Source organism: Beta vulgaris, chromosome 6, assembly GCF_026745355.1.
Source record: "Beta vulgaris subsp. vulgaris cultivar EL10 chromosome 6, EL10.2, whole genome shotgun sequence".
Taxonomy (NCBI): Eukaryota; Viridiplantae; Streptophyta; class Magnoliopsida; order Caryophyllales; family Amaranthaceae; genus Beta; species Beta vulgaris.
The window spans coordinates 39,396,173-39,468,261 of record NC_079207.1 but is presented as its reverse complement, the minus strand read 5'-3'; the positions used below and the strand labels follow the sequence as shown (position 1 = coordinate 39,468,261).

Genomic DNA, 72,089 nt, shown 5'->3' with positions numbered 1-72,089 from the left:
CGTCAAGTGCAAAGTATTTGCGTTAAGAGCAAAGGATATGCGGCACACGTACAATTTTATTTTATCTTTTCAATTTGTTTTTGATTTTATTGCGCTTTGCCTATATATACATCGTTTCTTCGAACGACTTTTCACAATGATTTCCTATAACTTCTCCACATACTTTCCGATTATCAAACTCATATTCAAACACATTTAAGTATACTCAAACACATTAAAGCACATTCATACCTTCGAATTTATTATATTAAGTTTCAAGATTGCTCATCCTTAAGATCGTTGCATGAGACCCATACGACAAAAGTATAATTCATGAGGGTCAATTCCAATTTATGTTTTAAATATTATCAATGTAATTGTTAATATGAAATTCATATTTTATTTTTTCTTCTGATTGTGTCAATCAAGTTATATTGTCAATTTAATTTTTAATCAGAGTTTTTCACACATATATAAGAAGAGGAAATTGTTCTCTTTAATTTCATATTTAATTCACATTTCAAATGCTATTTTTTTTTATCCATATGAGCCACGAACGCAGTACAAAGTACAAAGAAGGGGAGGGAAAATCGAACCTGTAACCTATCATTCATATCACCTCAATCTTAACCACTAGGCCAAGACATCCTTGGTAATTTCAAATACTATTTCATTGTGAACTAGGTCATTTAATATATTTAAGTAAGAAGAAGAAATATTGAATATATATGACCATTTAAATTCATTAATGATAAATTAGACAATTATAGAGGGACAACATCTTCCTGATCTTTCCTTCACTTATATAATAGAGATAGTCTACCCATTATATTATTCACGTCATCCCTCTTAATTTGGTATGAATCTCTAAAATGTTATCATTCATGTACTACCTCCGTTTCTTTTTAATTGTTACACTTTGACATTTTACACTATTCACAAATTGCACTTTGACCATCGTTTGTGATTTATACGTGAACAAAAATATATTCATGTGGGTCTTGTTAGATTCGTCTTCGTATGTATTTTATTAATATGTACTTTTTATAATTTTTACAAATACAAAACTAGAGATATATATCGTCAAAGTTTTACATTGGCATGCGTGAAAAGTGTAAGTGTAACAATTAAAAAGAAACGGAGGTAGTATATACAATATAAATGCGGTAGTACAATATAAGAGGAGACAAACTAGGTAATTAGATATTTTTGAATAACAAGGAGTCCCCTCCTGCCTCCACCAATAGTTTTTTCCATCTCTTTTATATTGATCGTATAAACAAGAGCATACAACTTGACTTTACTATAATAAAAAAGAAGAAAAGAATGTGCGTGAATACACTTGACATGCATTACGAATTAAACAAATTCAAAGACAACATATAATATTTAAGACGAATTATGGAACGACCCAGAATCAATGAATCAATGAAGAAGATCATCTACCCCTTCATCTCCACCACGATAACTGGGATGTATCAAGTATATATGACAAGTTCACAAGATTGAGGGAGTTTCACGGTCATTTTAATGTTCCCTTAACAAATCATCAATGGCATCAAGATCACGAACAAGCCAGAAAGCGATTTAATTGCGATCTTGTGGGTGGCACTGTTGCTAGAGGTACCTACAATTAGAAAAAATATTATGGGGATATATTACTAATATATATTTTCAATGGTACTATAATTTGAGTTACACGGACTAGGTCGAATATGGATCAAAATGTTGACGCTCTTATAAAGTTTTTTTTTTGCTGTAATCATAATCCTTGTGGGTGAGCTCAATTCAAATCAACTTAACTATATATTTTTGCTACATAATTTGATTGTAAAATTTATGAATAGGGTCAATGCATGTAGTAAAACCTAAACAATGAACTAGTATATAATTCGTATAAGTAAAAATTAATTAGATTTAATTGTTTTTCTCTTAATTTTATTATAACTCTATTTTTTTTGTTATTTAAACGAGTAATCATGGATAAAAGAAAGGATTTAAGAATTAAGTTGAGCTCAAAAGCTATAGTATCAAAGAAAAGAATTACTAGTTGCTGGGGTAGATGGAGTTCCGGTGGGGGTTGAAGGAGTTCCGCTTGGGGTTGAAGGAGTAGTGCTCGGGGTTGATGGAGTTGTGCTTGGGGTTGACGGAGTTGTGCCGGGGGTCGATGGAGTTCCACTCGGGGTGGACGAAGCATTATCTGTGGAAAAGAAATTGCAACGTGATAAAAACACTAGTGTTTTCTTACTCTAAAAACCTTACATGGTCTCATTAGAACTTATAGTAAATGAATCTCATAAATGATGTTTTCTATATAAATACGTTATAGTAAATCAATCTCATAAATATTGTTCTATTTATAAACATATACATACCAGTGCATATTGTGCCTATAGTACCAGTGATGCTGCATGTTCCGAAAATACCATTAAGAAAAGCTTCGCCATTTCGCTGTGAAAGTATGTCAGCCTTGCCGAGGCAGAAAGCAGGACCTTTCATTATTTATAGCGTCGGATATACCTTGACAACAAGGTCGTACAGCAGTCGCTACATAATTTTGAGCTTTCGCAGTTTCCAAGCAAGATGCAATGCTCACCCAGCAAGGAGCAGCTTGTTGTGCTGATGAGGGCACAATTGTTAATGACAACAATAGTAGCATTCCCATCACCACTATTGACCCCATCTCTCTCTTTTTAATTTTCTTTTTTTTTCTGAAGTTGAATGAGACTAAGAAAGATAGTGTAAAGATTATGAATGAGACTAAAGATCAAAAGGTTACCTTATATAGAGCGGGGAATGCAGTAAGAAATTTATAGAATAATCATCCAGTTGCGGATTAAGTATACCCTTAACTGATTCCTACTTTGTAGTCAATTATATTGGTCATTGACTTTCTTCTGTTAGAGTATTTGTTAATAACTTATTTTACGGGTCTTAAGATATCAATGTAACAAGCACATGCTACTTTCTAACAAAAATTCACTATTTTTTTTTATTAGAAAAAAAAATTGTTCGCAATAAACAACCCCCTGCTAAGCTACTAGCATGCCGGGCGCAACAATTCAGAGGTTGGGTACCGTGCTAAACAATCGCGTGAATACAATAGGTCTAAAAGCCTAGTGCCACCACAAGTGAAATCCCCAACATATTGTTGCGATAAGGATTTGAACCTTAGGCAATGCTCTGTAATTCGTGGTGCTACTTTACCTACCACCTCTCCCTCAACTAAAATTAACTATGAATGATTGAACTTCCTTCTTACTGTACCCGTAGACGAGTTTACACATATTTATAATGTAGTTAACATGTTATATTTATAATAGTAATAAAATTTAATTTGAAATAGACAAAATTAGCTCAGACACCTCAAACAATGACTTAGGTGCACATAACACTACAAACTTTGGCTAACTACAAAGGATGGCTTGGCCTAGTGGTTAAGATTCAGGCAGGCTCGATCCTGAGGGTAGTCCAGAGGGGGGACGACCTAGGGCCCATCACAGGATGGGGGCCCAAGATTTAAAAAGAAAATCTAAGGAATGAAATTGACATAATTGACTACCACCTTTCCCTCAACTAAAATTCACTATGAATGATTGAACTTCCTTCTTCCTATACCTGTGGACGAGTTTTACATATATTCATAATGTAGTTAACAATAGTTATGCTTATATTAGTAATAAAAGTTAATTTGAAATAAACAAAATTAGTCCCGACATCCTAATCAATGCCTTAGGTGCACATAGCACTATAAACTTTGGCTAACTACCAAGGATGGTTTGGCCTAGTGGTTAAGATGAGGTGTTGTGAATGATAGGTCACATGTTCGAATTCCCCTCCCGTTCTTTGTACTGCCTTCATGATTAAAAAAACAAGCAAACATTGGCTAATTGCCAAAAATAATAGGAACTATTTGGATGTGGTCGATTGCGTATCATATATGATACCGGGGCGGATTTTTTGGTTGGTAAAGGGGAATCTTTACTATGTTAATATTTGGGTCATTAATGATATGTGCTGCACTAAGTCGAATAATAGTTCAAGATATTTTGGTTACTAGCCAAAGTTTGTGGTGTTACGTACACCCAAATCATAGTTTGAGGTTTTGAAACCAACGTTACTATATATTATATCAATAATACAAGCCAATCGATAGTCTTACTATAATAGTACAAAAAGACATGTGATATTACATTGGTATTGTAGAATGCATTATATTGTTAATCCAATTATTTTAGCCAAAGCGTCTTATAATTAAAAACGAACGTATTTTTATTAATTATATCTCAAGTTTTTGATTATATGAACTAGTTATATAGTTCTTGGTATGCATTACGTCTCAGATGATATTAGATGATTAAAAAATATACAAGCTTTGAACTTTCTCCATTTCAAAATAAATGAAAAACTTCTCTTAAAAATCTCTCATATGAAAAGAGAAATGTGTCGTTTATTTTATAACGGATGAAAAACCTATTGTTACCACCATTTTAGATGTATAATAGCATTTATTATGGTACATTGTATTAGACCTCAAAATGTTTAATTTCACCTCAATATGAAGGCCCAACTAGAGCATAAAGCCCATTGAACGAAGTCAACATAAGTCAAAGTCAATAGAAGACTGTCATCAAGATCATCAGCAGATGAAAGTCAAGAATAGAAAAAGTACAGGTGGTTAAAGAGTAATGATGAGATGGATCCACATAAGGAAGAACGTGTAAGGCTATGGTTATTCAGTGCTAGAAGATGGTTGAGATTTGAATCAAAGATGATTAAAATATTTTCCCTCTAAGAAAGCATGAAAATTACAATGTTTGCTTATGAATAGAAGAAGGATCATCAAGCACAAGACAACAATCAAACTTTAGGAAACAACTTGCATTTACTTTTTTCTTAGCATAGCCTAGCCTCAGTCTAGCCAACCCCCAACCCTTCTAGAGTTATAGTGTAATCCATTAGACTTAGAACATGTCCTGACACCATGTTATGAAATTGTCCGATTGAAGTAAGAAACCATGGAGGTAACAACCTTCGTGCTTTCCATTTAGTTGTCCAGCCTGACTTATCCATGTATATGTTGTAAAATCTTTCTTAAAGTTTGTGGTAAGTATGGGAATGTTTTGCTTTAATTAAAAGATTAATTTTTGTTTGCTCTATTTATTTGCATTTCGCCTGAATTTAATAGGAGTTATAGTTTAATTATTTACTAAATTGCAACAAAGTACATTAGTAAGGTTTTATCTAATTAAACCTGGTATCCCCAGGGACTAAGCCTCCCGTAGCAATCAATATCAAACTATTGAATATGCATTAGCTTATTTGCAAGGTCAACAAAATGATTTTGCACCAACAAGTTTTTTGGTGACCTCAGTGGGAGGAGAAGATTCATAATCAAATTGTGAAATTTCTTCTTCATACAATTTATAATTCAACTATATAAAACAATGATTGTTATTTTCATTAAAAATGTCGGAAACACGTTCTAGAAAGAATAAAGAAGTTTCTTACGGTGAATCAAGTTTCCAAAACGTGGAAACTAGTTTTTCAATCCCTTTAGAGACTAGGGTACATAGTGACATTGGTGAACCAGTTCACTATGGTAAGGAAGAGTCAAGTGGAGAGACCCCGCAAAGGGAAAGCTCATCTCCATGTAGTACTGATCGTGGACTTATACATTAAATGTATGGAAAGTTCACAAAGATAGTAAAGCATTTACTATTGGAAGTCGTAGAGAGTCAAATACAACACTTTGATTCGAACTACAAAACTCCAGCCCATGAGTCTGCCAGAGTCTTCACAAACATCCTCCAAAGGATAAGTGAGGATAATAGAGAAATTAACTCTAGGAAAATTGATACAATACTCGTAGATATCAATGATGCTATGAGTGCAACCTTCACGACAATGTCTAAGTCTCTCGCTACCGAAGTAGTTACTCGCTTAGAACCACTAGTCGAAAAACACTATCAGTTAAACGAGAAAATGGTTAAGTCCTTAGAAGAGGTCCCACTAAATAGAGCAAGGGGAAATTGTGGCATAACGCCAAATACTCCTCCAATATGCTACCCTTAAGGGTTACATATCTTCCATCCTGAAACTAGAGATCCACTGATTTCAAATGATCCACAAACTTCATCCCATGAGCACCCAATAAGGGAAATACCTTTGAGCCTTGTATAGGGAAATCGAGGAAACCTTAGGAGAAGTGATGGAATGGTAGCAGGCGTGGAGCCAGGCTGACACCAAGCGTCAGGACATCATCAAACTTCATTTCCCATGGGTGGTGGACAAATTGGTGAGGACACACACTAATTTTGACCATCTGAAGGAGGACAGAGGCAAGGTACTTTTATTGCAAACGACAATAGCTCACCGCATGCATATGTGCCTCTTAACCAACCAAATATGGTTGGAATTCCTTCTTCAACGCATGAATATTCCGGGGTATGGTCAGCCCCAAGCTTCATTTGCCCAACCAACCGATGCTTATCAGCAAGGTATGCCCACAAATGGACATACATTCCCACCGCAAATGGCACAAGGAGCAGTCAATCCTAATTATATGCAATGCTAGGAGATTCCTATGGGAGGTTATCAAAATCAACCTTTCACTCCTAACCCTAATCTTACGTATGATCAAGCAGAAGGTGTGGGAAATGGGAATATGGGATAACCAGGTAGGCATGTGGATCCATTGGCAGCACAAGTTGAGGCACTAGTACAAAGAATAGTATGAGATAATTCTAGGAGAAATCATAGGCAAATATGTCAAAAATCCATTTTCTAGAACTTTTAAAATACCTGACTTTACCTTGGTCTCAGGAAATGACAAAGTTTCTGCTGAGGAACATTTACTTAGGTTCAATTGTCAGTGTAGTGAAGCACTTGACTAATGTGTCTATTATATATAGATTATTTACTCCAATTCCCTTATTTTTGATAGTCGATTTGAGCTTTTTTAAACTAGATTTTTGTGTGATTTGATATGTTAGGATTTGTTTACATTGGTTGGATGTTTTGGTGTAGATTAGGCGTTTAGTGCCTGTATTTAAGTTGCAGAATGGAAGTCCAATGGTCACATAAGGCCTGGAGAAGATCTGAGAGATTGCACAAGTGATTCGGACATGATTGCAATGAAAAGAACGAGAAATCATTATCACCCGGTCGACCGGGCAGTTTGGCCCGACCGTGCGAGCCACGAAAGTTAGCAGGCACCAAGCCTGGCCAATCGAACGAGAAAAGAGCCAAAACTCCTTAAAATTTTCTTTTATCGTTGATTTGAGAATCACCGTCTCCGAACGGGCCTTTTTTTCAGGATGGTTAACTTTTTGCCTTTTTTTAGACGATTTTGTAAAAACTATAAATAGGTTTTTAGTATTTTCGATTCGACCGTCTTATATTATGCGTTTTTAGGTTCAAGCACTTAGTCTTATATTTTCGTTGATTTCGTTTTTCATGGTTCTTAAATCATTCGACATTCTTCTTTACTTTAGTTAATTTGATGAATTCTTTTTGCATTATGTTTATTGTGTTTATCATTATCATGAGTTAGTATTTTTCTAGGGCTTAGAGAGGGAAGCCATGTTTATACCTTTTTTTTATTGTGGTTTAAAGTTCTTCAATATTTGGATTGAATTAGAGTAATTCCTATTGCTTTGTTATGCTTGTTTAATTCATGTAATTGCATAGTATCATGAGTTATGTTTAGCTAATAGGAGTTAGAATCGAAAAATAATATTCATTAGAGGCTTGTTACAATAGGTAGGTCTGATTATGTCGAGCGACCGTACTGGCATATGTTGATGTAAGAATTATTCAGGCCCGACCGTAGAATTAACGAAATACTCTATTATTCGAACCTCAATCCAAGTATTGTTGAACTATATTGTAGTGGTTAAATTAGTATAAGCATGGTGGACCGATCAATTACCCTGGGTTTTTAATTATTTGATAAACTTACATCCTTTTGTGTTCTAGTTTATTATAGTTTAGTTATTAATTATTCAAGCAACTTCCTCTCCTGATGTAGTTAAATAATTGAGCATCAATCTATAGAACTCTTCTCCTTGTGTATCGACCTGTATTTGCCAGTTTCTGCTAAACAGATATCATGCACTTGCGGTATATATTTTAAAACCCATCACTGACAATGACTTCTTAAAAATTAGAATGTTTTCCATTTCTCTAACTGTGATGAGTTTTTGGTGGTATACTAATTTCCGACAAAATTCTATCCACTCATGGTAGGACATGTAAGTGCAATTTACAAATCATTTTGCAGGTACTGAACCTGGAGTTACCCTAAGTGATCTGGCTAAGATTCAACAAAAGTTAAGAGAGTCGGTAGAATACTACCAATCTAGATTCAAAATGGCTAAGATTAAGTGTTATGTTCGCATTCCTAAAAGAGAGTTTGTACAAATGGCTCAAGAGGGAATGTTAATACAGTTTTGAAAAAGGTTTGATGGTCATGCCTTTAATACTTTTGTTGAATTAGCATAATTAGCTGTAAGATAACAGAGAAACCTACAAGTAGAAAGTGCAGCAAGGCACCAAAGTTTCTTCGCTCAGAATGAGGAACCCTTCCGCTTTCAAACTACACAGGAAGTGGACGTGGCAGAAATCATTCATGGAGCACCTTATAAGTTTTCTCCTTTAGAGTAGAAAGGCGCATAGGATTTAAAATCTAGGCAAAAAAGGACATATCACTAGTGGAAAAATGAAGAAGGGCTGCGCTGAAAATGGCCTGTAAGGCTGCGCTTTTTGACAGCAGCCCTTTCAATAGCAGTCCTTCACTTTTCAAGTAGGGTTGCGCTAGTAAAGCGCATCCCTTCACAACAAAGGGCTGCGCTTTTTCAACAAGCGCAACCCTTCTAAGCTTGAAGGGCTACTGGCTCCAGGAGCCCTGCTACTATGAAGGGCTGCTGGCTCCAGGAGCCCTGCTACTATGAAGGGCTGCTGGCTCCAGGAGCCCTGCTACTATGAAGGGCTGCGCTAGTTGGAACTAGCGCAACCCTTCTAAGCAAGAAAGGTTGCACATGTTGAAACTAGCGTAGCCCTTCTAAGAAGAAGGGCTGCGCTTTTTGTAAAGTAGCGCAGCCCTTTTCCTAAATTTTTTTTTTTTTGAATTTTATTACCCCTGCAGCCTGCAGCCTGCAGCCTGCACACATCAGCCCTCCCCTCCCTGCCCTGCTCCTGCACACAACAGCCCTCCCAGCCCCCACCCCCACCCCTGCCTCTGCCCACCCCAACCCACCCCCTGCCACACCCTTGCAGAGCCCCTGCACCCACAGCCCACCCCTGCCCACCCCTGCCCACCCCCTGCCACACCCCTGCACAGCCCCTGCACCCACAGCCCACCCAGCAGCCCCTACCACCCCACCCCCACCCAAAACCTCCCTTGAACAAAAAAAAAATGCAAATTGCCATACGATAATATATGACAAGTGGAGAAAGGTAATAATTAACTTCAAATATATTTATAATGTAAAAAGTGTACATAGAATTGATAGAAATACATTCGAGCTAAATGTCATCCTATGCAATCATCGGTAATGTGGGACGCCAACTTATCCCAAACTTCATCTATTTCTTCTTTGGTGAAGTTCATCAAACGTGGTGTGGAATTCGCATAAACCTTGCAAAACAACCAAGAAATAAACACATATATAAGAATTCAATCATTTTACCGTATTACTACTTCAAAAATGACATATACCTTCCCGAAATTCAATCAAAATCAAATGTAAGCCTAAAAGTCTACACACTAGTTATAATATATCTCATATAATCATGTTCAAACAAAATTTGGGGTTAAATGACCTGATAAGTACATTTTGGGAGCGAAAAGGCCAAAATAGGCCAGAAATGGCCTTTTCGTTACCGAAATGCAACCAACAACAAATGCAAGCCTAAGAATCTACATACTAGTTATATTATGCCTCATATAATCATGTTCAAAGAGAATTTGGGGTTAAATCACTTCATAAGTACATTTTGGGAGCAAAAAGGCCAAAATAGGCCAAAATAGGCCGGAAATGGCCTTTTTGTTCCTGAAATGCAACAAACAACATATGCAAGCCTAAGAATCTACATATTAGTTATGTTATGCCTCATATAATCATGTTCAAAGAAAATTTGGGGTTAAATCACTTGATAAGTACATTTTGGGAGCGAAAAGGCCAAAATAGGCCGGAAATGACCTTTTCATTCCCCAAATGCAACAAACAACATATGCAAGCCTAAGAATCTACATACTAGTTATATTATGCCTCATATAATCATGCTCAAAGAGAATTTGGAGTTAAATCACTTCATAACTACATTTTGGAGCAAAAGGCCAAAATAGGCCGGAAATGCAACAAACAACAATTGGAAACCTAAAAGTTACATACTTTCGAAGATCACCAACATCTTTGCAATGTTGACGATATCGAGCATGAACCTCATGACGTAATACCCACACGCACGTCCACCTTCTTGTACCGGACACTAAAATTCACCAAAGATGCAATAAATGACATGTTAGATGTGTATTATGTGTTTCTATATAAGGATGCAAAAAATTATTCATGTTACCTCGACTAAATGCAAACAGGAGGTTTTGCTTGTCGAATTCCAGATGCAATAAACTCCTTCATCACACTACATCAATACATTATTATAAGATTAGATGTATATTTAATATTAATAAGTGTGCATATATTGAGTTTCGATTAGGCTACCTATTTAACAATGATCTGACTAGTAAGGACCATATTGTTTCTTTACGCAAAGAATCAAAGTGGTAGACTTCGTTACGTGCAAACATATTGCAATCAGTGTCAATGGTTCTACAACAATAAAAATGTTATTATTATCGTAGAACAACTAATAGGTCAATTTAATTAAAGTAAAAAGTGAGTTTAAGAAGCATACGATTCAATGTAAGGAAAAAGAATGATCTTATATCCAAGATGAGAACATGCTTCAAAGAATCCTTGAGATATGCTTTCACCTCCTTTTGTTTTGTACGCAACTTGATCTCGTACTAAGCTTGGACATAACCAACCAAACATTGGCTCACTAGATGCCTCAAATCATTGTATAATAGCCTGAGCATTGGATTAAAACAAAACTTACTTATAATGGAAGTTATTAGTTGGATTGAATACTACTTAATTAGAGCATATATGTATATTTATTAATTTATATACTAATAAAGTATTACCTCATGAATGTTTGTACCATGGAAACATTCAACTCTTCCTCAAGTAAGAATTCTTTAATATCAACCTTAGAAATGAAGGTCGAATCCTCAAAGTAGTGGAATTGGTTGCGACAACTTAATCTCAATCATTGCTTCATCGTCTACATCGCTAGCGCACTCATGTAGCCAAAGCAGGTTGAGTAAGGCCTTGCACCACCTCGATTCCGTAATGAGTGGAGACTTTGCCGTAGAAACATTTACTTTCTCCACTTGGGCACGTCGGCCTTCTGAGGTGAAGCTACCTTCTTTCCCTTCCTGTCGGCCTTCCCCGAACCCTAGTAATTAGTTAAATTAAAAGATATTACTGACAATCATATATAGGAACTATAAAAGAAAACTATGTATATAACTTATGTTAATCATTGTACCTGATCTGATAACCGCACCAATGCACGCGGCCATAAAACATAACTTCTACATTCGGCAGCGGAAGAGGTAATTCTTCGAAACCGGGCACGATGTCTGAAACGCTGACCACATAGTGAATATCAGCGACTGGCTGGTTGTGTAATCGTACCCGATCCCTAGGGGGCTGTGCAAAGCCATAAGTAACGACAATGAAACTGCCATGACCATCTCCTTGAGCTAATAGCTCACATGGTGTCTCTTCCTTTAAAAAAAAAACTCTATTCATAGTTAGTCTATGAAACAACATATATATATATAGTAAGAAACTCATGCATTTAAGAACAATAGTTGTGATATTAAATGATTACCGTGAACTCCGGATCTGGATGAGGCTTCATAGGAACAGGCTGCGTAGGAACAATGCCCTGCGAGAAAGCACCAAAAGTCTGTAAGCCCATCTGCGCCAAAATGGCGTTGAAATTCTGAGTCATCTTCGCTCTGAGCTCCTTCCGAATTTGGGATTTCATAGCCTCCACATCTATGGAAGCTGCTGAATTGACACTAGAGGCACTGGATTTTGACGTAGAGGTGTATTGATCACCATACACCTTTCTCACCCCGAGGCGCACACCTCCTACGCCCCTCACACGTCCATATTGGTCCCGTCCTAGAGTCTCGTGTAAGGCATCAACTTGTCCTCTAGGAGTGAACTCACCAGTTGCCTCCTTTTCCTTCAAGCCAATCTGCATAAGGATAAGAGAGAAATACTCGTGAGCGCACAAGTTATATTATTATATACCTTATCACAAACTTATAATATGTACTTACAATGGCATTAGCTATCTGTTTTGTTCCGGGATCAGGCAAGACTCTTTGTCCCTTTGCATCAACCCCATGCATGGAACACCACCAATCAAGCACTCTATCTGCTTGCCGAGGCTGTGCAACTGTCGTCGTAGAGCTAGTGCCTGATGTCGTGGTCAACGCAATCGTGGGATAATTGCAATACATCCACGATTCTCTCGCCTGACCATACGATTGAGAACCCAGATGGTGATAGTACTTCCTAGCTTTTGCATTCGCGCTACTTTTCTCACGAGATGCCTGAAACACACAAATATAAACAAAGGCTAGATATGGTGTTATACAATAATATTGGATCTAAAAGTATTAAATCTTAGATAGTAAAATATTCTTACAACAGCTTCCGGGGTTGTTTTTTGTGCAACATATGCTTGCCACTGCTCAGGTGTGATATGCCTCCATATCTGATATGGTAACTTGAGGAGGTGTGGGGGGAGAGGGGGTAGTGGGGCTGGGAAGAGGGGCAGTAGGTGGAGGGTGCAGCAGGGGGAGGGGGTGCAGCAGAGGGAGGGGAGGGGTGCAGCAGGGGAGGGGTGGGTGCAGCAAGGGGAGGGGGAAGTGGGAGGGTGGGGAGGGTGCAATAGGAGCGAAAGGCCAAAATAGGCCGGAAATGGCCTTTTCGTTCCCGAAATGCAACCAACAACAAATTAAAGCCTAACAATCTACATACTAGTTATATTATACCTCATATAATCATGTTCAAAGAAATTTTGGAATTAAATCACTCGCTAAGTACGATTTGGGAGCGAAAAGGCCAAAATAGGCCAGAAATGGCCTTTTCGTTCCCCAAATGCAACCAAGAAAAAATTAAAGCCTAACAATCTACATACTAGTTATATTATACCTCATATAATCATGTTCAAAGAAAATTTGGGGTTAAATCACTTGATAAGTACATTTTGGGAGAGAAAAGCCAAAATAGGCCAAAATAGGCCGGAAATGGCCTTTTCGTTCCCGAAATGCAACTAACAACAAATTAAAACCTAACAATATACATACTAGTTATATTATACCTCACATAATCATGTTCAAAGAAATTTTGGGGTTAAATCACTTGAAAAGTAGATTTTGGGAGCGAAAAGGCCAAAATAGGCCGGAAATGGCCTTTTCGTTCCCGAAATGCAACCAACAACAAATTAAAGCCTAAAAATCTACACACTAGTTATATTATACCTCATATAATCATGTGCAAAGAAAATTTTGGGTTAAATCACTCGATAAGTATGATTTGGGAGCGAAAACGCCAAAATAGGCCGGAAATGGCCTTTTTGTTCCTGAAATGCAACCAACAACAAATTAAAGCCTAAGAATCTACATACTAGTTATATTATACCTCATATAATCTTGTTAAAAAAAATTTGGGGTTAAATCACTTGATAAGTACATTTTGGGAGCGAAAAGGCCATAATAGGCCGGAAATGGCCTTTTCGTTCCCGAAATGCACCCAACAACAAATTAAAGCCTAACAATCTACACACTAGTTATATTATACCTCATATAATCATCTTCAAAGAAAATTTAGGGTTAAATCACTCGATAAGTACGATTTGGGAGCGAAAAGGCCAAAATAGGCCGGAAATGGCCTTTTTGTTCCCGAAATGCAACCAACAACAAATTAAAGCCTAAGAATCTACATACTAGTTATATTATACCTCATATAATCATTTTCAAAGAAAATTTGGGGTTAAATCACTTGATAAGTACATTTTGGGAGCGAAAAGGCCAAAATAGGCCGGAAATGGCCTATTCGTTCCCGAAATGCAACCAACAACAAATTAAAGCCTAAGAATCAACACACTAGTTATATTATGCCTCATATAATCATGTTCAAAGAGAATTTGGGGTTAAATGACTCGATAAGTACGATTTGGGAGCAAAAAGGCCAAAATAGTTACAAATTGGAGAAATTACACAGACTTGAGTTTATGTCTCATGATTTATTGAGCTTCCGCCGTTTCTTAGGATCCTCAAGTACATGTATCCCTTCCGTGTGATCTACACGCATATAGTTCTCCGACATATTCACATCATCTTCCACACTAATTTGAGGATAGGTAAAAGGGGGGAGGTCCTCAAATGTATCATATTCTTCCTCATTATCAACATCACCAATACCGAGGATACTCCTTTCACCAGGTACAACAATTGACCACTTATGATCAGCAGGATCAGTTGCAAAAAATACTTGCTTGACTTGTGATGCAATTACAAATGGCTCCTCAGTTTCACGTAGACGACGAAGGTCAAGAAGAGTGAATCCGCAAGGATCATCGTTTCTTACACAATGTCGATTATCGTCAACCCACTTGCAACACAAGAGGAAAATATTAAAAGTACAGTAGTCCAGCTCCCATATTTCTTGTATTCGCCCATAATAGTTGCTTTCAACAATAACATGCGACTTATCTTTCGAGCTTGCATATTGTGTAGACGATGCCACAAGTGAAACACCACTATATTGTTGCGATCTTGACGTTCAGTCTAAAACGTATACCCATTAATATCATAACCCTCATAAGAGCGTACAGTTTCACGAGGACCAAATGCTAACTACTTGACTGTTTCAGGAACACTTTCATCCAAATCATTGAGTACTCGTTTATGAAACCAATCAATGAAAGTCTTGTTATGCATTTACGTCAATGCCCTCACTCCTTTTCCAGGATTGCTAACATGTAATTCCTCCATATGTTCACTTAAATATGGATGGACATCTGGTACGTGATGCAATACAAATAAGTGAACCAATTGTACCCTTGCCCTCAAGTCTGCCCTCGTGTTGGGATGTCGGAAGTCCAATAGGATCAACACTAGCAGAATACTCAGCCACAAAATTACTGATCTCTTCACCCACAATCCCTTGAATTATACTACCTTCTGGTTGTGCAGGATTCGAACTTTATTTTCAAAGTTCCCATATATCTCTCAAAAGGATAGCACCACCTCAAAAACACTGGACCACACAGCTTAATTTCTCGAACTAGATGGACAATGAGATGGACCATAATGTCAAAGAATGCGGGGGGGGGAATACATCTCAAATTTGCATAGAGTTTCAACTACTCTGGCTGCAAGGAATCGAGGGTCGACGGGTCTAGGACTTTGCTGCAGATTGAATGAAAAAATGAACACAGTTCTGTAATGGTGTGCCTCACATGCTTTGGAAGTATCCCACGAATTGCAATCGGTAAGAATACTTGCATCATGACATGACAATCGTGCGATTTCATACTCGATAACTTCAACTCACCATTTAAGGTAACAAAGCGCTTCATATTCGATGAGTAGCCAGTAGGGACCTTAATGCCATACAATGACTCGCAAAAAATTGTTTCTCTGCACGCGACATCGTGTAGCAAGCTGGTGGCAAATAATTCTTCTCCGAATCCTCCACCTTTTTACTTTTCTGAGTTTCATCATCAACCCTTTCCTCCCTCCTTTTCTTCTTCCTTCCGTCCCTTTTCTGAGCCCACAACTCTGGTCGAATCCCCTCTTTTTCCAAGTAAAGTCGTGACGCCTTAACATCTTTTGTCTTGCCCGGAATATTCATAAGTGTCGCGATAATAGCTTCACAAACATTCTTCTCTATGTGCATGACATCCAAACAATGTCTGACCTTTAGATCTTTCCAATATGGGAGTTTCCAAAAAATGGACTGTTTTTTCCATAATCCTGTAGGTCATCAACCTCACTAGCAGGTTTACCAAAGACTGTTTCAATGCCCTTCACCTGATTATAAACTTCAGTACCAGTTAATGGTCTATGAGCAACTTCTTCTTCAACCGTCCCATCGAATGCCTTCTTCTTAAACCGATAGGGATGGTCGCGGCTGAGGAGCCTTCGTGTGCGCATATACACATGTTTGCAGCCCTTAAGGTGTGTAGATTTCATGTCATCTAAACAAATCGGGCAAGGTTTTTTCCTTTAGTCTTATACCCAGATAAGTTCCCATAAGCTGGATAATCGTTCATAGTACAAAAAAGCATGGCACGCAGAGTGAACATCTCATTAGCATACGCATCAAATACTAACACTCCTTCGTTCCACATCTTCTGTAAATCTTCAACAAGCGGCTGAAGGTATACATCTATGTCATTTCCAGGTTGTTTGGGCCCCGATATAAGAAGCGACAACATCATGTACTTGCTTTCATGCACAACCAAGGAGGCAAGTTAAACCACTAAAACTACTGGCCATGTACTATGCTGCGAGCTGAGATTGCCAAAAGGGTTCATGCCATCCGTACATAATCCAAGCCTTAGATTCCTATCCTCATTACCAAATGACTTATGCACCCTTCGATAGTTTTCCACTCAGGCGAATCAGCCGGATGCTTGAGCAGACCGTCTTTCTTCCTACGATCTGCATGCCACCTCAAATTCTTCGCATCTCCTTTAATTGAGAACATGCGCTTAAATCTAGGTATTATGGGTAGATACCACAACACCTTGGCTGGTGGTCCTTCACTACCTCCAGCTCCTTCACGCTTGTACCTCGACAATCCACAACGTGGACACTCATGTAAATGCTCATACTCATTACGATAAAGCACACAATCGTTAGGACAAGCATGTATCCGCTCGTACTCTAAACCCAAAGGACACATCAGCTTCTTCGCATAATAGTACGACTTTGGCAGTTCATTTCCATCAGGGAGCATCTCAGCTAAAACTTCCAACAACGATGTGAAACTAGAGTCCGTCCAACCAGCGTTCGACTTAATGTTGAACAGTGTTACCACCGGAAAGTTTGGTGTACTTTGTACAACCTGGATACAAGGTTTTCAGCAGCCGAGACATAGACTCAAAAATACGAGGTCGTCTACACGACTGATCTTCAACCTCGTGTATCATCTCGTCTACCCGATCCCTATCATCATCTCCAAATTCATCATCCAAATTCTCATCCCCTAACTCATCATCATCCTTCTTTTTTTCTTCACATACATCATTCTTTACTCCAGAGCTTCCTATATACCTCCCCTGCTCAACATGCCAAACCCATATGTGGTATTGCCTAACCACATGTATACTACTGACCTTGCTCACATTTCTACAATCCAAACAAGGACAATAAAAGTCGACTGCTCCAGAGGATGTTTGATATTCTAATGCACTTCTACAGAATTCCGAGACCCCATTCACAAACTCAATCGATTCACGACTACCATACATCCAAGTACGATCCATCTCATTCAAGAAGACCACCTCTAATAATTAAACACAACATTCATATAATGCATCAATCATTATTAAAGTACATACACTCACATATTCAAATCACACACGTATACACAAGCTAAGATAGTGACATGTTCAATTTATGCATGCAGTCAAGGTCCTTATCACTCCAACCTAACCCATCCTTGGACGTCTAATCTCACTAGTGAATATATGCCAACTTTTCAATTCTAAGGAAAATCCGGCAGCATTTCCCTACAGTTCTCCAAGTACACAATGTAGATAATTGCTTATCTACATATGTACCCAGAGAACAATGTAAGAAACGATAAGCCAAGATTTTCCTCAGAATTGAAAAGAAGACACACATTCACCACCTAAGTGAGATCAAACGTCCAAGAACAGTCCCAAACCGGGGACTATTCAAGACTTACTTCTAATGAGTAAGTCTTGAATGGGTATCTGGGCATATATGATGATGATTCAAACAACTTGTAGATTTCATATATAGCTAAATCACATTGCGTTTTCATACAATCTCATATCAACAAATATATATACATTATAAAAAATACATATATACATCACTAAATTATCATAACTTAATCAATTTGAAGCACATGACAACTTTGTCTACATGTTAAACTAGTTACCTCTTATCACCAACGACGAGCAATGAAGAGAAGAAGGATAGTTGGACCTTTAATCTGCCTTCCTAAGCCTCTTCTTCCTAGCATTAACAAAACCCACATTGCACATTAATCATTTAATTCAATAATCAAGAAAAAACAAAAGTAACTTAAAAACAAAATTAATTCATACCTAATTAACCACTCAAATGGTGGACAAGAGAAGAGAAAAGAAGAGAAGAGAAGAGAAGAGAATGGTGGCGGTTGCACGTGGTGGAGCAATGTGGTGCGCAAGGTGGTGGGCACAGCAGTGGTGCGCAAGGTGTTGGGCGCAGTAGTGGTGCGCAAGGTGGTGGGCGCAGCAATGTCGTCGTGCAAACTCAGTGGTAGAGCAGTGGTGGTGGAGTAGTGGTGGTGGAGCAGTGGTGGTGGTGGTGTTAGGGCTCAAATATTTTCGCTCGTAATTCACTAAGGGAGGAAAGTGGGAAAAATAGAATGAGTATGGGGTTATACTGTACATGCCAGCTTCAATTACAAAAAAAAAAAAAAAATTGAACGAACGGCTGCGCGCTTTTAAAAAAGTGCACCCCTTCACTTTGAGAAGGGATGCGCTTTTTTAAAAAGCGCAGCTCTTCACTTAGTAGGGTTGCGCTTTACGAAAAAGCACAGCCCTTCTCAAAGTGAAGGGCTGCGCTTTTTTAAAAGTGCAACCCTTCTAATGTGAGAAGAGCTGCGCTTTTTCAAAAAGCGCAGCCTACTGACTGAAGGGCTGCTCTTTTCTTCAAAAGCGCAACCCTTCTGTTATGTAGGTGTGCGCTTATTTAGAAAACTGCAGCCATTCATTAATTGGGCTGTGCTTTTTCCTGTGCAGCCCTTCCTTTTTTTGTCCCCTAGTGTATACCTTTGATGCTAAGAAATCTAATGCTATTTTCGAATGGTTATTATGTAACAAAAACATAAAACTGGTAGGAAGGCATAAATTAAGAACTCTTGATGAAGTTAAGGGTAAACACTGTAAATGGCATGATGTAGTAACTCATAACACTTCTGAATGCAACATTTTTGGAAATAAAATCGAGAATGAAATTGAGAAGAAAGATATTATGTTTCATGATGATGAATATGTTAATGTAATAGGAATAGACGAAGCATTTGAACTATTTGATGGTATGGTAGAGATTAATAATGTTTTTACTATCACATTACAGATACCTCAAGCTATCAAAATGGGTAACCAACTCTTCAACAGATTGCTCGATGAAGGAATCTTGGTTATGCCAAAGATAGCCAATGTTGAAGGGTTAGAAGATATGTGCAGATGACGTATGAATGGGTCACATATAATAGACCAGTGCCAAGTATTCAGAGGATTCCTAACTAGGCAACTAATTCTCAAAAGACTGGTTGTCTTAGAAGTGGAACCAATTGCCATGGAGCTAGAAGCCTATAAGGCCAACATAACCAAAGCTAAGGCGCTTGTTAGGTCCAACCCAGCTCCAAGCCTGACGATGCCTGTGGAAATAGCTAAGACCTATGAAGACGCTACTAAAAACAACACATTTGAGACCAGGGTAATAAAAGGGTTGAAGGCTTTGAGAAATGGAAAGTGTTCGCAATGTGCATATAGGCTCAACTTTGAACTGTTTAGAACTCAGATCATCCTAAATGATCCTACTTATGTGCCTACTTTTCAACATCTATTCCAGAAAATGTCCAGAAGACAAGAACCAAAGAAAAGCAATGGCCCCTGGTCGCACCCTTCCTCAAAAGGAAAAGAAAGGGAGCCAAGTAAAACTCATGTGCCCAAAATTCTTAAAAGAAGGGTAAAGCCCCATAAGGACCAAGGAGATATACAGATTAAATCAGTAGTGAGGACAGTGCCACTACAAGATGTCCAAAACTTCAAAGTAGGACATTAAAGATGAAAGAGTTAAGTGCAAAAGCTGCTTCTGCAAGGGCTTAGATTAGCACTCAAAATGTGTAGGAGTCCCTTTTCGCGAACATAAGAATTGATGAGGAACAGTGTGGTGCATAATCAAAAAATAATGATGGCCAATAGCCTCGAGGAGGTGAGTCTCTTGTGAAAAAGACGATAGGGAATGGCTTTAATGCGGACTATGATTCAGAGTTTGGATCTGAGGATTTGGCCTTATTAGTGTCAAATAGTGACTTAGCGTTGGATGGAGACCCACTATTGAATGAGCCTCAAACAGAAATGGAAGCGAGCTAAAACATTTATATTTTGGGTTTTTAGTTATTGAAAATTTGTTTAGTAGTATGTGCCCAAAAAAGGAAGCCAAGTTGTTTTCATTTGTTTAAGACCGTTTCCCTTGTGTCTTCTCGTGGCTTCTTTAGTTGGAAACAAAACCCCAAAGAAATCCAAAACTCATTTCTCTCTCTCGATACATTGCTTCCCTCCCAAACCCTCACTCCAATCTCCCATGGTTTCCCTTCATCTCACTAGAGTTCATCTCTTCTTGCCGACATTTTTGCCAAGCTCGTCAGAGCTATTATTTGCCGCCCTCGCCGCCCAGTCTTTCCCTTTCCCCTTCCTGGTGCTGATGTGCTGCCGCTAACCGTCATGATGCTGTTGTTGCTGTGCTTGTTAGTGGTGTTGTCGCTGCTACTCGCTGTCGCTCCCTTGTCCTCTTGTTCGCTTATTTTTAAAGGTGCTTATTAAAGAATTTTTTTATCTTAATAATGCAACCTTTTGACCGTTCGCAATGAATAAGCTAATATTTTAATTATTCATGAATAATGAAACCTTTTACAAGAAGTTCTTCAAATGGATAAAAAAAGGATGCAACTTATTTAGCAGGTAGAAAGGGACACGTGTCAAACAATAAGTGGTCACTTTACTCTTTCTCCCTCCTCCCTCACCATCCACCCACCTGAGCCACCCAACCACTCCCCTACCCAGAAACCCTTCCCCAACCCCGCAACCACCATCGAATCCACTCCCCGACCCTGCGGCCACCATCAAAACCACCCTAAACCTCTTCCCAACCCCCGAAATAACCCCACATGGATTTGGAAATAACCCCTAACACTCAATTTCTCTCACTAATCCCTGAAAAAGCCTTAGCTTTTTTGGAGCCTAAAATGGCGTCATCCAAGGTGATGTTGTAGACCTCTATTCTACACATTCGGGTCACAATTCTTTCTCTTATCCTCATCATCGTCACCGTCATCGTCATTATCATCAACATCATCATAATCATCCTTCTTCTTCTCAAATGATCTCCGATTTCACCTTTATAAATTACGATCTTCAACAGTGGTTCAACATAGACGAAATTTTGGCGCAATGTGGTTTACGCTAAAAATGCGACAAAATCGAGGACGAATACCTTACTTGATGCTGAGATTACCCTATTGATGAGTCAGGTATCGAAAATAGCGAGGATGCAGAATTTATCGCGGCAATAAGACGACATAAGAGGTTTGGAGAGAGCTTGTGTCGGGGAAGAATGAGAGGAAACAATGTAAGGGGTCGGTTTGGTGGTTTTGGGGGGTGGGGGAGGGAAAGGGGTGGTGATTTCAAGGAAGAAGGAGGGGAAGGGGGTGGTTTTTGGGATGGAAGAGGGGAGGAGGATGGGAAATGGCGTCTAAATTTAAAGCAGGGAAAGGGGTGGGTTTTGCTGGGTGGGTTTTAGTGTTTCCGTGGTCGGGGTGGGTCGTTTGGTTGGTTTGATAAGTTGTCTAAAGTATGGGGATTGCTAAGAGTATAAAAAGGAAAGTAAATTACCAATTGTTCAAGTAGCCGGTCATTTTGCCTATTCTAAGAACTTTGGGTGTAAAGGTTGTATTATTCTGGAATAATTAAAATGTTAGCTTATTCGTTGTGAACAGCCAAAAGTTCGCATTATTAAAATGAAAAAATCCTTTATTAAATGCTATTTATATTTATTTTGTTTATTATATTTCAAATATTCTAATTTTGTTTGAGATTAAGAGTATGAGTATTTATTTTTGTCTTGTTTGTAATATGTTTATTTGTTTAACTTTATGAAGTTCTTGTTATTTTATATTTTGGAGTATGTGCTCAAAAAAGGAACCCAAGTTGTTTTCATTTGTTTAAGTCGGTTTCCCTTGTGTCTTCTCGTGGCTTCTTTAGTTAGAAACAAAAACCCAAAGAAACCCAAAACTCATTTCTCACTCTCGATGCACTGCTTTCCTCCCAAACCCTCTCTCTAATCTCCCATGGTTTTCCTTCATCTCACTGCAGTTCATCTCCTCTTGCCGACATTTTCCCCAACCTCGTCAAAGCTATTGTTGGCCGCCCTCGTTGCACTGTCTTTCTTTTCCCCTTTGTGGTGTTGATATGTTACCGCTAACCGTCGTGATGTTGCTATCATTGTTCTTGTCAGTGGTATTGTCGCTGCTACTCGTCGTCGCTCCCCTGTCCTCTTGCTCGTTATTGTTATGTTATTGTGCGTTGCTGGCCGATGTTGCTATTCTATTGGGGCTGCTGTTGATGGGCAGTTGCTATTGTTTTGTGGATCTGGTGGTTCAGCCGCCACAGAGTTGTTGTTCATATTGATTTGGTGCGTGGATATCTTAACTATGAATATAATTTACGGTTTTTTCACCATATACCCTCGACAATTTTTTTTTCACCGCATGGCCTTTCACCATACATCCCTTACTTTTTGAAAAATACATCAAGTTACCCTTAATGACTAACGGCGTTAAACTCCATTAGTCATTAACCCCTAATCACCCTCTAACCTTAATTAACTAACCTAAATCTAACCCTAACCGTATACCCTAAGCCTAATACCATAACCCTAACCGTATACCCTAACCCGAATCCCTACCCCCACCACTGCACTCCCCCTCCCCACCACCCCCGAGGATCCCCTTCCATCCTTCCGCCACCCCCAGCGCCGCAACCCCTTGCCCCTTCCGCCACCCGCAAGCGCCACAAACTCGCACAGCATCGCAAACTCACAGCATCCAAACTCGCGCAATCGGTGGCTGCCGGCTGAAATTGGGAGAAAGGGAGGGGAAGCTGCAAGGAAAGAGAGTAGGAGCTGCGAGGAAAAGGAAGGGGGAGGGGTTCTGCGTGGTGGGGGATCGCGGAAGGAGGGAGATGCGAAAATCTGATGGGGTGAAGTGGGGTGCAAAAATCCGATGGGGTGGAGGTCACAAGTGCGAAAATCTTGTGGGGTGCGGTGAGGTGTGAAAATCCATTCAGGGGTGGGGGTCAGGTAGTGGTGGGTCAGGTGGTGGTGGTGGTGCTGGTTAGTGTGGGTTAGGGTTAGGTTGGGTTAAGGGGGTGGTGGGCTAGGGATGGGGTGGTGGGCTTTGGGTGGTGGGCTGGGGGTGGGTAGGGGCTAGTGGGCTTTTAATGTTAGGTTTTTTGGTTGATTAGGTTTAGGATAGTTAATTAGGATTTATGAGGAGATTAGGGGTTAATGACAAATGGAAGTTTAACACTGCTAGTCAAAAGGGCAAGTTGATATATTTTTCGAAAACTGAAGGGTATATGGTGAATTTAGAAAGTTGAAAGGGTATACTTTCAGGGGTATATGGTGCAAATTTTTTTTCAAGGGTATATAGTGGAAGTTTAGTTAAGTTTGCTAGTTAAGTCGGTTGATTCAGTTCTATAATTGAGAATTATGATTATGAACTGGGAATGCTAGATGTGTGATGTCACTAGTGTTGATGAATAAGAGTTGTTTGTAAAATAGAGTTTCAAATTGAATGACATATGAGATGATCTCGTTGGATCGCAGTAAAAAGAATGCTAGTTGGGTTAGTATAGTAGGTTGCTTGTATTAAGAAACGTTAATAAGATTAGTTTCTCATGTAGTAAGGAGTTTATTAATTATTCTTATCATTGTGAGCTGCGTCAATTGTTGAAATCGGTATATGGAATTGGACAAAATAAAGGAAGCTTAATGGTTCTCGATTATTGGATTTATAGATGAATGAATTGGATTACCTTTCAGGTAACTTTTATGTTCAGTAAAATAATTTGCTCATGCCCTTCTGTATGTGAATCACTATTCTGTTTTTTGATACTTAAGTTCGTATTATGGTCATAGTTATGAATGTGTTAGTAGTGGAAACGTTATTCGATAATATGAATACGTAATTAATTTGCTGGCTTAGTTTCTGAAATGAAAATAGAAAGTGGGCAAGGTTTGGGTGGAAGATGTTTACTCTTTTGACCTTATATGGTCGGCTACGCTCCATATGAACCTTGGGGGTAGTATTGATGTGCTCAATACGAGCTTTGGAGGTGGTGTTTGTGCAAATCCTATACTTGCCACTAATTTGTTTAAAAGAATGAGCTCTGCCAGTGTTGTAATGGAAGCAATTGATTTGAAATAAAATGTTTATAATTGGCTGAAGTAAAGGTTACAAGTTTTCCACTCAATTTGGAATTTTGTTTGTTTTGTATCTCTTCACTAAATTTGCAAGTCTGGTATTAAGAGCTCCAGAATGGAAGTGGAGCAAGATTAAGGTTGGTTGTATTATGGATTGAGTTGTAATTAGATATTTAATTCAAGATTTGTTATTATTGATATTTCATTGTATATCAGTTTGGGAATTTAGTTTAATTATTGGTGTAATTTAAGGTTATTTTTCCGCCGCAAGTTAATTTATTTAAGAGTTAAATTCTACCTTATGGTTGTTTACTGTGTTTTTGGTATCAGCTCAGAAGAGTGGGTTGTTACAAGATGGTATTAGAGCAACCTTTTGACTGTATGTCGAGTTGGCTACCTAGCAAGGGTAAAATATTCTTGGGAAAGTATTAATTTTTTTTTAGAATTGATGATTGGAGATAAGCAATGTTGAAAGCTAAGTATTTGAGTGATTCTCTCTTGTGTGTGCTATATGATTCCATTTATGTGAAGTAGTAATGCTTTGTGTATGCTGAGAAAATTGTATGATTTTCTTAAGTAAAAGAATTTCAAACGAGATCTCTGCAAATGAGATAACTGGAATCCTATGTCGAAAATTTTGCCACTTTTGTTTTCTTTGCTGCTTGATTTTGATATTGAGTTGAAGTGAAGATACAAAAGCTGATGGTAGAATTGAGGTTGCATGCTTGATATCTTTTGAGTTTGAGATTTTGGTTTTCTTAAAATTATTATTTGTAAGTTTCGAGGATGAAACTCTTGATAAGGGTGGTAGTATGTAACATGCTTATTTTTAAAGGTGTTTATTAAATGCTTGTAATAGCCCTGGTTTTTAATAGCGTTTATTTAAACGTTAAATATATTTATTAAGTTAATTATGTTCCGAAAATTCTTATTTTATTTGAGTTATGGAGTATGAATTTTATTTGTCGTTCTTGTAATATATTCGTTATATTAATGTTTCGGAAGCCATTATTATATTATTTTATATATCGCGTTTAATGAGCAATTTGTGATTTGTATTTACCCGATTAGGAAACCTGGCTCCCATCCCTTGTTGTTATCGGTCATACTTGGAAAATAAAAACCAAATTAATCTACAACGTTCATTTACTCTCTCAATGTTTCTAAAACATCATAATCCTAAAACCTCAAAACCGACAAACCAAACCCCTTGAAACCCAAACCCTTATTTCCCTAACTCTTCGAACTCCCTCTGCCCAGGAAACCCTAACCCCATTATTTTTCTCACAGCTTTGCTTCCATCATCACCGGCGTTATTGTTGTTGTCGTGGGTCTGAAGCCGCAGAAGCTCCTTCGTTTAGGTCACCCTATTTCTCCCTCCTTAGCTCGATTTTTCTGATGTTGTGTCGTAGTTGCTGTTATTATGTTGCTGTCGTTGTTGTATTGTTGTTGTTGTTGGATTGTTGGTGGTGGTAATGCGTTGTTGTGGTGTTGTTGTGTTTTCCACTGTTGTTGGGTGGTGGTTGTCTGTAATGGGTGTTGTTAATTATGTTGGTGTTGTTGTTATTGTTGTTGCGTTGTTGCAGTTGTTGTTGAGCTATTGGATCGAGTCTTAGTTTTAATTTAGATTTATACTAGAGTGAATTATTTCTTAGTTGAGTAAGTTTGAATGCGTAGTTGGAATGGTTATGTTTGATGTTAAGTTTAAGAGTTATGAAAATGGGTTTCATTAGGTTTTATTTTGGGATTTAGTGTGATCAGTGTAGTAGGTTGTTTTAAGAGAAGTTAATTAGATTAGTCAAGATTGGTTATTGATTATCATTATAATTGTGAGGTAATTCTTGGAGGATGATTTCAGAATGAAGTATCATTCGGGATTATGAAGGAAATTATGTAGGTTGAATTGGACTCCATTTCAGATTACTTCTATGTTCAGTAAAAACATTTACTCATTCCCATGTGTGTTTGGACCTCTGTTTGGTTTTTGAAACTTAAGTTCGTACTATGGCTATAGATACGAATGTGATGATGAAATGTCATTGTTTGATTATGAATACGCAGCTGTTTTGCTGGCTTACTTTATGAATTGGAAATAGGAAGTGGGCAAGGTATGGGTGGAGGACGGTTACTCTTTTGACCTGATACGGTCGGCTACGCTCCATAACGAACCTTGGGGGTAGTATTGCTGGGCTCCATAACGAACCCTGGAGGCAGCGTTTGTCCAAAACTTGTACTTGCCACTGAATTGTTTAAGAGAGTGAGCTATGCCAGCGGTGTAACGAGATGAAAATGATTTGAGAAATAAAATTTTATAACGGGCTGAAGTAAAGGTTACGAGTTTTCCACTCATTTTGGGAATTTTGTTTGTTTTGTATTTCTTCCTTGTTTTTGCAGGTTTGGTGTAAAGAGCTCACGAATGCAAGTGGAGCTAGAATAGGATTATGTTTTGTTGAGGATTGAGCTTGTATTTTAGATAGCTCATTTGAGAATAGATATTTATATTTCGTTGTATATAATATTTGGGAATATTAGTCGAGATATTAGTATAATCGAAGTGTTATATAGAGGATTTTGTTTTGTCGGTCCATAACCCACAAGTCTGGAATCGTTTTATAGGTTATGTTTCCGCTGCGAGTAAATATTTCATTCACGGTTTATTAAGCGTTGATTGTGATTAGTGAATCTTAAGTGTGATTAACTAGCAGCTCGGGAATCGGGCTGTTACTATGCTAATTATATTTATTTGGTTTATCATATTTCGAATATTCTTATTGTATTTGAGATTAAGAGTATGAATATTTATTTTTGTCTTGTTTGTAAAATATTTATTTGTTTAACTTTATGAAGTTTTTGCTATTTTATATTTTGGTTTTTTGGTTATTTAAAATTTGTGGAGTACTATGTGCCCAAAAAGGAAGCCAAGTTGTTTTATTTTGTTTATTCGGTTTCGCTTGTGTCTTCTTATGGCTTTTCTAGTTGGAAATCAAAACCCAAAGAAACAAAAAACTCCTTTCTCTCGCTCGATGCACTGCTTCCCTCTCAAACCCTCTCTCAATCTCCCGTAGTTTCCCTTCATCTCACCTGAGCTCATCGCCTCTTGCCGACGCATTCCCCAAGCTCGATGGAGCTATTGTTTGTCGGCCTCGCCCTTGCCGCCCCGTCTTTCTCTTTCCGTATCATGTTACTGTTGTGCTGCCATTAACCGTCGTGATGTTGTCGTTGTTCTTGTAGGCGGTATTGTCTCTCCTACTCGTTGTTCCACCCCTGTCCTCTTGTTCGTTATTATTATGTTGTTGTGCGCTGATGACCGGTGTTGTTATTATGTTGGCGTTGTTGTTGATGGGCAGTTGTTGTTTTATGGATGTGGTGATTCTGCCGCCACGGTGCTGCTGTTGTTATTGATTTGGTGCGTGTGTTATCTTTACTATGCATATAATTTGCTCCTTCAATTGTCGTGTTTAATGAGTTACTTGAAATTGGATATTATCATGTTTTTAAGCATTGAATATGATTAGAAAATTGATTATGGAGTATTAGTCTAACTGATAAGTGTTGTAGAGGTTTATAGTTAATGGGTCATCGAATTGTTATAGTGGTTATTGTTGTGTTGCTGATGACAATACTGATGTGGTTATTCTGAAAAGGAGGAATGTTTTTAATAACCCTCTTATTTCTTTAGTTAAATTGGTTAGTTAACTTGGTTGATTGAGTTCTATAATTTAGAATTATGATTATGAATTGGGAAAGTTAGATGAGTGATGTAGCTAGTGTTGCTGAATTAGAATTGTTTGTGAAATAGAGTTTCAAATTGAATGATTTATGAGATAATCTCGTTGCATGGCATTGAAAGAATGCTAGTTAGGTTAGTAGAGTAGGTTGTATTAAGAAAGGTTAATTAGATTAGTTTCTCATGTAGCAAGGAATTTATTAATTATTGTTATCATTGTGAGGTACATGAATTGTCGAAACTGGTATATGGAATTGGACGCAATCAAGGAAGCTTAGTGGTTCTCAATTATTGGATGGAGATAAATGAATTGGAGTGCGTTTCAGGTAAGTTTTATGTTCAGTAAAATAATTTTCGCGTGGCCTTCAGTTTATGAATCTCTTTATTTTGTTTTTGATACTTAAGTTCGTAATATGGCTATAGTTAAGAATGTGTTGATCGTGGAAACATTATTCAATAATACGAATACACAATTGTTTTGTTGCCTTAGTTCTTGAATTTAAAATAGAAAGTGGGAAAATTATGGTGGAGTATGGTTACTCTTTTGACCTGATATGGTCGGCTACGCTCTATACGAACGTTGGGGGTAGTATTGTTGTGCTCGATACGAACTTTGGATGTGGCGTTTATCCAAATCCTATTCTTACTACTTATTTGTTTAAGAAAATGAGTTGTACCAGTGTTATAATGAAAGGAAATGATTTGAAATAAAATATTTATAACGGGCTGAAGTAAAGGTTACAAGTTTTCCACTCATTTTGGAATTTTCTTTGTTTTGTATTTCTTTCCTGAATTTGCAAGTTTGGTAGTAAGAGCTCGGGGATGGAAGTGGAGAAAGATTAAGGTTAAATGTATTAATGGATTAAGTTGTAATTAGATATTTAATTTAGGATTAGCTATTGATATTTCATTGTATATCATTTCGGAAATTCAGTTTAATTATTGGTGTAATTGATGGTTATTTTTCTGCTGCGAGTTAACTTATCAAGAGTTAAATTCTAGTTTATGGTTGTTGAGTGTGTTTTCGCTAGAAGCTCGAAAAAGCGGGCTATCACAATTACCCAGCGTTGTACTGATATGTCTGTCAATGTTTTGTTTTTTGAAGACTGTGGCCTGTCCCTTGGTGGGTGGTAGTACTCCAATAGTTTCAAGTTGAAGTTATGGAGCATCTTTTCCAAGATAGAAGCAATTATGTGGTGGATCCGATGTGCTTATTTGTATTTTTCCAACGCGAGTACGTTCCATTGTGTAATAGATAATAATTAATGTTCTAGGTTTATTCCTAATTCTGGATGAGCGACGTTGCTCCAGATTTTCTTCAGCTGCTACTCCGCAAAAGCATTGTGTTTTGGATTTGGAAATATTTTTAGTTGTAACAAGTTTTCTAAATATTTTCCCATTTTGGGGTGTCAAATTTATAAAGGAAGTCTACCGAAATATCTAGAAAATGTTCTTCAATTATTATAGTGTTTCTTATATATATAAGTGAAGAATTAGAGTAAAGTTACTATATGATAAGGTTAAATATCGCCTTGTATTTTCCTTAAGTGAGATGTACGGGAGTAACGCGCCGACTAAGCTAGGTCTTCCGCTGCTAATCTTGATTAGTTAACTTAATAAGGATGCATGAAAGTTGAGATGTTACATTGAAACATGTGTTGTCACTTTTCGTATTCGTCTCGTGTCGTGTCAACTTTGGATAATTCTAATATTAATGGTAAAAGATGATTGCTCTTCGATGGGTTTCTGGAAAAACGTTCACGGGGTTATGAAATTAATATCCAAATTTTATAGATTTCTGATAAAAGATATTCAATTACTATAGGTTTTAATCAAAATTAGTTCTTAAAATACTAGCTTCTTGCCATAAGAAGTAGCTTAATTATTCCCCAAGTTTTACTGCACTTGAAATCTTTCATAGGTTTTAGACTAGTGCAATTGCAAGGGATTTTTTTTTATTTTATAAATTTAAGATTATATGTTATTTACCTTAAATCCATGGTGGAAATATTCGTGACTGCCTTGCCATGGCTGCCATATCACGCACACTAGAGAATCAACTCGGGAGTTTGGGTACGAGAGATATCACAATTGTAAGTAATAGTAGCAATAAAGAAGGCGAAAACGAAAAACTCAAAAAAAGTCGAGGACAATCTGGAGAATAATCTGGACGAAAAAATATGGACGCCTAAGTTGAGTTAGGGCTTGTGGGAAAAATATGGATGAAACGATCAATCAATGTGAATGGCTTTATGACCACAATGAAGAACGTATGGCAACCGATTCATGGGTTGTTCATTAGCAGCATTGGAGAGAATATGTTTGTATTTAAATTCCACCATTGGAGGGATACACATCGTGTTGGGGAAGGCCAGCCTTAGCATTCGATAAACAGGCGATTCTTTTTGGAGACATCCAAGGTAATACAAAAACATATGATATGAATTTGATTGAATTACCTATGTGGGATAGAATTTACAATTTACCCTTTAAGGTGAGACTCAATAAAGTGAATGTAGAAGCAATGGGGAAGGAGTTGGGAGTTTTTGTCAAAGCTATATATTCTGGTTCACTTGGTATAGTTAAGTCTCTTCGGCTTAGAGTCAATGTGGATGTGCGTAAACCACTATTACAAAAGATTAATGTTAAAATGAGAGGGGGGAAGAAGATTTTTGCGACATAAAATATGATAGACCCCCGTTATTTTTCTTCTTTTGCGGGATGCTTGGGCATGGGTTAAAAGATTACAAAGAGTGTAGGGAGGAAGAAGAACCGAGGCTTAAGTATGGCAGTTGGTTGAAGGTGTTGCCTTGGAAACGCAGTAGTGTAGAGGAGGGAAGAAATGTGAAACTGGGAGAGAAAAACCTGTGCCAAACCCTTATTCATCACTAAGCCAAAAAAAACCATCTTTGGGAGTGAAGGAGAAAATCCATGAGGTGGTTGGGCAATTAGATAAATGTTGCATTGAGGAGGTTGGGGGAAAGGAAAATAAAGGGTTGGTCAATGATAATGGGGGAGGAAGAGACATTGAAAGAGTAGTGGTGCATGAGACCTATAGCAAGGTGAGTGAGGTTCAAGATGTAGCCACTGATGATGAGCCTTTTCTAAGGGAGTGTATGTCGAGGGAGGGGACAAATGAAGGGAGTGGGGAAAAAATAAAGCTCGGAGTGAGAAGGAAAAATACAGAAGAGGAACTTGAGGAGGGCATTTAATAGAAGGGGAGATGTGTGGTATAAAAATGAAGATAGGGCTATAGGTGAGTCCTATAAACACTCAGGTGGTGGAAAATGATTTTGATATAGTGACGAGCCCTAATTTTTGGGCTCTTGGTGATTAATGAGTAACATATTATCATGGAACTGCCAGGGACTTGGGACCATGCCGACAGTCAATACGCTTCGGCGTATTGTGTTACATGAAAAGCCCGTTTGGTTTTTTGCAAGAAACAAAACTATTTTATGCTGAGATGGAGAGAGTGAAAACTAAACTCAAATTCAAGGGCGTGTTTGTAGATGAAAGTGATGGAGAAGGGAGAAGATGGAATGGAGTATGTTTAATGTGGACAAATGATTGTGATGTTTCTCTAAAATCATTTTCTTTGAATCATATTGATGTGATGGTGAGAATTAATGGTGGATTGGAATCGAGATTCATGGGCATATATGGGCACCCCGAATCGGAGAACAAATCAAAAATGGGTCTGTTAATGAAAGCTCTTCACTAATGTGAGGAAGGATCATGGCTTTGTGGTGGTGATTTCAACTTGATATTATGGTCGATTGAAAAGAAGGGGGAAGTGATTTTGAGTTTGAAGAAGCAATGATCTTATGGGATTCTTTTGACCATTGTGGTTTTGAGGACTTAAACTGTGCGGACATCCCTTCACTTGGACAAACAACCAAGGAGGTGTTGATAATTTGCATGAAAGACTAGATAGGTTTGTATTAAATCAAGCATGGAGATAGAAGTATGGAGGTGTGTTTGTTACCCATCAGGAAAAACGAAGATCTGCCCACCACCCTATATTGGTGTGTGCTCGCACAACAATTCTATCTAGCAATGTGAAGATATGTGGACTCGTGAGTTGCGATAATGGAATTCAAGCCATTTTAGGGATTTTGAGAAACAAAGGAGGCTTTTCAAATAACAAATGAGCAATCTCATAGAGGAGGAGCAGACCTTGGAAACTATTGCTCGCATGTGAGCGGTGGATAGTAAAATGGATGAGCTCGAAGCTCGTAAAGAATTTTTTTGGGAGCAGCGTAGCAGACAAGATTGGCTGAATTTTGGGGATCAAAATACTAAACTTTTCATAAAAATGCCAAGCAAAGGGTGAAGATAAATAATATTACAAGGCTCAAAGATGCAGCGGGTGTTTTTCGTGAAAAGGAGGAACATATAGCTGAAGTTCTTGTTCGATATTTTGAAGAGGTTTTTCAAGGAAATGAATTTGTTGATATGGACCGAACGCTGGAGAAAGTGGACACGTTACTCTCTACCTCTATAAAGATGATGATGGACAAACCTTATACTAAAGAGGAGGTTTCGGAAGCTTTAATTCAAATGCATCGTACAAAGGCTCCTGGACCGGATGGTATGTGTGCTCTTTTTACCAAAAATTTTGGTCTACTGTTGGGGAGGATGTTACAAATGAAATCTTTAATATCTTGAATAATGGAGGTAATATTAGTTCGATAAATCACACTCACATTATTTTAATTCCAAAGAAAAAAGAATGTGAGTCTTCTGGTGATTTTAGACAAACAAGTTTATATAATGTATTCTATAAGATTATTTAAAAAGTTCTTGAAAATAGGTTGAAAAATATTTTACCTGAAATCATTCATGAGTCACAAAGTGGGTTTGTGTCGGGTAGACTTATAACTGATAATATTCTTGTTGTCTATGAATGTTTCAATTCATTTTCTTAGGAAAACAAAAAAAGGGAATGCATGATGTATGGGGTTAAAGCTCGACATGAGTAAAGCTTATGATCGAGTAGAGTAGGGTTTTTTAGAGCAAAAGATGTATAAGTTGGGTTTCCCAAAGAGTTTTGTTATACTTGTGATGAATTTGGTAACTTCCTCATCTTTTTCGATCTTGCTAAATGCGCAACTGACTCAGCAATTATGGCCATGTAGGGGACTCCGTTAATGGGATTCCCTATCACCTTTTCTTTTTATTATATGTGCAGAGGGCTTGTCATATTTATTGCGGGATGGAGGCAAAAAGAGAAATTCATGACCTTAAAATCGGAAAGAAGGTGAATGCAATATCTCGCGGATGACAATTTATTATTCACAAGGGCAAATGAGATAGAGGTGGAGAAATTTTAGAGATCCTTCCAACTTATGATGTTGTTTCAGGAAAAAAAATGAATATGGAGAAATCGAAAGCATCTTTTAGCTGAAATATTGATCAAGAAAAGAAAGATTTAGTTTAGATGAAGTTATCCTTTAAGGTTGTAGAATGACATGAAAAATATTTGGTTATTACCAACCTATTATAGTGGATCCAAAAAGAGAGTTTTTTAATATATTCAAGAAAAAGTTCTAAAGAAGCTAAAAGGGGAAAAGAGGCTTCTTATGTCATACGGGAAGAGAGGTACTTATTAAAGAAATTGCACAACCTATTCCTACATATGTTGTGCAATGCTTAACCATGCCCTTGAACATTCTCAATGAGCTTGAAGGCATGCTTAGAAGCTTCTTTTGGGGTCAAAAAAAAAGATGAACGCAAGATGGTGTGGGTTGCGTGGCATAAAATGTATGACTCAAAAAAGGATGGGGGTTGGAATGAGAAATTTCTCGGTATTTAATAAAGCCCTTCTTGCTAAACAACATTAGAGAATTCGGAGCTACCTGAACTCGCTAATGGCTAAAACTTTGAAGAACAAGTACTTTCCAAATACTTCATTCATGGATACAAAGTTTATTCTAAGAAATACTACAAAAACTTCCTTTCCAAACACTACTCACGTCCTAGGTAGTGTATTGACATATCTAAATTATACGCGCTACCTAAAATGCTAGTGCCAAATAGGATGGTAATGTGAGTCAAATATCCTAACTGAATACAAAGATAATAATGCGATAAATATGACTATTTTACGGACTAACGTTATTTACCTTATATAAAAGATTTACTATAATCATGCCAATCTGAACTATACAAAAGAAGTTTATTAGCTAGCAAATATAAAAAAACCCCTTTGAAAAATCTATAAGAAAAAAGTCCAAAAATAGTTATAATGATTTATTCCATTCAATTAAATATTAGTGTCGGGAATAAAAAAACAGTACATATATGTACATGTAACACCCCTAGGTGTGCCGGATCCCACTAGTAGATGCCTTCCTCTTTAGGCCCTAGTTCGTAATGATTTGCTTCGGTGCAGAATCGAAATCCTACCCAAAAGGCCTTTATTAGGTGTAAGTTGACGCCTCTATACAAAGAAGGTTTCATTATCCTCAACTTCGGATGTCGGATAGCCAAGATCTTAATCACCTTCTGCCCTTCCTTAAGCAGTTTGCGTCCCTCTAAGCACTATAGGACATCAAAGTGGGCCCTGGCTCTAATACTACTAGAATTTTTTGCACGCGATGCGTGCTTGATTTTTTTTCAAAATAGAAACTCAATTTTCTTCGACATAAGAGTCAAAATTTAAACATTAGACATACAAAGTATAATTGTTTTTAGTTGTAAAATTTGATTGGTTTAGTTTCTGTCACTTAAGTCTCTCACCATTCTTTTTGTTTCTTTGTTTTTACTTTTCAAAGTTAAATTCTATAAACAAAATAGAAATTTTATTGAATTTATTTATGATTTCTAATATTATAATTTTTTAGTTGATTTTTGAATTAAGTACAGTACTTCGTAAATTGTAAAGAAAGTGGACACTTTGATTTCAAGTCAATTTTTTCATAGGTTGTAGTTTGTAACTGAATTTTTAAGTTTTTGTAAAATTCCTTATTTTAGTGATTTGCATAATGTAAATTATGCAATTTTATGATTTTAGTTGACTTGTGAGAGTGTTTGTTACAATTATATTTTTGGTATTTTTGTTTGAAGTCCCCTTTGATATGTAAGTGAATTTGTAATTGAGAATGGGAAGAGGATAGTCTCTTCATTCGGGGACACCATAGCTCCCCCCTTCCCTTATATAATAGAGATATGTTATACTTTGATTATTGAATGATAATTTACATAAACCTTTTTACCTTGATAATTAATCGCTATTATATAATAGAAAAAGATAGGTCCAAATATATGTAAAAGTTTCATTATATATAGGAAACACTATAAAAAGTAAATAATTTTTTTCTCTGTCTAACTTCTAAATTCTGATTTCACGACAAATACACCTCTATTTTTTTATCATGACCCACCATTAATTGTGAATGGTTCTTGAGAATAATGATTTGTAAGTAATTTTTGTAAATGTTTGTTTATGTATTGACGTTCTAGGTTATTAGTTTTACTTTAGATGTTAATTTTAAGTTTTAATAAAGTTTCCTGAATATTTGAGTGATTTTTATAACGCGATTTTCTCAATTGTATGAGTGGTTTGTAAAGTTTCTTCTTTTAAGTGATTTGTGAGTGAGTGTTGTAAATTAATTTTCGGTAGTTTTCTTTGAATGCCGATTTTGATTTTGACATTCCTTTTGTAATTTAGAAAGGGAAGGGGGGTAAAATAGGCATTTCAAAAGAGGACACCGTTGCTCCCCTCTTCCCTTATATAGTAGAGATCTGTAACACCCCTAGGCTCCTTAAAGGAGGGCAAAAGTTGACTAAGATCTTGGTTATTCCACATCGAAAGTTGAGAATGTAGCCATATTTATATATAGGTGGACACCTCGTCATGGTAGAGGCGTTTTCGACAGGACTTTGGTTCTGCACCAAAGCAAATATTTGAAGGACAAGGCCCAAAGAGGACAATATGTACTAGTGGGCTCCTACACACCTTGGGGTGTTAGAGATGGTATCAGAGCCAAGGCCCATCCTGGTGTCCTACAGTGCCTACGGGGACGTATGTTCTTTAATAATGACATATGGTGTAAACATCGAGGCGATGTTTCGTCTTTAAAGTGCTTTAGTTGTACCTCGTTAATCATGTTGAAACTTATGTCTTAGAAGTCGGGGAAATGATATAACTCCCATGATAATCCCGTCCTTAACAAAGGAGGATATAAATGTCAAAGTCATACCAGCTTGGGGGCTAGTTTTTTAGGGGTTGTCTAATTTACATATCTTTCCATTAGACAGCCTAAAACCTGTCATGGTCAACCTGCCAAGATGTCATGTGTGGATCCAAGAAAGGGATATTTGTAATACCGATATTCTAGGGCATATTGGTCCCTTCTATGCGCATTATTAGTATTATTTGTATAGGCCATGTACAATGCGCCTGAGTCTAATCCACTTATGCCATATATGGGCTATGAGCTTAAAGATAAGTATTAATTAGGAGATAATAATTCATTGCTCCAATATGAGAAGTATCCTATCATCATTAGGACACTCCCTACCACTATAAATACCCCATGATCTAAGTCATTGAGGTTAGTTCATAATAATAAATATACAACAGTTGAGAGCTACATGTTTTCCTTTACTGCCTTAAGCATCGGAGGGGCATTTCTCACATCAAACTCCGAGGTTTGTTTCTGTGTTTTGTGTTGTAGGGTCCAACTGACTTATTGACTTGGAGATACTGGGTTACCCCTACAAGCTATTCCATACCAGAATCATAACCCTTTGATTACATTGTTACAAAATATTAGAAAAAATAATTGAAAAAATTATCACATTCCTCGCCCCAATATAGATATGTGATATCATTAATAATATGGCTACACAAATCTGTGTTGGAAACATTGGGGCTAAAATGAATACTTATATTGTGTTTGTCCTTTAAATTAACATGGAACGAAGTAATGCCCTGTATTTATTCTGAATTTAACAATAATTAAAAATTTATATTAAATAATACATAATAACCATGTAGATTATTATGACATAACTTTAAAATATGGAACACTAATTACTAATTGTAGACACAACTCAACCAAATACTTGATGAGCAGAATTTTAATTGTGTTGAATATGAGTTTAAATTGTTTGTCGCGTAGTAATATAATCAAATATCCAATATTTTGTTCAATAATAACCAAAATCAATAAGATATCAACTACACTCCTAACAAACATACTTACTTGTTTCTAGAAATAATGATACAAAAATGAAATTAATGTCATCAACCTTTTTTATTTATACAAAAATATTAGACACAAATGATAATATTAAAAACATATGTATTTAAACCAAATTATAGAATGTATGTATCAAATTATCTAGTATTTAAGTATTGAGATAGTTTTAATTGATTTGCATTTGAAATCTTCAAAATAGTCAAATTGTTAATGTACATTGAGTTATGAACTTCACTTTTTCATCAATCAAAAAATTGTCATTATTAATCTAATGTTTCATATTTATATATACTTTTTAGGTTCTTTATTTTCCATTTTAGAGCATTTGTATTCATATTTAGGTTTATTATTGCATCATATTCTTAAGTTATATATTATTCTACTCCTATTCGGTAAGTTTTCTTGTTTTTGATGAATTTCAAGTAATGGGAACATATTTGGAGTATAATTAGGTAATCTCGAGGATTAAGATTTGGAAGGAAGTCAATGCATAAGTATCGCTATCGGTATATTATATAGTACGAGTTTGAGTAGTAATAAAGCGGAAAATCATTAGAAAATGTGAAAAAGGTGTCAGATCTACTATTGTGATCATAAATTTTGATATGCTTCTTAGAATCAGATGAATTCCTGCTAATTTGGAAACTATACTTGAAGAGATCTACAATGATAGGTGGCACACCCCAAGTAGACTTCTAAAGAATAAGTTATGACTTTCCGAAGTTGGAACTGGTTCCACTAGAATCTCATGTCATCGTACGCGAAGATCACTAATCCGCTCATTTAATGATTTATTCGAGACTTTCCTTATCTTGTAAATTAATTTCCTATTCATATTAGGTTACTGAATATTTTTTAGATTAGGAGGACTCCTCTTCTCTCACCTCATCTCTTAGACGTTATTTTTTATTTTCTAGTTCATAGTTTAGTTTTCTTCTTCCTTTTTCTCTCTAGTTTTTTAGGAGTAAACCATAGTTTTTCTAGTTTTGCATTAATTAGTGAGCTTGATTATTTTCTTTAACTGATTTCTTTGATTATGCTTTCTTTTGTAGATTTAGATTTTGTTATTTATTTCATGTTTATAGAGGGTTTTGGGAATCCTTGTTCATATGATATATATCTTGATCGATGTTATTGATGGTTTGATTATTAGTCGTTGATATTTCTAATTGATTAGTATTTTTAATGTTAATCTTGCAATCTGATCAATTGTCTGATCAGATATTGCTAATAATGAGTTACATATCGAGATATAATGCTTTTAGAGGCTTGCTTACAATTAGCAAATCTGATTATGTTAGCAATCGTATTGCATATGTTAATTTGAGAGCGTTAAGACTCGACCGTGAGATTAACTTGTGCTCTAGATATCTAATGAACTGAACTATTAATGATATTTTGATAGATCATAGTAATAAACATGTTGAAGTATTTTCCTAGATCCGTTCAGTTTAGATCTTCTTAATACATATATCTTACACAAACACACATATAGAAAGAGAACAAAGATGGCTTCATGAAATACCACAACTTAAAACATGGTGAAAATACGTTAAATAACTAAATTGACTAAGAGGTGCACAATTAAAGGAAGAGTAATCAGGATATGGGAAAAACCTAAGTACAACAAAAAGATGTGATTGATAGGATTGAGTTAGTTTTGATGGACTATGGGGTAAGAATGAATTCAAAAGTTATTAATTCATATATATATATATATATATATATATATTATATATATATATATATATATATATATATATATATATATATATATTAATATATATTATATATATATTATATAATATAATTTATATATATAGTCAAGGATCTGTTAGTAATTATCATCTAGTAAAAGTTTTTTTTTTCAAATGTGTGAGGGCACAAGATTCAAGTTTCATACAAGAAAGCTTCATTGTCCACCTTTTCATCGGCTCAGATTGAAGGGACATACTTAGAGATTTCTAATTTTTTTCGTCTAAGATAATATTGGTATAATCGATCTACTAGACATGCACAAAAAATTAATTTGAACGATTCGTCCCATGTAGCTGAATGTAGCGATTTTGAAATTGACGAAAACGAACTAGATTTTGTTCCATTTGATTCTACATGGTCAAAGAATGATTCAGATGTGTTTTTGCTAGGTATTTAAAATCTAAGTCATTCCATTTGAAAGTAAATAATTCATTATTTTATGTACAAGCCTGAATTCTCGTGACCAACTTACATAAGATTAGACACAGAAGAGACTCTAGCCAAGATAACCCGGACTATTACCATAACACTCACTAAACTACATTCGAGAGTGTGGAAATCAATTTCCAATTCTATTGAATTCAAATTAACTATTACAATAAGCCCTTGATTCTCAAATTATTTTCTAATAAATTCCTATAGAAAAGCCAACAAAATTTTCTTTGAAAATAGGACAATCGTAGAGCATAAACTATTATCCTGTTTATAATATCAATTAAAATATTTCCAACTCCAAAAACAAAACAGTCTCAACGCTTTTGAGGAGCAACAAGCCAACAACCAATGGAGAATCAAGAGTACTAACGACTCTTAAACGCATAAACGAGTAATAAATGGTTGTTGATTAACTATACAAAGTTGAGCGTTCTCACTTCGAAAACAAATAAAACACTACTTTAGCTCGTATCAGCTTCAACTTGCAAAAGATTAGATCACGGCTTTAACCTCAATCATTTAAGAAACCGCCACCGAACAAGTGACAGGCCACAAAAATGATAAAACGACATATACACATCAACAAAGCTGAGTATTAAACCTGTAAATAAGCTTAACACATGCATTGGTGGCTTTCACTAGAAAATGACTCAAGAACCAACATAGGTGTAACAATCACATACATAACAACATGCTTAGCAGCAATTCTTATTAAACATACATATTGTATTTTTATCCCATTCCTCGTTTCAAAATAGACCATTATCAATCAAATAGTAGTAAACACAATAAGGTGACTTCCAACAGAGACATGTTCCATATATTCTCATTTAATAAACCTTTCAACTTACCACAATTCCTTATAAGGAATTTGATGTCACCAACTTTGGTATTACAATATTCTTCATTTCCATTAGTCGATTATTTAACGGAAATCCAAACTTATGCTTTCATATTTACAAATCACTTTCTTATATTTTATCTAATAAACTCTTATCAAGAAATCAATACCATAATAACTTTTCCTATAAAGATTCCTTATCAGAAATCTGATCACATAATTTTATTCCTTACCAAGAATCTAACATTACTATAACTTACTATAATGTGCTCCCTTATATGGAAGCCAATATCGATAATCATATTCAAATACTGTATGAACATCCATTACACTGATATGATTCCTTATTGGGAATCCAATATCAAAACAACTTACCATGATACGATTCCTGATCGGGAATCCAATATTGAAACAACTTACCATAATATGATTCCTTATCGGGAATCTAATATCAATATAATTTTCATATTCTGAGAAAACTTTCTTTTTAACCAGGGGGAAAGAGTATGCAACGGAGGAGAGAAAGCTTACACTCCGATAGTGGGGGTCGTCACCAACAATGTGCTTAACTTTTGGCCAATAACCGCAACTAGTGATGAGTACATTTTTGCCTCATTTGATCAGCCATCCACATGTTAATCATTACCTGATATATCGCCCCAGAGAGCAATGGGCAAGTTTCCTTGTGGGTCCCTCGATGTTCACAGTCCATGGGGCACTATTTGTGTCACCTCATCTGTCGACTCAGACGAGGCTACTTTTCCCTTTAGACTACTTTCGATTATCATTCATAACATAACCATCATTCTTGAAACTCATCCAATTATACTAGTAATTATTAACATCTTTTGAACAGGCAACCACCCCAGAAGACCTCACTTTAGAGAACTATACTCATTTATCATAGTACCTTCATACATATTTCGAGTTCAATATTTTTATGCATTTACGTTCAATCCGATTCCAGTCATAAAACTTATAAGCACAATTAATTCACAATCATATTCAACCGAACATCCATCACATTGACAAACGTCTCGCAGTTAGGATAAACTTTCGAGAGTTATTAAAGCACTTACTCTTAACTCATACTCTTGCATATAAATAGTTTGTACTCTTTTACAAACTTTATGATTATCAATCTACAGTTACCTCAACAATGATAATAATCGTTATCAAGCACCAACAACCATTACAATTATAATATGTATCTCTCTTAGAATTAACCAAGGAGAGTTAACTTTCACAACACACTCCAGGTTCCAACTAATTAAGGTTCATATTATACCATCAGTTTAATTCCAATTAGCATAATAAAGAAACTAACAATCAATTTAAAGAGCCAAGATTATGATTACACAAAACGAGTTGAACTCATTTCTACCGGAACACTGCTCTAATAACTACTCGAGGAATCTTTAAGGCAATGCATATGCTCATGTTTACTTACTTATTTAAACTCCGGCACTAACTTACTTTTGTAGCATTAATCAACTAATCAAACTTTATTATATTACTCCATTTACAAATATTAAACTTAAATATCTTTTTAACACGACCCCAATGAGTTAGTCTATGGTCCATATTATTGACAATGATCAGTCAATCCTTTTTAAAACAACTTCTAGCTCCAACCTAATCACATATGGCATTTAAGCGTTCCCAACTCCATCCTCCACAAGTGAGATTTGATTAATTCAACTCCTACTCATTTAATAAAGAAGTGGATAATATCTTACTATACAACCAATGTAGCCGCGGCGGTGGGGCGCTGCAGGGGTGGTGGGAGGATGGGGGAGGGTTAGGGGTTAGAGTTAGGGCAGAGTTAGAAGTTAGGATTTAGTTAGGTTAACTAGGGATAACTAGGGTTAGGACTAACGAAGGCTACCTTCGTAAGTCATTAAGGGAATTCAGGTGTATATTCGTGACATTAAGCGATATCCAAGGTATTTTTTAAATATGTAAGTGTATCTCGTGAATTTCCTGAAAACTCGGGCGTAGTTGTGAAAAAAACGAATAATAAATATGAAAAATTTGTTATCTAACTTTTTTCTTAGAATGTAGTATGTTACCCAAAAATATAAATATAATTTCATTAATGTAATTAGTCAATTACATGCTTAATACCAGTTGACCCATTGTTTTGAAGCAATTGCAATTGTTGTCATTGGGCCAAATGTGTATATCTAGGTGTGGACCACGCGCATAAATATGTAATTGCAAATTTTTTTGAGTAAAAGTACAGAATAAATATGTTGCCTATGTAGGGGTGTGCACAAATCGGTCCGAACCGGAATTTGGATCAGATTGGAGATTTCGGACCGGACCGAAGATTCCGGTCCGGTCTCGATTTCCCCGAATATAGGGACGGTCCGGTGCAAAACGGAAAAATTTCGATCCAGACTGGTTGGACCAGAATTTCTATTATCTTAGTAAAAAAAAGTTTATATGTAAAAAAAATAATTTAAGGTAGAAAGTTAGAAACTTTAAAACCTACTTTTTATTCTTTTAGGATTATTGTTATTAAAATTATTAATTTTAATGTATATAATCTATAAATATATTTAAATAAAATCAAAAAGATTTATTTTTTCTGAAAAAATAAATTCCGGTCCAAGAAAATTCCGCTCCGCCTGTCGGGCCGGTCTTGGACCGGTGCACACCCCTATGCCTATGTAATGACTACGGGCCCATGTGATCATATACATATGCCTGATTATGCCAACGTTACTTTTTGTTTGCGCCCATTATTCTTATGAAAAATGGAATATAAGTTGACTAATAATGATATGAAATAGTTTTATAAAGGAGATTAAACAAATTTATAAATAATGAAATGAGACAAATTCAAAATGATATAAAATACGCTAACAATTACAGGAAAATGAGTAATAATAACATGAATTAGTTCCCACGTGTGAAATGTTGTTATAGTATAAGTTATGGTATAACATGTTACATTCGACATGAATTATTAGATTAGGTGGTCTAATTTTAACATAAAATTAGTCGAATCCAATACTAAATTTTTCTAACAAGCTCATACCATATTACTCTATCTCAACACTATTCTAGTCATCCCTTCTCTTCTGCTTACTTTGTTTTCTTGGTTCTCAAACTAAAACAGACAATTTTAAAAAAATAGTAGTTAATTACTCAAATACCAGCCCCTAAAGAAAAAAATTACTCAAATACCATAAATATATTTGCAAAGAATTAGCAATATTGAAATCAACCAACACTGTTGTAAACAAAAATACATATATGACTACTTCCCGATTAACAATTTTAAAATTTTGTACAAATATTAAACAATTGAGGGTCAAACTGTCTTACGGCCTTTCCCATGACTGTATAAACAAAGACAGACAATAAACGATCGAAACAACACTCTTTCGTAGAAGACTTGACATACATGTTGATAGTCTGATATGTATACATATTTTTTTTTTTGACAGCGATATGTATACATTGAATATATTGACTTCTTATAGTTTCTTTCTTTATTGCAAAAGAGTGATACATGGATCTATTCATCTACCATATATCCAAGCATGCATGTTCCTTTATTCTTTTGGAAATTCCCGGATTTACGTTTTCATCTATATACTATTGTAATTATCGAAACTAGAATATGCTCCAAAAATTTAAAATAGAATTCAAACCACATAATGGCATTTTCCTGCTGAGTAGTGATAGGCTTACAAGTACCCATACCACCATCTAGAATTTCCTCAGCATCCTTCTGGTGACAGAGTCGATCATTTTAAACATATAAATTTGTCTTCTTTTCTAGCACCTAATGATAAAAAATATTGTGTAAAAAAAAAAAGAAAATCTGGCACAAAATAGTTGTTTGTTGAACCACATGGGTAAACCTAAATTGATGAATTGCAGAAATAGACGAATATGTTGAAAGTTGGTCTTTTTAACACAAGATTTAATTTGGTGAGAACTTAATTAAATCAAAATATTAATAGGACACCTCAACTGATTAAACAAATTATCTTATTAAGCATGGTTTTGACAATGTGAAGTTTCATTTAGCAAACAATAAAATATTGGTGATTAGACAATTGCAATTTAAAACGCAGAATAATATTCAAAACATATAAATTAATATATGACATCCCAAAAAGAATAATAGGTAAACTAAAGAAAACAAAAGGGATGAGTTAATATCTTGAGACGCGTGTAAAAGGATTTAGCTATACTAATGTGAATAAGCACTACAAATAATAGTTATCTTATCTAACATTTTTTTAATGTAAGATAATGAACATCCCTTGGTAATTAAGTAAGTAGTAATATGAACCAAAAGACTTTACAACCTAAACCTCAATGAGAGGCAGAAACCAAACAGGCCAAAAAAAGACCTAAGAAAACAAATTTGTGAACCACTCGCTATCTCTGCCGCTCTATTTAGCATTTTACAAAAATTTCCTTTACATTTAATTATACACTTGGTTTCCTTTACTATACAATCAATTATGTACACTTCATATTCCAATATGCTTCATTTCTAGCTCTCCACACCTGATAAGTCACAGTTGCTAGAATCATGTAGAAAACCTTCTTCCTTATCTAGACCCTTCAGTTCTTCTTTTATTCCAATTAATCCATTGCATCACATTTTTGAATGTGCAATCAATGCTTACCCATCTGAGCATCTCATAAAAGAAGTTGTTGACTGAAAACGCAATCAAAGAATAGGCGCTGATTAGTCTCACCATGGAAACCACACAAACATCATGTATCATCAGAACATCCATTGAATTGAAAGAGTTTATCTTTCATTCTCAATCTCCCTTGCACACTTAAACAAGTGATATTATTGTGGTTAGGGACAGTCATTCTATTCCCACTGTAGAGGGGCTCTTGATCTTTAGAATTAAAGGAATTGTAGTTACATTAATCTCCTTTAACATACAACCACTTCTGAAGAAGTCCTGAATAGTAGCTACCACATCAGTCCCAACTATGTCCCAGCTTTTCTCGAAGAAGCGACTAGAGAATCAATACTAGGTGATTTATCATATGGTATAGAGAAGATGATGTCTTTTATTTCATCAATATTAAAGTTGAGATTCAACATTTGTTGTTGAGTGTCATTCAAAATTTTGCCTTGAGTAATGATTGCAGCTTCAACATCACTGGTAGTATTTATGCTTCCTGAAAGATTATGATAAGAATCTAAGAAAGACTCATCTACTTCAGCAGAAGAATGAGCCCAGGTGCCATCTGTTCCATAGTGCCAGACTCGTAAGTAATTACTTCTATCCCCAACAGTAGGTTCTAGAATAGGAGACTTGTGTAATAACGTCTCGACTCAAAACCTGAACCTGAGCTCCACCTTTGGACCTGCAAAAAGGGACCCACCTTGGAGGTTTGCGTGGTATTTCCCCCTCTGAAGCTTAAGTCAAGTATCAGGAGTATGAAGGAACTTTTAGAGAGAGAAGGTAGAGAGAGAGAGTATTTATGGTAGAATAACAGTACTATGCTCTGAAAAAACGTCCCTTTCTCCTGATTCAAGGACTATTTATAGTGTCTGAAATGACTGTTGTACTTTGATATCACCCTAATTTGGGAGCATCTGATTGGCTAAGGAATAATGATGTGACACGTGGCGATCACTGATTGGAGAGTACACATCACCCTTTTACACAAAGATGCTCTTTGTGTTTACTGGGGCTAAGTACAATTTTGGGCCATAAGAAGGGTTTTACTACACATTTCTTCAGAAAAGTGTACTTTAGTCCATACAAGCTTATGATCCATGTACTTTACCACAGTAGCAAAGTGCCACTTGTAAGGCTGTGATGGGGCCACGTGTCACATTTATAGCCGTTGATTTTTAGGCTACAACATTTGCCCCTTAAAAGAGGAGTTTACCATTTAGGGGCCAAGACGGTTGGTATCCTCTTTTAACCGACGAGAACTGCCCTCTTTTTTCGAGATAAAAAGGGCGCCATTTAGCCGATGTCATAAGGTCAACCTTCCAGGGTTTTGGCATATAACAGTTACTTTTACCAAGAGGGGAGGTCATTTTCACCCCTCTATAAATATGTCCCTTTGTCGTTTCTGAAATCACTTTTACATATTTGAGAAATTTTCTAGAGAGAGAGACTCTGCCCCATTTTTACTGAAATTTAGAGAGCGAAAGAGTCTTCGTCCAAAATCTTGCTAAGTGTTTTCAACTCGTCCAAGGTTTCGTCCATCTCGTCCTTTCCATCCGTTCGAGCACTTTCAACAGGTATCCTTTTCCTCTGTTTACTTCTTATCTTATACTTTCACATTTTTTAAGAAAAAATGAATTCGTCTTCTTCATCGAACATTCCCGGCCGCTCAAGGGTTGGTCTTGACCCTAGAACAAATAGCCTTTCTTCTTCGGCACATTCTAGAGTCGGCTTATCTCGGCCGGCCATGCATTTTATTATTTTGGACATGGACGGCAAAGTCAGACGACCCAGTCTTTACCCTAGTGCAGGGTAATCTGGCACGCGTCAAGCAAACAACTCGCATTAGATGAGGGGTGAACCTTCCGGCCTCCAGCTCGGAAATGGAGGTATAAACCGGACGAATTCCTGCTGACGGGGAGCGCAAAGTTCAAAGCGCCCGGTCAGCAAGCCAAAATACTTCTACTGGAAGCGTCCAGGATCAAAGTCTTATCAAAGAGTCTTCCGAACCCAGCACGTTCGGACAAGATATGGCGACGGACGAGGCCAATAAGGTGGAGGTCTCCTCTAATCCGTCTAGCGATTCAGAGGAGCCGTCCACTTGTTTGACCCTAGGTTCATCCAAGACGACAATAGTTTCCTAGGAAGAGTATGCCCCAACCTTAGACACTTTTCCTCGGCTATGCCTATACTGGGGTATCGTTTTGTTCTTCCTGGTCGGGAAGACACTATACTTAGTGCCCCTTCCGGCCATTTTGTTGTGTATCGGCTGGCTTTGGATGCCGGGTTGCAATTTCCCTTGCATCCCTTTATTAGCCGCCTTCTTCAATACTACAACATCGGCTATAACCAACTTGCCCCAAACTCTTGGCAAAACATCCTAACTTTCTTAGCCGTTTGCGAGTTGAAAGGCGTTGAGCTTTCCTTGGCTGCCTTCTCCCAAATACATTATGTCTCCAAGGTTCCAAGGACAGTGGACGGAGCCTAGTTCAGCGTATGCAATCGTCAGGGCTTCCTGACATCTTGGCAAAAAATGTCCAAGATGCATGCCGGGAAGGCAGAATTCCTATTCGTCCAGGCGCCTAATGAAGCTGTGGCAAGACGGTACCGGTACTTTAGCCGGGCGACTACCAATACTGGACGAACAACGTCCTACTTGGACCTAGAGAGTACCTCGGTCAAAGAAATAATGGAATACTTTAGAGGTACCTCCTACTACCGAGGAGAGGGCCTTGGTTACCTATGCTGACCTAGTTGGGTCAGCACCCCCCTCACTTCCGAGCAACCGGACGCGGTTGCACTTTTGGACGGGGCTGGAGAGATAGAGAAATCGTCTACTCAGCCGGACGCGGCTTTAGACGGGTCAGCTTTCTCTGGGCCGGTAGCAAAGCTGGTATCTCAGATGCCCGAAGCCTATAGGTCGGCTTCTCGATCTTGTGGTGAGTCTTACTACTCTAACATTGTTAGAAATTTACGCGTTGGCGGGCGTCCGATGAGTCCGTCCAACAAGCTGGCCGTGGTTATACCTGTCAGGACTACTGACGAGTCTCATCTTTCAGATAAGGGCAAAGGGGCAGCTGAAGTAGCTCCTGACGGTTCTCCCACATCGTCGAACGACGAGTCCTCGACGGCCTTTGCGAGGATGACCTCGGCCGAACGTGAGAAGCTCAAACAGGAGCTCTTCAAATGCTTCCCTGAGCCCTACATCAAAGGCTTGAGAGGAGCTTCCTCTGGGCCTAACATACCTCGACAGCTAGGTTACATGTCCCAACTAGCTGCCGAGGTACATTTCTCATTCTATTGCCGTCTTATTTCCAAACTTGGCATATTTTGCTTATTTTTGCGATCGTCCTAACGTACCTCCATCCTTCCTTTTTCAGCTCTTTGCTCGCAGCATAATTACTGAGGACTGGGCAAGACTGCTCAGGAAAGAAAACAAGCAAATCGTTCGGGATGCTACCAAAGCGGCAGACCAGGCTCGGTTCTCCATTACTGAGCACGAAGTACTGCACCGCCAGTCCAGAGAGGCTTGGAAGAAACGCTCGGCCGAGATGGAGGCCGATAATAAGAGATACCTGGTTTGCCTGGCGGAGCTACTGGACGAGAGGGCTACCCTTGAGCTGACTCTCAAGGACGAAAGAAACCAGCCCTCTGGCGGCCGCGGAGGTCCGAAGAGAGAACCACTATCTTCGGGCTAAAAACCACGCGCTGATGGAGGAGGCTAAGACAACTTTTGAGTCGGCCAAGGAAGCTCTGAATGAAGTGATTGATACTTCAAGGTCCTGGGCTGCGAATGCCTTTGAAGTTATGGCCGAAGAGGACGACATTCCCAGATATGTTCGTCGGCTAGACTTTCAAGAAAGTCTTCACAAAGCCAGCTTAGTTGGGAAGGAACCTCCAATCTTCCAAGAGTCTTCGGACGATGAAGAAGAAGAGGAAGATGCTAACCCTGAAGCCCATGCTGATGATACCAACACTCCTCCAAACGCTTAGCTTTTCTTTCCCCAGTCTTGGCCGTAGGCCTTTTGTAATTAGTGTTGTTATTTTGGGTTTTCAGACTAGATTGTAATCTTTTAGACTAGGTTGTACTCTTCTTTTGATCTTTTATAAAAGAGATTATTTTTTCACTTGTTGCTTCAGAATTTAAACCCAGATGAGCTTTATAATCAACTTAAACTGGCCGAAGATGGCATTATCCTCAACTTAATCTAATTATAAGAATAATGATGCCAAGTTAAAAACCTGTTCGGCCTTTATAATCAACTTATTCCGGCCGAAGATGCCATTATCCTCAACTTAATCCAATTATAAGAATAATGATACCAAGTTAAAAAAATTGTTCGGCCTGAAACTCAAAAGTTGTTCATCAGAACTTTCCTTGAAAATCTATACCAATATTTTTCTCTGTACAAGGACGTCTTGTTACTTGCATTAGTATATTTAGCTTGTATGCCCCCCTTCTTGGACGAAGAAATTTTAATAATTTTTCTTTGCTCTAAGAAGGAGAGTGACCATGGTATACTTATGCAAGATATAACTAAGATTGTGGCAATCCGTCCATCCTTGTTAAAGTTTGAAATAACTTATTCCTTTACTAAGGTGGTTATCTCAGAGAATGGCCTTTGGACGGAAAGTAAGACCCTTTTACTAAAGTGTCCTAATTCCAGCCGCCTTTGTTTAGGAGATGTTAACTCTTTAAGTTAACCAATTGACGGCCCTCATCATGTGCTATCCTTCATAGGATTTTGACATGTTAGCCGATCTCCTAATAGAAGGTGTTTTTGTTTTGTTGTCCTTTGTTGAATGTCGGCTTGGCCGATGGCATGTGCCCTTAAACAAATAATAAGGAATGCATAACAAATAAAGAGACAGTCATGGCAGGGAAGTAGATTTGTATTATACAAATTTTGCTTGGCTAAGAGCCAAGGTACATGTATACATTTCTAATTTTTCATTAATGTGCTTATGACACTTAGTTAGCAAGAGATTACACTTCTTCAGTTACATCAAATGTAATATATTTTCAAAGTGTCTGAGTTCCACGTCCGAGGAACAGAACGACCGTCCATATCTTCTAGAGGAAAGGTACTACCCTGAAATTCTTGGATTATCTTGTAAGGCCCTTCCCAGTTTGGTGTGAGCTTACCCATTTCCTTGGCCCGGCTGACCGCTTCCATTTTCTTCAGGATGAGGTCTCCCTTCTTCAAAGGACGCCTAGCCACCCGTTTGTTAAACTCTCGAGCCATTCTAAATTTATACAACTGCACTCTTAGCAAAGCATTGCCCTTTACTTCAGGAACTTGATCCCAGGTTGTACGAAGAGCAGCCCAGTTGGCGTCTTCTGAATAAAGCATGACTCGCAGAGTTGGTTCTTGAATTTCAATAGGAAGGACGGCTTCTCAACCATAGACAAGCATAAATGTAGTTTCTCCAGTTGAGTTCTTGGCCGTTAATCTGATTAACTAATGAACCAATTGTAACTTTTCTACCCACAACCCCTTAGCATTGTCTAGCTTCTTTTTTATGCCACTTGAGAGAATTTTGTTGAAGGCTTTAACCTGCCCATTCGCCTGAGGATGAGCAACAACAGCTTAGTGGGCTTTAATGCCCTGATCGGTCAGCCATTCTCGGAGCTTGGGCATTTCAAACTGTGGTCCATTGTCAAAGACAATAGACTGAGGCATCCCAAACCATGTAATGAGGTTCTTCCAGACGAACCCCTTTACATCATTGGTGGTGATTCCTCTCATAGCTTCAGCCTCGACCCATTTTGTGAAGTAGTCTAGTGCTACTATCACAAATTTTTTTTGGCCCGCCGCTACAGGAAATGGCCTTAGGATATCCATTCCCCGTTTGGCGAAGGGAAGGGGGAAAAGAACTGGAGTCAGATAATTCGACGACTTTTGATATATGTTGCCATGCCTTTGACAACTATCACACTTTTTTGCATAAAGTAGAGCGTTCTCCTTTAAGGTGGGCCAGTAATACCCTGTCCTTAATGCCTTTTCTCCTAATGTCCTTCCCCCAATGTGGGAAGCACAAGCTCCTTCATGCAGCTCTTTAGAGACATCTAACCCGTCCTCTCTAGTAATACACTTGAGGAGTGGCCAGTTAAATGCCTTTTTGTACAAAGTCTCATCCTAGAGCTTAAACCACTTATCCCTTGCTTTTACATACTTAGCTTACAAGGGATCAGTGTGCAGGCGTCCTGTTTTCTCGTATTCAATGATGGGGTCCATCCAAATATTTCCCCGGCTGAGGAACATAACTTCCTTTTGATCGATACTCTTTGCCGGCTTTACCTCCTAAAACACAATTCTCGGCACATCTTCTTCAGCCGAACTGGCTAATTTTGAGAGAGCATCGGCTTGATGATTCTCCGACCTTGGAACTTGGTCGAGCACAAATCGCTTTAGTGTTTTTAATTCTTCCTAAATCCGCTTCATGTATTTACTCTTGGACGCCTCCTGCATTCAAAGTCCCCATTGACTTGACTAACCACTAGCAGAGAATCCGTCTTTGCCTCAATTTCCAGGGCTCCTGCCGCTTTGCACATTTTAATGCCGGCTAGAAGGGCCTCATATTCTGCTTCATTATTTGAAACGTGGAACTGAAATATGATTGCATATTCAAAGTTGTCCCCCCTCCAATGATTGAAAGATGATCCCAGCTCCACAGCCGTTGGCAGTGGACGATACATCCACCATAAGGGTCCAATGCCGCTTTCCCTCTTATGGATCTTGGACGAACTCTATTGCAGGCCGAGCAAGCTCCACAATGAAATCAGCTAAGGCTTGACCCTTGATCGCTTTTCTAGGCTCAAATACTAAGTCAAACATGTTGAGCTCCACAGCCCAATTTAGCATTCGTCCAGAAGCATCCATCTTGTGCAAGACTTGCTTCAGAGGCTGGTCAGTATAGACAAGGATACTATGGGCTAGAAAGTATGGTCTTAGCTTTCGGCTGGCCCTAAGCAGTGCCACGCCGAATTTCTCTACCACTTAATACCTGCATTCAGCATCCTTTAGCACATGGCTAACAAAGTAGACCAGAATTTGCACTGATTCTCTTTCAGCAAGGAGAACAACGCTAACCGCATGCAGCGATATGGCCAGGTACACAAATAGTTTTTCTCCTTCAGCCGGACTAATTAATCGAGGCAACTGCCAGAGGTGCTCTTTTACCTGCTGAAGAGCTTTCTCTGCCTCCTCCGTCCACTCGAATTTCGCATTCTTTTTTATTGTTGCGAAGAAATGATGACACTTATCTCCGAATTTAGAAAGAAAACGTCCTACGGCTGCCAAACACCCTGTCAAACGTTGAACTTCCTTAATTTTGGACGGAGAAGTCATGTCCAGAATCGCTTGAATCTTGTCAGGGTTCGCCTCAATTCCTCGTTGGTCGACCAGGAACCCCAAAAACTTTCCGGCCACCACTCTAAATAAAAACTTCTGCGGATTTAGCTTTAACTTGTATTTCCTAAGAGTCAAGAATGTCTCTCGTAGATCGTCCATATGATCCATCTCTTTGCGGCTTTTGACGATCATGTCGTAAATATGAGTCTCCATATTTCTTCCCAACTACGGCTGGAAGATTGTGTTTATGAGCCTCTGAAAGGTAGCTGGCGCATTTCTGAGGCCGAAAGGCATCCTCAGCCAGCCATAGAGACCTTTTTCAGTGATAAACAAGGTCTTCTCTTGGTCCTCTGGCAACATAGGAATTTGGTGAAAACCTGAATAAGCGTCCATAAAGCTAAGTAGTGCATGCCCCGTCGTGAAATCAACTAGCCGATCTATTTTATGCAGAGAGAAACTGTCCTTTGGACAAGCCTTGTTTAGATCGTTGTAATCCACACACATCCTCTAAAGTTCTGTTTGGCGTGGGGACCATGACTACGTTGGCAATCCAATCCGGATAATAAGTCTCCCGGATGAATTTCGATTTTAACAGCTTCTGGACTTCCGGATCGACGGCTTGATTCCTAGCTGGACCCAAGTGCCTCTTTTTCTGCCGAATTGGCTTTTGCCCTGGATCTATGTTCAGTTTATGAACAGCAACTTCGGGATCAATTCCCGGCATCTCCTCTACTGCATATGCAAAAACATCCTCAAATTCCTTCAACAGCATGATCAGTTCGTCTTTAGTCTTAGGACCTAAAACTGATCCCATTTTTAGCGTCCTCTCTAGACGTCTCTCATCCAAACAAATCTCAGCCGGCTTCTCCACCGGCTCTGGCCGTTCTAGCCCAACACCCATGATGGCCATTACCTCTTCTGACGAAGCCCATAGAAAAAAAAAACCTGCACTGCCCACCCATCACAGTTCAATTCTACCCACTGCCAAAGCCTCGCAATTCTTGCTGTGACACACGAAGTCTATAATCTACCCTACTGCAGCGATGCACCATAACTCCAACAAAACAACAGAAAAAAAAACGAAGAGAGAGAAACTTACTGCAACAAGAACTAAAGGTGGGATTCGTGCTCCATTGTTGTTGACTCTTGATGCTCGAATCTGGTACTTCAAGGCTGAACCCATTCATCTCTCCCTCATTCGTGTTTTTTTTAATCACTGAACTCCATTGAAATTGGTGAGTGCTGCTTTCCCTATTCTTGGTCGAAATTCGACTGCTACGTTTGGATTTTCATGGCTATAATTGCGGTAATTCTTGATTACATTCGTTGCTCCTCACTCTTCTATTGTATTGGTTTCTTGAAATTTGAATAATTGCTGCGAGTTTGCCTTGATTTTCATCAATATATTGACTCGACACTTCGACGAATTTCACGAATCACTTGTTGCGAGTTTGATTTTGGGGACTTTCGAACCCTTAATTTGAGGTTTTATTTGATTGCTGAACTATTTGGCGAAGGACCTATTGCGTGATTTCAGACTATTTTGCGAAGTATATGTGACTGAATTGTTCGAATATTTTGGAGGTTATTGACAAAATTGTGTGGTGGACTGTTTTATTCATTGTGTGTGAGCCTTGGTCATGCCTTCGCTCTATTCTAATGGCATGCACTCTAAATGCTCGACAGAAGAACGTGCCTACAAACTCTTCAAAGGCCAAATTCGTTCCTTTGAAAAAGGGTTTTCCCTCTAAGGGTAAGTCGTCTATTTCAAATGGTCGAAAGGCACTTCCATCCAATACTAGGACAAAGAGAAAAGACGTGGAAATTAATTACTATGACATTGATTTTAATGGTGATGCGCAATTCAAGGCAAAATATCAAAAGTTGTTCAAAACAGAGGTTCTCGCTACTAAATATTGTGACATTGATGCCTTAACAACTTTGCATATAGAAAAATGTCCGTTGGCTCTTCAACAATATCAGTTTGGGAAATTTTCTTATGACAAAAACTCCGACTTGCACATGAGCAACACTTGAATTCCTTAGCTCCTTCAAAATTCACATGTTTCCTCATCCGTCTAGTGGCACATCTTCAATCACTTTTCGGTTATTCAATAATGACCATACTTGGACTTTGGAGATGCTTAATGATGCGCTTAGTTTGCGACGTGGTGGGGCACGAGTTACTCCTCAACAATGGTCTGCAACGCCCCTTTGGCGAATTATTAGTGGCGAGTCTAACTATGACTTGAGTTCGAGCTCTATCAAGTCCGCTTGTCACCCTGCTTTGCGCTATACTCTCAAGGTGCTTTCCAACACTATTTTTGGCTATCAAGAAGGGAGTAAGGTTCGACAAGATGAGCTCTTCATGCTTCATCACATGCTTTATGCTACACCTATTGATACTGGAGCCTTTATTATCCACGAACTACAACGCGTAGCCAACAATGTCAATGTTGGAGGTAAAATTGTGCAAGGAGGGTTTATCACTCGAATATTTGGGCTATGTTGAACAGGTTAAGCACAATGGTTTTGTTGATGGGACTGATGTTGTTGAAGTCCCCTTTGGTTGGTTTAAGAAGGACGACACTACTTTTTGGTGTGTCCAGAATGATGAGAATGAACTTCCTAATCCCGAACAAATCAGCTTGACGAATACAGTCAATTGGTCCTTTGATTGTTCTTCGAGGAGGATTTCTGTCCTATTGCCTATTGCTCCATCACTTGAAGCAATCTATTCCATCTAGCACATCTGAAGGTGCTAACTTCCCTGCTACACCCATTGAGCGAGCACTTGACAAACTTGAGCAACTTCAAACATCGGTAAATGGAATCAGTAACGAGCAGAAGGACATCAAGCAACAGTTGTCATCTATGTCTGCGCTGTTGGAGAATTTTAGCACTTGGATGCAATCTGGAGGGTTCCCCAATCCTCCATCTCTCCCTTCTCAGTGAGATCTTGTGAGTACCTCTCCCCTTTCTTTTTGTGTCTTACTGTTGCACTGTGGACATTGCACCATTTAAGTATGAGGGAGGGATTCATTGTATATAGTCGTTTTGTTCATTTTTGTTTCTTTTTGGTAGTTTTTTTCTTTTAGTTGGCTGCTTCTTTTTTAGGTTAGTTTGATATTTCCAAGTTGAATGGCAATTCAAGCGAGAATTTTGAAACACTAATGTTTTGAATGTTTTGTTATGAATTGACTTGCACTGAATTGATGATCTATTGCATGAAAGATAGCATAAATCCCTCTATGATTTAGTTTGTGGCTGGAATGGTCTCCTTTGATATTGACTCGACCGACAATAATAGCTTGAGTACCTTGGTAAGAAATTTAAGCCATATTCGACCGTTGCACGTTATTTCAGTCGTGTTCTTTTCATGTGTCTTAGTTATCCTTCATGTAACTTGAATCTTGTATTTGCTCTGCGACTATTTGAGAGTTTGCGATGCAATATGGAAGAATGATTGATGTTCTATCTAGATGATAGAGCTTCAACATCTTAGGGCCACAATAAATTTTTTTTTCCTTTTTACATTTACCCCTAGGATGAACGAATTTGAGCCTCATGATTGCCTTTTTGATAGCCTTACATCATATGCCTTAGAGCCTTTTTTCTAAGTTTTGTCTTGAAGGTGGATCATTTTGTATGCCCTATGAGTAATTCGAAACTAGAAAAGAAAAAAAGAGACATCGATTCTTGAAAACAAAGGAATTTGAAGAAAAAAAAAGAAAGCAGATGAATTTGAGCAAAAGAAACAAAATGGGGAAGAATGAAGAAAATATATATATATATATATACATATATATATATATATATATACATATATGTATACATATATGTATACATATATGTATACATATATGTATACATATACATATATGTATACATATATGTGTATATACATATATATATATATACATATACATATATGTATTACATATATGTGTATATATATATGTATACATATATGTATACATATATGTATACATATATGTATATGTATACATATATGTATACATATATGTATACATATATGTATACATATATCTATACATATATGTATACATATATGTATACATATATCTATACATATATGTATACATATATATATACATATATATATATATATATATATACATATATATATACATATATATATACATATATATATACATATATATATATATATATATAATCCCCAAGTATGTGCATTATCTCCTCAATGTAAGTTTCAATGTTCATACAAGTTCCTTGGTTTTTGTTTGAAAAAAAAAATTAATCATGAGGGAAGAAAAGGGCAAGCTTATATGGAGTTTGGTGGATATAAGGTTGGATTGAACCTGACATTCAGAATCTGTAGTGGGATTAAGTTTTGTTTTATTTTTGAGCACCACATTCCCAAATAACGTCATCCATCCCCATTTAACTAAGCCTACCCTTTTATAGAACTCATGACTTTCGTGTTGCATCCTAACAGTATAAGTGGAGAAAGTCAATTTGCAAATCTAAAGAAGACGGTTACGTGAAGTTGATGTGATTTATTGCATTTAGGATGAGTGATTCCTATTCTAACCTCTTAAACACATGAGTGGCTTCTTTGTTTTGTTTTACACAACTAGAGTGAGAAGCTGTTATTGTACAACTGAGTCAAGTTTGCCGGAGATGTGTGGTAAGACTGGTTGATCGCTGAGGGTGCTAAGTCTTGTTTGCATGGAAAATTGATTTGTGCTTGTTGGTTTGTAACGCATAAATGATTTTGAAAGAAAATGAATTTTGTTTCTCATGACTATCTTGTTTTGCTATTCAGCTTGGGAATTCATCATTTGGCTTTGTAGGTATGCCTGCTGAAAACCTTCACGAGACCTTACTCGTCCACTAGGGTAGACAAGGGGTTTAAAGGGCTTGTTGCACGTGCTAAGTGCAATCGTGATTCCTACGACAGTGAGTATAGGTTTTACTGCTTCCTTAGAATAGTTTTTATTTTCTTAGTTTCTTTTCTCGAGGTCGAGCAAAGGTTAAGTGTAGGGGAATTTGATAGCATATTTATATACTCGTTTTTTATTTGATATATTTGTGTGCTTCCATCATATTTTTCCCACATATTTAATATTCTAGAGCTATTATTATTTACTTTTCGCTATTGCTATTCTCAGGTGTATTTGTTTTGTTTTTGTAGGATTATGGCGTTTATTGGAGTTGATTGGAATTTGCACAAAAGCTTGGAGGATTGCGGAGCATTCAGATGGATTGATAGCTTTATCCTGCGATGATTTTGAAGATATATTGCAAGATGGCATTGGTAATCATTAATTACCGTGCCTAAGAAGCTTCAAATTAGACTTTTGATAGCAAGAGAACAAAAATACAGCATAAACCGCCACCCTTTGGCGGTCCTTTCAAGCTTACCGCATGGCAATGGTGGTCTCCAATTTCAGTATTATGTAATCTTAGTTTTAGAGTGTTTTAGGAGCCCAGATCCTAGTAAAACTCCTTGTATTCGGATAGATATAAATAGGTTTTGGATAGAAATCGAAAGGAGGGGATTTTGGAGAGATATCACGTGAGTTTTGGTTTTTCTTCTTGGGGCTTCTTTACGTTTTCATCAACGTTTCTCTATACTTTCCTCAAGTCTTTGTTTTCCACATTCAAGTTTGCAATTTCATCAATTAATTCAAGTATGGAGAAATGTTGATGAAAACGTGAAGAACCCCCAAGAAGAAAAACCTAAACTCACGTGATATCTCTCCAAAATCCCCTCCTTTCAATTTCTATCCAAAACCTATTTATATCTATCCGAATACAAGGAGTTTTACTAGGATTTGGGCTCCTAAAACACTCTAAAACTAAGATTATGTAATATTGAAATTGGAGACCGCCATTGCTTTGCGATAAGCTTGAAAGGACCGCCAAAGGGTGGCGGTTTATGCTGTTTTTTTGTTCTCTTGCTATCAAAAGTCTAATTTGTAGCTTCTTAGGCACGGTTATTAATGGTTACCAACGCCATGTTGCAATATATCTTCAAATTCATCGCAGGATAAAGCTATCAATCCATCTGAATGTTCCGCAATCCTCCAAGCTTTCGTGCAAATTCCAATTAACTCCAATAAACGCCATAATCCTACAAAAACAAAACAAATACACCCGAGAAGAGCACTAGCGAAAAGTAAAGAATAATAGCTCTAGTAGATTAAATATATGGGAAAAATATGATGGAAGCACATAAATATGTCACATAAAAAATGTGTATATAAAGTGTTATCATCTTAGGACCTAGAACTGATCCAATATTTAGCATCCTCTCTAGACGTCTCTCATCCAAACAAATCTAAGCCGGCTTCTCCACCGGCTCTGGCCGTTCTAGCCCAACACCTATGATGGCCATTACCTCTTCTGACGAAGCTTTTTCTTCCTTGATGGCCAGACATTTCCTCTTCTTGCTTGGCAATAGTATGGACGGCTTGCTGTCCTGAGGAGCCTTTAGCTGAGCTATTTCCACTTCATTCTTTAACTCTTTTATCTGGCTTTTTACCTTCTCGGTCGGTTCTTGCTCAATGGCCTTAGGCCGCTCTGATTTCTCTCCTTTCCATGATGAAGGTTTTAGAGTGGTCAGGTAGCATTCTCTTGCTGCTTGCTGATCTTCATATAGGGACCCATTTTTCCATCCATCGCACTCAAAGTTCAGTAACATTAGATGGGTAAAAATGACAGCTTTGATATGGTTCTAGGTGGGTCGTCCGAGAATGACGTTGTAAGCCGTCAAATCTCGTACCACCAAGAACTTGACAAACAACGTCCTGGAGGCCTCCTTGTCCCCTACCCTGACAGGCAAAGTGACAGTTCCCATTGGGTGGATGATTCCTCCCCTAAATCCAATGACGGGATGATTGACCGGAGCTAAATCATTCTCGTCAAACTTCAATCTTGACAAACAACCTGCACTGATGATATCTGTTGAACTCCCCGTATCAATCAAGATCCGTCTTACTCTAAGGTTTGCTATTTTCATTTCTACCACCAACGGATCGTCATGAGGAGTTTTTATCTTCCCGCGATCCAGCTCGCTGACAACAATCTTAGGGAAAGGATCAGATTCTGCCTGATTGGTAAGCATTACCTGGCCGAGCTCCCGCAAGTAATTTTTATGGCCGCGGTTGGTAGGACCTCCTGCTGCGAAACCTCCAGATATCACTAGCACTACATCCTCGTCAGTGCTTTCATCTTCTTTTCTTCGGCCTTGACGACCATCTCTCTTCTAGAATTTTCTACCTACTTGAGGTATATAGGAACTCATCTTACCCTTGTGGGCTAAGTCTTCCAAAGATCTTTTCAAATGCTTTCATTCGTTTGTTTCGTTGCCATAATCCTTATGGAAATGGCAATATTTGCTTTTATCCCTAATTTTGTAGGGGGTCTTCATTTCGGCTGGCGCCTTCAGCTCATACTGATCTTTTATTTCCATAAGAATGGAATATTGATCTTTATTGAATTCTATCGGCTCAGCTGATATTGTTGGTTTTGCTCTTTTGCTTCTCTTAGATGAGGTCGTCATTGAAGTCACCGCCCAACTTTCAGCTTTCTTGGGGATGCTCTTCTTTGGCTGAATTGTTTCTTCAATGTTTTTTGTCTCCGGATGCTTTGCTTCAGCACAAACTTCCGTAGCTTGGATAAATGCCTCTGCTTCTTGAAGAGCTTCGGTCAGGGTGGAGATCTTCTTCTTTACCAACTCAAACTTGAAGCTTCCTGGCCTTAAACCCCGTATAAAGGCGTCAAAAGCCACCCCTGCATTCAGCTCCTGGATCTGCAATGCTTCTAGGTTAAATCTCTTCACATAGCTTCTCAAGGCTTCTTTAGGCCCTTGGATGACCTTGCCCAAATGCATGCTGGTCTTATGTTCCTACCGGTTTGCTACAAAGTGGCTAGTAAACAAGATACTAAGCTCAGTGAAATTATTGACCGAGTTAGGGGGAAGATTATTGAACCACTTTTGAGCTACCTCTTTCAGCACGGCTGGAAAGTTCTTACACCAGGTAGCATCATTAACCACTTGAACATACATTTGATGCCTGTATGCTGATAAATGATCATCTGGATCTGTAGTGCCGTCAAAAGGTTCTATCGTCAGAAGCTTAACCTTTGGGAATGGGGGGACTCTATGATTTTGGCCAAGAATGGAGTCGGCCAATTATTCTTGAGTGCCCCAGCACATCCTTCAGTGGGTATGTGCTCCCAGCGATATTCTTTTAGCACTTGATTAGAGGAGGTGTTAGCTAAGGCTTGACGCTTATACACCATAGGTTGAAAAATCGTTTTTTTTTTTTTTGCCTTGGCTGGACATCCGAAGGTCTTTGACTTCTTCCTTCAGTTTTGGACGGGATCCTTAATGGAGGATCCTTCATGTAGGGAGTAGACCCTGAGGCCGAACGCTGTAGAGCAACTGCGTTCTTCGCTTCCAAGTACTCCCTTGCATCCTTCTCCATCTTGTGACCATTGGGAAGGATGTTATCTCCTGGACGGGCCATCATCTTCCAGTCGATCTTTTTTCTTGGTTTGCTGACTGCTGGCTGCTTTCCTTTTGACAGTTACTTTGTCATTTATTGCCGAGGAGGCCGGCTTGTCCCTGGACGACCTTCCTGAGACTGCCCCCTAAGCGGCACCACAGCGGCCTGACCTGGGTTAACCTGAAAAAACAGCATGTTGTTTTTGATTTGCTACTCCATGACAGCGGCCATCCTAGTCTGGAAGTCATTCAAGACAGTTTCCAGATGGGCAGCTGTCACTGGACGGTCATGATTTTCTTGAATAACAGGGTCCCTGCTCCGTCCAGAGAGACGAACAGCAGCAGATGGCCTATCTCTTCCTCTAGGTGGCCTTTCATCGCCCTATCTTCCACTTGAATCTCAAAACTGCTATTCCTAGCAAAATTGGATGACTGACAATCAGTGATTGTTGCGTCTCCCCACAGACGGCGCCAAATGTTACATAGGGCTAGACTCGTAAGTAATTACTACTATCCCCAACAGTAGGTTCTAGAATAGGAGACTTGTGCAACAACGCCTGGACTCAAAACCCGAACCTGAACTCCACCTTTGGACCTGCAAAATGGGACCCACCCTGGAGGTTTGGGTGGTAATTCCCCCTCTGAAGCTTAAGTCAGGTAGCAGGAGTATGAAGGAACTTTTAGAGAGAGAAAGTAGAGAGAGAGAGTATTTATGGCAGAATAACAGTACTATGCTCTGAAAAAACGTCCATTTCCCCTGATTTCAAGTACTATTTATAGTGTCTGAGATGACTGTTGTACTTTTATGTCACCCTAATTTGGGAGCATATGATTGGCTAAGCAATGATGTTGTGACACATGGCGATCACTGATTGGAGAGTATCCATCACCCTTTTACACAAAGATGCTCTTTGTGTTTACTGGGCCTAAGTACAGTTTGGGCCATAACAAGGGTTTTAGTAGACCTTTCTTCAGAAATGTGTAATTTAGTCCATACAAGCTTATGATCCATGTACTTTACCACAGTAGAAAAGTGCCACTTGTAGGGTTGTGATGGGGCCACGTGTCACATTTATAGCAGTTGATTTTTAGGCTACAACACCATCAGCTTTTTTATAGTGTTAATCCTGTTTTAGAATCTTCTCATTTTAACACTTTTATGGAACACCTTAGTGTTATCATCACCTTCTCTGAGGCATCTTATCTTAGCGTTTTGGCTAAGAAAGCTAGTATAATTTATGTGAGCGTCTCTATATTTTCTTCTAGCTTCAATCTCCTGAGCTCTTAACTCCATACATCCAAGATTGTTGTGCAAAGCTTGTGAGCAGCCAGCATTTGTTGCTGAGATTGGGCATGAACAACATAAACATCCCCAAACTGATTTATATTTAACTATTTCAAGTCTTTTTTTCAATCTTTTTAACTTATTAACAACTTGAAACATCTTACTCCCTAAAACTGGTTGTTGCCAACTTTTTTTGAACAATAGTAAAAAATTGAGGTGACTACATATTCAAAAACCTAAAAGTTTTTTTATTTCCTATTTTCATCTTTAGAAAATTTTAAAACCAGGGAACAATGATCATAGTCACCTTCAGGGAAAATGATGACTTCAATCATTGGCCATGCATCAATCCAGTCAGCAGTGCCAAGCACTCTATTCAATTTGCAGAAAACCCTATCCTTCCTATTTTGATTATTGTTCCAAGTATAAAATTGCCCTGAAGATTTAATCTCAATCAGCTTGCAATGATTCGTACAATCCTGCATATCTAAAGTTTCTATGAGTCTTACAGGTTGATCAATTCGTTCATCCATGTTCATAATGGCATTAAAATCACCAAGTATAATCTAAGGAGTATCTTGAATATTTAACCCTTTCAACTCCTTCCACATGCTTTCCCTCCCTTTCTTGTCATAAAAGCAAAAAACAAAAAGAGGAGAAAAACTTCTTCCCTCCAATCATAATTTCAACCTCAGTATGTATAATCTGACTAGAGAGTAGAATAAAAAATTTACTGTCATTGCTGTAAGAAGCCAACCCATAATTATTCTTCCATTTCCATGCCATAAGTTATTTGTGGTTATGAACCATCCAGTACAAACAGTAAGGTAAAAATCTCCTAGATTAGGAGCTTTATTTTACCTTAGTCTCTAGGAGGCTAAACAACCTTATATTGTGAGAAATGACAAAATTTCTTGCTTCTACTTGCTTCCTTTTGTTGTTTAACCCCCTTAAACTCCAGGATAAAATGTTATCCATTCATGGTAGAAGGCTCCCCCTACTCACCATGAATTCCATTTTCAAACGCTTTGACTTCATCATCCTTCTCCAATTCTACAATTTCAGTGTCTTGTAAGGCTGCAAAGGCATTCTCTAGAACTACTGGCCCATGAATATGTTGATGTGTTATAGATGGCCCTGCCACATTCAGAAACCCATTTTCATCTTTCTGATGTTTTTGTAAGGGAATCCATTGCTGTTATGCTTGCAATCAGTCATTTTATGCCCTATCTCTTGAAATTTTGCACATTGTACAGGCCTCCATTCATTATGAGACCGTTTTCATTTTCAAATTCAATATGTTCAGGTAAATCATGGTTCATAGTGGCTTCCACCATGATTCTAACGTACATCAATCTATCCTTGAAGATGGTAGATTGATCAAATTTCAAAGGTTTACCCACTAGTAGCAAAAGGTCGATTTGCGTCGGACCTGGGACCCCTATTTGCGTCGGACTTAGGTTCGACGACACAGGTCTCGACGCAAATGACCTGTAATTATTCTGCGTCGTATGCAGAAACGACGCAGATCGTTTAGCTATATGCGTCGCACATTGTATACGGTGCGACGCAAATTGCTACAAACTAGAAATTACAGCCTAGATATAAGGAGAATTTGCGTCGCACCTAGTGCCATGTGCGACGCAAATTAGGCATCTGCGTCGCACATGGCACTAGGTGCGACGCAAATGTCGTTATAGGAAAAATCAAAGTTCTACCAGCATGATTTGTCATTTGCATCGGACAATGTGCACAGCCTGACGCAAATGGCCATTTTTCATTAAAAAGAAAAGTCATTTGCATCGTGCTGTGTACACTGTCCGACGCAAATGACAAATTTTTGAAAAAAAAATTAAAACCTTCACCATGCCGTAGGTAAACCCATAGAAGCCAAATACAATGCACTAAAATTGTCCAAATCATGAGCATACAAACAGAATCCAAAGCACAAATTAGTATTAGTGTGATAACAAGCAAGATCATCAACTGAAAACATTTATATCTTAATATTACAGAAGAGCGTGCAAGAAACTATTTGGTTACAATAACCAGCAACAAAATTACTAGTTTGTAGTGGAAAAGAGCACATAAATAACTTATTGGAAAATATAGATGCGATGTAACATAAAATCCTCTACTAACTGCACATCTACTTGACTTTTTATGCATCCTTGAAGTTGCACCATGATTTTTTTGCTATTCAACTGGCTTGAAAGGAAGGCAGACAAATCACCAACTCCTGAATCGTTAAAAAAAAAAAAGGAATTTATTTAAAACACAAAGCTCGCACAAAATTATATACAAAATAAAACCCCAAAAAAACCCCTTTCACTAAACATAAATCATATGAAGAAATCATATATTTAACCACACAATTGAAACGGAAAATTCTAGATCTCAAACGACTGAACAAAAAACGAATAACTCCAAAAAATAATACCCGAGAAACGCTAAAATTCTCGAATTCGGAGACATTCAAAAAATTAGATCTAAAAAATGAAAACAAAAAACTGTAACATTCAATATTAATAATTTATAACTCATAATTTTTAATTAGATAAACATAAAAAAGCGAAAATTCAAAAGTGAGAAAAAAAATCAGAAGTCAACTCAAAAAAATAAGAAAAAATCAACAAAAACAAGAAGAAATTGAGAAAAACAATTACCAGTAAAGAATCTTGTTTGTTCGTTTCTTTGAATGAATCGTACCTTCATCAAAAACAAGAATCTTCGAAAAAAAATTACCAATAAAGAATCTTGTTTGTTTGTTTGTTTGTTCGTTTCTTCGAGTGAAATTTCAGATGCATGAACTGAGTTTTCGCTCGTTTTTCAATTTTCTGTTCGCTGACGAAGACGGTTAAGAGAGAGAGGGTGAGGGTAAGAGAGAGAGAGGGGGTGAGGGTGAGAGAGAAAGAGAGGATGAGAGGATTATGAGAAAGAGGCGCTACTGATGCAACTTTTTTTTAGGGTTTGAGGGTTTCTAGAGGATATAAAACACGGGGTTGGGTTGGGTTGGGCTTATAATATGTGTCGCACCATGGGCTTCATGCGACGATTCATTATTGCATGCGACGTAAATAGTATATTTGCATCGTTTCCGTGTTTGTGCGACGCAAATGGGGCAACGCAAATTGACCTTTTTCTACTAGCGACCTATGCCTGAGACCAATTTGATGAGACAACGTTCTCCCCAATATTGGAATGGTTTTCACTTCCTCATTTTCAGATTCATATCAGGGTGCCATTTTTTAAAAATCAAGGGTTTATGATCAAAGTATTGAAATCCCTCATTCAAGATAATATCCCTAAATTCCATATTTAGAAATGTCACAATGAAGATTCTTTTGTTTTTTGCCACAATTTTGTCTACCCGTTTCTTACCCCAAATTCTACGCAAATTTCCATCCATTAGAGGGAAAGGTAGGTTACCCCCCATCACATAACATATTACAGAAGATTCTTAGTACGAAATTTCATCTTGCACATCTTCTATATCTATTTTAATGGCAGATTTAACAGACGCAGTTGTATGAACTTTCTCAAATTCAGGAAGCAATTGGCGAGATTGAGGAATACCTTTATCAATGGAATCCAATCGAGATTGTGTCTTCTTCATGATTGTCAGTCATTCAGATAATTACACCTTATCCTTGGTTGTTGCTGTAATTGATTTAAAGAACTTCTTGGTCAAATCGGTTCTTCGAATTCGGGTGTTTGAATTAAAAGCTCTTCAATTCTATGAAGTTCTGCAAGTGATTTATGTTTTTGTCCAGAAACTGGACTTACATAACCTTTCTTCTTAGACCTGACATTGCTCATCTTCCTCTGAGATTTCTTCGATTGTGCCTTGGATCTGCCTATCATGGCGACGGTGCAGGATAACAAGGGGGTCTTCTTAACCTGCGCCGAGAGAAAATTAGGCATGAAGAAAATCTTTGCTCTATTAATTTTGTTTAGAGTATCTTTATGGGGATCCCATTTTTCAAAAGGCAAGAATCGAACAGCTATCACAGGAGTGGAAGGTGGCCTCTTACCAATTAATTCAACCTTGATTTTTTTATCTCTATTGTATAAGTTAAGGGAGGAGGTGTGGTGTCCTCTTTTGAAGTGACTAAAATACCCTCTAATAATTTAAAATAGTGTTTTTCTCTTTATAAAAAATTGAAAAATGACGATCAATGAAATTTGCCATCTGAATAGGTCAAAAATGAAATATGCAATATAATTAATAACTTAACAAACTAGATTGACACAATCAGTTCACAAAATCAATTAGAATCTTCAACCAAAAAAAGTTAGCAACATATCGTGATAACATAATATTTCATATTTACAGAGTACAAACAATATGATTTTTTAACATCTATAATTGTTAAAGAACTATACTAAAGTCGTTGAAAAGAAAATTATTAAATAATCGACCAAATTTAACAGTGACGGTATTGAACAGTTAAAAATCATTCACCTTTAATTTAAAAAGATAATATCCATAAAAGAAACTCAATAATTTACATCAATATTAAAATAATTTTAGATAAAAAAAGCATGTCCATTTATATATAACTACATAAGATTGTCGGCGTACGCATCGCGTGCATATGCAACTAGTATTACATGACGGAGGATTAAACAATGTTAAAAATAGAACTTTAAAGAAGTCAATGAGCAATTAAACTATACTCGACGAAGGAATATCCGCAACTTATGATTACTCTATATTTCTTGCTAGTTGCTACCTTCTTCTCCCTATAAGAACTCAGCTTTGATGTTTAGTTACATACCTAGTCGTTACCATATACTATTTCTCGTTATCAACGTACACTTTTGTAAAAGAGAGAAAAAGAAAGACAGCTATGAGATTTAGCAAAATATACACAGAAATGAGGTCAAAAATGGTGGTGGGAATGCTACTAATCTTGTCATTACCAATCACGCGTTCATCAGCACAACAAGATAATTCTTGTTGGACAGGGATTATACCTTGCTTAGAAACTGCTAAAGCTCAATTTTATGCACCAGTTGCGATACAGCCATGTTGTCCGCTACTGTCAGCCGCAGTAAACAATCAACGGGCGTGCTTCTGTAATTTCAAGGCTGATCTAGTTTCACAGCAAGGCGACACTATAATGAATGGTATTCTGGGAACTTGCGGCATTCCGGGTACTTTCGGTACACTATGTCCTGGTACGTATATATATATTTATACTCTTTATCATACTGATTTACTTTGGTATGACCATGCATGTTTGTGACAGTGTAGAATGAAAGTGTTTTTCATCACATTCCAAGTTTATTCTTCCAGATAATCCCTCTTCGACCTCGAGCGCCACTACATCTACGCCTAGCGGAACCATGTCAACCCCAAGCGGAAATCCGTCAACCGGTAGTGGATTGCCAGCCAAATTTATTGGTGTTATTGTTGCAGTTGTTGTCGTTGTTGTTGTTGCTCTTCTTGTTCTATTGTTTATATATTGCCGCCGTTAGGTTTTGGCACCCACCATTTTACATGAATAATGTTCGTCCCCGCAAAACAATAGAGAAATCGGATGTGAAAGCATTGATGAAAGGAGGGAAGGATTTGAAGAAATTAATTCCAGTGAATAGCTAGTAGCTACGTGTACTAGTCTACTGCTCGTGGATATCAATCTATACCTATATAATAATACTATAAAGCAATAAGAATTTGCTTATGTGTCAAGAGCAAATTGAATTGCTGATGTGTCAATCCTTTGCAATATCTTTTACAATTTTTTGCCATGTGTATTTGTCTTTAAATATTTCTGTTATGCATTACTTTTTTTTAGGCATATAATTGAAAAGCTATTTAAGAAAGTTCTCTGTTATGAAAGGTAAAACAACTAAATTTTAGGAATCGATTGCTATTAATTAGTAATTACTTATGCATCATAAAACTGCCAAAAAAAATATATCTCCTAAATTTGATATTTTAGGCACTAATTAAAAAAATCATATCCCCTAAATACAGTTTTTTAGAAACTAATTAAAATTCATATCCCCTAAATTCGGTATTTGAGTTACTAATCTTATATTTTGGCACTAATTAAGAAATAAATTTATAGCAAGAAGCTGATATTTTAGGTACTACTAAAGGTATTACAACTATTTAAATGAACATGTTGTACTCTCTTCTTAAACCCGAATTAAAATAAAAGTCTTAACAAATTATAATATTAAATTAAAGTTTACCAAGGGACGTATTAATCATACAATAAGTTGTATTATAGGGTTTTTTTTAAAAAAAGTTCAAATTATAAGATCATTGACCACATATCCATACCATCAAAATTATAAGTTCATTGCAAACTATAAAATCGTGGGTCGTCATATTACAAATACTACGGTGTATCCCATAAAACGATGATAACTATTAGTGAGTTACAATGTGATTAGCAATACAAAACACAATCCACGATAAAATCAATAATAGTTGATATTAGCACCTCATGTATAACACAAAAAAATAAACATCTTATGTATTAACACTTAGTTTACATAAAAAAAATAGTCATCTTATGTACTAACATTTAGCTTGCACAAAAAAAAACATCTTATTTACTAATACTTGCACAAAAGTCTAAACATCTTATGTACTAACACCTAATATTAAACTACCAATTAAAAAACGGATTAGCCAATATATAAATAGATAAGAAAAGATAACAAAGTCTCAACAAAAGGTAACTTTTACTTGGCTCATGAGGTTTGTAAAACTTAAAGGAGGGTGGCCTAATTGTAACAACAAACATGAGATGGCTTAAAGTTTAGTAGAATAACAATGGGACCCCTTTCATTGTACAAAATATCACATCACAGTATTTAAAGTTCGCTAGGAATATGCAATCTTAGCTGGTAAATGTATAGCATCGATCTCTATGTAACGTTAAAGATTAAAATTACATGTAGAACTTATGTGAAATTTACTGTCTATAATTTTAGTGTAGTTGTATCTTTGTGAAGTTTATAAGTCATATACTTCCTCCGTTTCGAATTACTCGCTACACTTTGAAAATTCCACTATTCATGAATGAGGTTTGACCATGCATTATTTACTATTAGATAAAATCAAATGTTATAATGTAATTGTTGGATATGTTTCAATGTATAGTTTCAGAAAATCAAAATTTTATACTTTACTCTAATACATAATTAAAGATATTAGTAGTCAAAGTACTGCATCGACAAACGTGAAAGTCAAAATGTAGCGAGTAATTTGAAACAGAGGAAGTATATTTGTTCAGTTTATTCACAACAACCGAATCACAACTAAAAAAATAATATTACCATACATATGAAATTTGAGAGCTCATAATTTCTAGGTGTTCATCTCAAAGAAAAGATAAAATGTCATATAATATTTCTACATATAAATTGATTTTTATTTCTATATATTACCGTTCATTTGGAACAAGTATTATTGACCTGGTCAGTGAGCTAATCACAAACTCACAATAAAAATGAAAAAAAGGGTGAATTGTGCATGTAAAAATAATTGATGATATAATTTATTCTATATTTTACTTTCCCAAAAAAAAAAAAAAGGGTCAAATAGTATGAAACTTACAAGCTTTAAATTCTAAGAGAGGTGCATAGAATCTTACTTCTATCTAGAAGCCGAATATAATCTTAACAAAATCTAAGTTTGCTAATAAAGTTCCAAACTGTAACAAACCCTTGCTTAGAACTCTCAGTTTTCACTGCCAGAAAAATTCTGTCTTTTTCCATCTCAATTTGAACATCTAGAAAGTGAATCATCATCTTCATATAAAAAACTTATGTAGATAACATCTGAATCTCACACATCCAACGTTAATGGATAAAAACACAATCAAATTCATTTTTTCTCCATTTTCGAAAATATCAAGTGTGTTCGATGAATCTGTGGTCAAACTTTTTGGATAACTTTTTTCGAATAAATCTGGAATTGAACGAGAAATTTTTTCTTTAATAACATAAGATTCAATTGATCGAATGTAGCAATTTTTCGAATAAATCTCCATTTTATTTAAATATGATATTGCCCAAATTCAGGAGAAAGGTTCAATTAAATATAACAATTCTAGCTATGTTTTAAATCTCCATTTTTGGTTTGTAATTTGCACGGTTCAGTTAGCCATATCAAGAGTTACCAGCATTAGGGTTTGAAATTTTATTTGTGATAAAGATCACGAGATCTCAAGACAACAAAAGAGTGGGGTGTAGAGGGACTGTGGAAAGTGGGACGACAGAAAGTATGGAAAAGAAGTGTTGCATGATTGAATCCAATAATGGATGAATTTTTGGTCCTCAATGTGAAACAATAGATAGAGCAAAGACAATTTTAGTCAACGCCGCACGATAATATTAATTACATCAGTCATTGAACGCACGAGTTATAAGTCAGTTTTAAAATATTCCTTATAAACGATATGATTATATAAAGTTTAAATCACGATCTAATATATTTTCACCACATGATTTTGGGAGAAACATCATAAAGTCGATCATAAAATTTATAAATAAAAAAAATCTGTGCATTTTTCACGGGTTAAAATCTAGTATTTTCTATAATTCAATATCGAATGTATTATCTTTTTTCTACCGTGTTCTCGGCTGCTAGCAATGTGAAATGTGATATGTCATTGAAAAAATTTAAGTTTGAATTATCGGTATTCTTTCTAAGCTAACATAATTTAAAAAAAACCGACACGATTTTCAATAAAAATAAAGTGTTAAAATCGTACACAGTTCAACGGATAAGCCAAATCATAAAGAACCATAGATAAAATTCCATGTCTTTCATCGGCACTACGTACTCCAAAAACCCTCTAGTGAGTCGGATTTTCAGAGTCGCCTACGTATAAGTTGCAACTTGTGACCTATCAAGTCACCTCAGATATATTAGGCGACTTCTTGGTCAAAGTCCACAATACACCTATCAAATCTCCTAATATGTATGAGGTGACTCGCTCCTTAATCTATCAAGTCACCTCATATATATATATTAGGTCACTTAATAGGTCGTCTGTTTACTTTGAGTCCAAATTAAACATACCTAACCACAACCTAATAATTCACCTACTAAGCATGGGTGACTCGATAAATTTACAAAACGCACCTTATACATAGGTGACTCTAAAAGTCCAACTTACTAGTGGGTCTAATTAGGACATAAGTCAGATTTTTTTCAGAGTCTGGTGTCTATAAGGTACGACTAAAAATCTACCGAGTTGCCTCGAGCCTTACCACAAGCTATCAAAAGAGGCCTAATAAGTATGAGATGACCCGATAGGTTTACGATTTTAATATGATATGTAAAAAGTAACTTTAGCCTAATGTTGGCATCAACTTCAATCTTTTAGGGGGGGGGGGGGGGATCGAGCATTGGTGGAAAGATAAAAGTGGAAAGAAGGGAAAAAAGGTGTTGGAAGTTTATAAGTTGCCTCTTCCAACACAAGCGACTCATATGCTTAATTTATTGAGACACCTTTTCCTGCACAAGCGAGTTAATAAGTTTAACCTATGAAGCCACCTAACAACTAATAGGTGACTTGCAATATATTAATTGAGTCGCCTCAAGAGGTGACTGCTAAAGTTTAGATAGCTTTAAAGTCGGTAACTTTAGAGTTGCCTCGGAAGCGACTTATTAGGTCATTTACAGGCGACTCGATAGGGAATATTTGCAGTAGTTCGGGTATATATTTAAGACATTAA

The 72,089-nt window shown here is 37.2% G+C and overlaps 2 protein-coding genes and 2 long non-coding RNA genes across 4 annotated transcripts; 2 read left to right on the top strand and 2 right to left on the bottom strand.

Annotated features, from left to right (window-relative positions):
- Positions 1-918: 918 nt before the first annotated feature.
- Positions 919-2,715, bottom strand: LOC104896863 (cell wall protein DAN4). The gene is made up of 3 exons (XM_048646658.2): positions 2,355-2,715; positions 2,027-2,179; positions 919-1,606 (listed from the first exon to the last, which is right to left on the bottom strand). Exons 1-3 carry the CDS (start codon positions 2,476-2,478, stop codon positions 1,518-1,520), a joined length of 366 nt encoding a protein of 121 aa, XP_048502615.2. The 5' UTR covers positions 2,479-2,715; the 3' UTR covers positions 919-1,517.
- Positions 2,716-27,560: 24,845 nt separating this feature from the next.
- LOC125498455 (uncharacterized) lies at positions 27,561-29,705 on the top strand. The gene is made up of 2 exons (XR_007275457.1): positions 27,561-28,642; positions 29,422-29,705. It is a non-coding gene; the product is annotated as an uncharacterized LOC125498455 (long non-coding RNA).
- Positions 29,706-64,357: 34,652 nt separating this feature from the next.
- LOC125498454 (uncharacterized) lies at positions 64,358-65,947 on the bottom strand. The gene is made up of 2 exons (XR_008969861.1): positions 65,045-65,947; positions 64,358-64,617 (listed from the first exon to the last, which is right to left on the bottom strand). It is a non-coding gene; the product is annotated as an uncharacterized LOC125498454 (long non-coding RNA).
- Positions 65,948-67,270: 1,323 nt separating this feature from the next.
- Positions 67,271-67,862, top strand: LOC130591818 (uncharacterized). The gene is made up of 2 exons (XM_057395751.1): positions 67,271-67,562; positions 67,681-67,862. The coding sequence occupies exons 1-2, from the start codon at positions 67,271-67,273 to the stop codon at positions 67,860-67,862; spliced, it is 474 nt and encodes a 157-aa protein (XP_057251734.1).
- Positions 67,863-72,089: the final 4,227 nt, after the last annotated feature.

What these genes read in the sequence shown, in the direction of transcription:
- LOC104896863 (XM_048646658.2), bottom strand. Translation starts at nt 2,478, where the DNA reads ATGAAAGGTCCTGCTTTCTGCCTCGGCAAGGCTGACATACTTTCACAG. An exon ending in TATAGGCACAATATGCACTG is followed by an intron (nt 2,180 to 2,354) that starts GTATGTATATGT and finishes TCTTTTCCACAG; the next exon opens with ATAATGCTTCGTCCACCCCG. An exon ending in TCCATCTACCCCAGCAACTA is followed by an intron (nt 1,607 to 2,026) that starts GTAATTCTTTTC and finishes TTCTAATTGTAG; the next exon opens with GTACCTCTAGCAACAGTGCC.
- LOC130591818 (XM_057395751.1), top strand. Translation starts at nt 67,271, where the DNA reads ATGGTGGTGGGAATGCTACTAATCTTGTCATTACCAATCACGCGTTCA. An exon ending in TTTCGGTACACTATGTCCTG is followed by an intron (nt 67,563 to 67,680) that starts GTACGTATATAT and finishes TTATTCTTCCAG; the next exon opens with ATAATCCCTCTTCGACCTCG.